Source organism: Vicugna pacos, chromosome 11 (assembly GCF_048564905.1).
Source record: "Vicugna pacos chromosome 11, VicPac4, whole genome shotgun sequence".
Classification (NCBI taxonomy): Eukaryota; Metazoa; Chordata; class Mammalia; order Artiodactyla; family Camelidae; genus Vicugna; species Vicugna pacos.
In genome coordinates, this window is record NC_132997.1 from 6,769,816 (window position 1) to 6,841,904 (window position 72,089).

General features: G+C 44.7%; 1 pseudogene; it reads right to left on the bottom strand.

Moving 5' to 3' along the window:
• Window positions 1–16,615: 16,615 nt before the first annotated feature.
• On the bottom strand, window positions 16,616–53,690 carry LOC102529477 (zinc finger protein 532-like; annotated as a pseudogene).
• Window positions 53,691–72,089: the final 18,399 nt, after the last annotated feature.

Here is a 72,089-nt window from a genome sequence, read left to right on the forward strand (position 1 = left end):
TTCTCCTTTGTTTTTCTGTAGATGATTTCTAGTTTCATGGCACTGTGGTCAAAAAAGATGCTTGAGATAATTCCTATCTTCTTAAAATTGATGAGGCTTCTTTTGTGCCCAAGTACATGATGAATCCTAGAAAATGTTCCATGTGCACTTGAAAAGAATGTATGTTCTATTCTGGGGGTGTGTAATTTTGTGAAAATATCCACCAAGTCTTAGTTTTCTGTTGTATCATTTAATTTCTCTGTTGCCTTATTTATTTTCTGTCTGGAAGATCTGTCCAGTGATATTAATGTGGTGTTAAAGTCTCCAGCAATGATTGTATTCCCATCACTTTCCCCCTTTATCTCTGTTAGCAATTGCTTTATGTACTTAGGTGCTCCTATGTTGGGTGCATAGATATTAATATGTATAATATCCTCATCTTGTATTACTCCTTTAATCATTATTAAAGTCCTTTTTTATCATTCTTTATGGACTTTGTTTTAAATTCTATTTTGTCTGAAATCAGTATTGCTACTCCTGCTTTCTTGTCATTTACATTTGCATGAAATATCCTTTTCCATCATCTCACTAATCTATATGGGTCCTTCTCCCTAAAATGGGTATCTTGTATGCAGAATATTGACGATTCTTGCTTTATTATGCAGTCTGCCACCCTATGACTTTTGATTGAAGCATTTAGTCCATTAACACTTACAGTAATTAATGATAGATGTGTGTCTATTACCATTTTGCACTTAGATTTGCAGTTGATTTTGTGTTTCCTCTTTGTTCCTTTCTTCTTCCTTTTGTGGTTTGATAATTTTCCTTTGTATTGGATTTTATTTATTTTTTGTGACTCAATTGTAAGTTTTTGGCTTATGGTTACCTTTTTTGTAAGTCTATTAACCCAATACTATAACTGTTGGTATTAAATAGATAGTAATATAAGCTCAAATGCATCCTACTGAGAACAAAAATTTTTTAAAGAGAAAAAAAAACTCTATATTTTCTTGCTTCCCTCTCCCACTCTTAATGATTTAGATGTCTTCTTTTACAATTTCACGTTTATTCTATTTGTAATTCATGGTAGTTATCACCTTTCCAGTTATGGTTTTCTTGTTTCTGTAGCATCCTGCTTCTGTTCTATTTAGAGTAGTCCTTTCATAATTTCTGTCAGCATGGGTTTAGCGTTGCTAAACTCTTCTAGTTTTTGCTTGTCAGTGAAGATCTTTGTCTCTCCTTCTATTCTAAAGGATAACTTTGCTGGATAGAGTATCCTAGGCTGCATCTTTTTTTCATTCAGGACTTTGAATATATCTTGCCACTCCCTTCTGGCCTGTAGTGTTTATGTAGAGAAATCAGCTGAGACCCTTATGGGGGTTCCCTTGTAACTCACTCTTTGCTTTTCTCTTGCTGCCTTTAGGATCATTTCTTTATCCTTGACACTGGCCATCTTGATTATGATATATCTTGTTGTGGGTCTGTTTAGGTTCTTCCTGGTTGGGACACTCTGAGCTTCCTCTACTTGGATATCTGATTCCTTCTTTAGGTTTGGGAAGTTTTCAGTCATGATTTCTTCAAATACCTTTTCAATACCCTATGTTTTTTCTTCCTCCTCTGAAACCCCTATTATGCATAGATTGGCATGCTTTATAGAATCCCATGGGTCCTTTATGTTTTTTCATTGTTTTTTATTTGTTTTTCTCTCAGCTATTCTGATTGGGTGCTTTCTGTTGTACTGTCTTCTAGGTCACTTATTCGTTCCTCTGCATTATGTAGCTTGCTTTATACAGCCTTTAGATCAGTTCTCATCTCGGCCAATGAGTTTACCAGTTTTACTTGGCACTTCTTTATAGTTTCAATTTCATTTTTGACATATTTCATATCTGTAGACACTATTTCTTTTAGTTCCTTCAGTACTTTGATCACTCCTTTTTTGAAATCTTGATCTAGTCGGCTATCATTGTCTATTTCATTGATAGTTCTTTCAGGGGATTTCTCTTGTTCTTTTAGTTGGGAGCAGTTCCTCTGCTGCTTCTTCTTGCTCATATCTCTCTGGCACTGCAGCTTATGGTGTGTCAGTTATCTACTGTGGTCGTTAAGGAGTTAATTTATTTATCTAAAGTGTATGTGGAAATAAAGCTTTAAAAAAGAGAGAGAAAATTTTAAAAGAAGAGGAAAAAGAGGTTTGAAACAGTATAATCAATAACAGAAGAACAAATTGAAGCAAAGTAAAAATCAAATTGAGACATGTTTTAAAAACCTTAAAAGATGGGAAAAGAACAAAAAAATTGAAAACTGAGTATAATCAATAACAGGAGAACAAAGTCAAGAGAAATGAAAATGAAACTGAGGCAAATTTTTAAAAATAATAATAATAAAAATATTTTAAAAGAAAAATTTAAAGGGTTAAAAATAAAGACATATACAATTGTTTAAAAAGTAAAAATTGAAAAAGTAAAAGAAAATTGAACAAAGGAAAAAAGAAAAATAAAGTGGATATGTTCCTGTGGAGACTGTGCACTCTGAAAGATTTTACTGAGAGGTCTTTCTTAAGTATGATTAGTTGTCAAGCCTTTTTTTTTAAACATTTTTTATTGATTTATAATCATTTTACAATGTTGTGTCAAATTACAGTGTTCAGCACAATTTTTCAGTCATTCATGGACATATATACACTCATTGTCACATTTTTTTCTCTGTGATTTGTCATAACATTTTGTCTATATTTCCCTGTGCTATACAGTGTAATCTTGTTTATCTATTCTACAATTTTGAAATCCCAGTCTATCCCTTCCCACCCTCTATCCCCCTGGTAACCACAAGTCTGTATTCTCTGTCCATGAGTCTTTAGATTCCACATATGAGCGATCTCATATGGTATTTTTCTTTCTCTTTCTGGCTTACTTCACTTAGAATGACATTCTCTAGGAGCATCCATGTTGCTGCAAATGGCGTTATATTGTCGGTTTTTATGGCTGAGTAGTATTCCATTGTATAAATATACCACCTATTCTTTATCCAGTCACCTGTTGATGGACATTTAGGCTGTTTCCATGTTTTGGCTATTGTAAATAGTGCTGCTATGAACATTGGAGTGCAGGTGTCATCCTGAAGTAGATTTCAAGTCTTACTTCACTTTTGTTAGCAGTGTGGCCATTGACCTGATAGTCAGAGCCTGCACTTGTTATCAAATTGTGCTTCCTTTTTTGTCTTTGGGTTGGCACTGCTTCTGTCCTCACCCTGCTGTGCAAACTCAGCTCACTACTTTCAGAGGCCCTCCACTGGCACCCCTGTTCTGTGGTACTCCCGGTGCCAGTCAGCAAGCAGATCATGCCCCCTCCCAACCCTGTTGGTCAGGTTCTTCACTCTGACACAGTGCATGGGTGGGTCACACACACTTCTGATGCCACAGTCATGTGCTGTGCTTGGGCATGGTTGGCAGGCAGGCCACACCCCCTCCCAGCACCACAGTCATGTGCTGCACTCCTGCAGGGAATGTGGGCGGCTACCTACCACCTCCCAACACTAGTCACTCCCAGCTTTGTGCAGCTGCCCACTCTGCCTTGTGTCCACACTGTGTAGGTGGGCTCGGGGAAAATGGAAGAATGGCACTTGCCCCTGAACATGTTAGAACTCAGCCCCTTGTTAATTTGTATTGGAGGCATGAGTTCTCAGAGGCACCAGGGCAGAATGATCGTATCTGCCTCAAGCTGTAAACAAGTCTTTATCTTGCCTTTGAGGCTGCTAAGCCCTAAGGTACAAATTCAGGTTTTGACCCCGCCCCTGCCTGGGTGCTAAGCACCAGAGGATATGGTGGCTGTGTCTAAACCCAGCCTCTCTTCTCCCAAAAACTTGCTCAGTGGGTTTTCAGAGACAGGGCTATGGCACACTTCCCCCCTTGACACACCAGCCATATTGCTTTTTTTTCTTTCATATTATATGGAAGGCCCAGGTTGTTCTGCTCTGTATACCCTCCCAGCCATGGTGCACAGCAGCCTACAGTCCCCTGGGGTTGCCTCTGTGCAGCCTGCCCCAGTCCTCTGCATGGCTGGGGCAGCCTTTCCCATTCCCCACCTGCTTCTTTGCCTCTAGGGCTAGGGGTTGCAGAGACCCTCTGTGCCCATTTAACTTAGTTCTGTCAGTCAAGGGCTGCTCTGTACAGATCCAAGGCTCAGAGATTCCCCTCCATCCTGCTGACCTCTCTGTTGGAGGTAGGGAGATCCAGCAAACAAGTGCTATTTCTCCTTTGCTGCTGCCTCCGCATGGGACCAGTCCCATAGTGTTTTGCTTTTTCTTCTTTTCTTTTTTCCTTTTCTCCTAGATTTGTGGCGTCTTTGTCTTTTAAAGAAAGCGACGTTCTGTGAGAGTCCAGCTGGTGCTCTGGTTGGCCAGGTGGGTTTGTGGATAAGAGTTTTGGTGTATTTGTGGGAGAGGGTGAGCTACGAGCCTCCTTCTACTCCACCATCTTGGCTGAACCCTCCATTATCTTGATGATGGATAAATAAATGAAAAGAAAGAAGCATCTAACCTGCTTTTCCTCCATGAACTGTTTCAATGGGTGACCAAATAGTAAATGAAGGGAAGTGTCTCTTCAAAATTAAACTGGCTGATAAATGAAAAAGAAATGAAGTAACTAGAATGTCATCATTGATCACCCCAAATGGATTAACCAATGTAAGCATTGAACATCATTGCTGCTAACATCTCAAAAATAGACAGACAACATGACATTATGTGTCCCTTAATGAAATGGCACATCAGTATCTAGGGTCTCTTCAAAAATCTTGATCCTGAGTCTGATCAAGCCTCTGAATACAGCTGAAAATCTGCAGGAAATGGAAAGAAGGGAGGGATGTGCTGAACTGCATCTGAGAACACAATCTGCAAGGTACATTCTGGAAATTTCTATAGGTGGAAGGTCTCAGGGTCTTCCATGGATACAGTATAAGAAAGAGAAAGGGATGGAGAAGGAACTTAGACTACAAGGATATCAACACAATGAGCAAGCATCACCTACAGGGCCTAGAGAGGCACACTTGGGTGAAAAGAACAATAAAGAAACTCAGAGTGATGAGTATAAATGTCAGGACAGTGAGTACTTTTGGTAGGAAGGAGCTGGTTGAGATTGGGATGGGGCACAGGGAGGGTGTGCTAGGTTGGCAGGAAAAGTACAGTTGACTGGCCTGGATGGTGGTTACAAGTGTTCTTTTTTTAACTGAGGTATAGTTGAGGTACAATATTTTAGTAGTTTCAAGTGTCCGTCATAGGGATTCAGAATTTTATAGATTATACTTCATTTAAAGTTATTTGAAATAGTCTATATTCCCTGTGTTGTGCAGTGTATCTTTGTAGCTTATTTATTTATTTTTAAATCTCAAAATATGTATGCTCAGTGAAAGCAACCAGATGCTTTCTGCAGTACAGAAAGATGTCATTCATATTAAATGCCATGTTATCTATAGTGGAAGAAAGCAGATTAGTGTTTGCCTGAAGACGGGGGGAGGGAGGGATGTGTGGATTACAAAGAGGAATGAAGAATCCTCTTGTGTATATTTTAAATCTTAATTAGGTTGATGGTTTTCTGAGTATATACATGAGTGAAATGTACACTTTAAAACTGTGCAGTGTTTTGTACCTCATTTATACATCCATGAAGCTGTGAAAAAGGAAGAACAGTATGAATGGTTTGTTTCCCCCATCTTTGCTGCTGTTAAGAAGCCCTTGGTGCTGTGGAAACTCCATACTCCTAGTCCTGCTGCTGAGTCCCCTAGGTAGCACCAGGTGAATTCTGCTTTCAATAAAAGTCCCAGGAATTCTTGTGCTCAGAGAGGTCAGGATACACTGGTATAAAGTGAGTGGTGGCTGAGAAGGAGCCTTCCCTCATCCTCCACCAGGCCATCATCAGGTGAAGCCAAATGAAGCTACTACCAACAACAGACAGGGGGAAACATATCTTTGATTTCCTAGTGTTTCCTACAAGTGCAGGATCATTAACTACCATGGAATGAAGGTTTGTCACCAGTCTCTCATTGAAGGAGTTTTCAAAGCCCTCCAGCATCTCATTGAAGTAACTGGGAGAAAGCTAAGCCAATGGGGGAAGTGGCTCCCGCTTAGAGCCAGGTTATTGCAATTAACCAATCGGGATCCTGTCTTCTATAAAAGAAACACAAAGAGCTGGGCTTAGCAGTTCACTTTGAATGGCATTTATTGGTTTCTGTTATGGGGGGAAAAGGTGCCTTTATTGCTACATAAAGTATGCTATAATTTTTGAATATTTATACAAAAGTAGTGGTGTGATTGGAAGTCATTAAAAAGGTTCTTTTTCTTAGAACTAGGTAAAGCCAGGGTTGCCTTTTGAGATTCACTGAACATTGCAGTTCCTAAGAAGTGAGTTTTTTATTATGTCCTTTGTCAGTTTTTCTATATATTTTTAATTAATTTGTGGTATTCTCTGTATTGAACTGATTTTAACTCTTTGTCTTATCGATGCTAAAAATGTATTCTTCCCTTTGTTACTCACTATAACTTCTTTTTGGTGTCTGTTTCCCTTTATGGCAGCTTTGCTTCCATTTTTTCAGTAAAAAAATTTGAACTTTTTAATTTACTTAGCAAGTTTGAAATTATACAAAGCATGCATTCAACCTAGGAATTGAAAACAAAATTTTAAATATTGGAAATGGAGGAGGAATTCAATATAAAAAACCTAAAATAATAAGTTGGAAAGCAAACACTCTGCTTGATGGACACAAATAAATGCTGGTTTTTGGAAAAGGAAAATACTGTTTTTCTAATTGAAAATAGATGAACCCTGTCAAGGCAATTTTAAAAAGTCAGTTTATTATGAATAAGAGAAGAAATATTGTAGCAAAAAGTATTCTAAAAAAGATAATGAAAACTTCATAGCTATATACAGGCCACGTTAGGCTACATGAATAATTTTCTGGAAAATAAAAGTCACCAAAATTAAATCTAGAAAATATAAAACTCCATGAAAATATATCTTTCTTGAAAGAACTGAAGAATTTGGTCACACATTCACCTCAGGGTGGCCCGAGGAGCTGATGTTTTTGAATTTCTGGAAAGCTTGGCAACTATTTTAGAAAGGTAGCTTCACCTCACCCCAGCATCCACCAACACCACAGGATGAAACTGGGGCTTGTTTAAGTTTAAAACACACAAGGAAACACTCCTATAGACACAGAGCTTATTTATTTTATTTTATTTTATATGTAGTAGTTTGTGTCTCTTAATCCTTTACCCCTTCTTGGCCCTCCCCTCTTCCCTCTCACCACAAGAAACAAGTTTGTTCTCTATTATCTGTGAGACTATCTTGGTTTTATTATATATATGTTCACTTGTTTTGTATTTCAGATTCCACATATAAGTGATAACATCCAGTATTTGTCTTCTCTGCCTGACCTATTCCTGTAAGCATAATATCCTCCAGGTCATTCTATGTTGTTTCAAATGGGAAAATGTCAATGTTTTTTATGGCTGAGTAGTATTCCATCGTGTGTGTGTGTGTGTGTGCACACAAATAAAATACATTATATGTATCTTTTTATTTATTCATCTACTACTGGACACTTAGATTGCTTCCATTTTGGGGCTGTTCTAAATAATACTGTTATAAACATTGGGGTACAGCTATCTTTTTCAATTGGTGTTTATCTTTTCTTCAAATATATATCCAGATGTGGAATTTCTGGATCATAGAATAGGTTTATTTTTAGTTTTTGAGGAATCTTCATATTGTTTTCCACACTGGCTGCAACAATTTACATTCCCATCAATGGTGTAAAAGGGTTCCCTTTTTTCCACTTCCTCACAATCATTTGTTATTTGTGATCTTTTTGATGATGACCACTCTGGCAAAAGTGATTGATACCTCATTGGGGTTTTGATGTGCATTTCTCAGATGATTAATGATGTTGAGCACCTGTTCATGTGCCTATTGGCCATCTGGAGGTCATTTTTAGAAAAATGACTATTCAGACACTGTGCCAATTTTTTAATGAGGATGTGTTTGTTTGTTATTGAGTTGTGTGAGCTCTATATATTTTGGAAATTACCCCTAATCAGATCTGAATTGCAGATATTTTCTCCCATTTCATTCCTCACCTTTTCAGTTTGTGCATCTTTTCCTTTACTGTGTAGAAGATTTTCAGTTTGATGTAGTCTCAGTTGTTAATTTTTGCTTTCATCTCTTGTGCTTTTTGGAGTCAGCGCCAACAATTTAAAACTAAATCTGTCATTAAGGAGCTCACTGCCTAGTCTTTCTTGGGGTTATATGGTTTCAGGTCTCCTGTTCAAGGCTTTAACCCATTTTGACTTCCTTTCTGTATATGATATAAGATAGCAGTCCAGTGGGATCCTTTTGCATGCAGCTGTCCAGTTTCCTCACACAGTTTATTGTAGAGACTGTCCTTTCCCCTACTGTGCATTTTAGGCTTCTCTCTTGCAAATTTCTTGACCATACATGTGAGGATTTATTTCTGGGCTCTGTATTCTGTTTCACTGATCTGTGTATCTGTTTATACGGCAATATCTTTGGGTCACTATATTTTTGGCTCACTTCCTTCTTCTCTAAATTCCACCTGGAAAACCAGCAGTGGGGCAGAGTTCCCAAGGGTTGGGGGCTCTTTTCCTGGAGTCACCAAAGGGCTATAGAGCCAGCTGGGCTCACCTACAAGCCAGTTGCAGGATGAGTCATGGGAATGGGGACCTGAGGTTTCCTAGGGTCCCAGCTTCCTACCACTTCCCAGGCAAGTACTGGGGCCCACAAGGCCAGACTGCATCTCCTGAGGCTATGGAAAGGGCCCTGGGGGAGGAACTGAGTGCCCAGGGCAGAGCAACCTCCAGTATTTGATGTATACCTCAAGGAGACATCCGGGTAAAGAGTTCAATGGGCTCCCAGCCTGGGGCTTTTGAAGGTCGGGAAGGAGGTGGTCCTGGGCAGAACAGACAGAGCCTAGCCTGACTGGACCAAGGGGAGAAAGTCCAGGTGGGCTGCTGGCAGGAGGAGGGCCTTCAGGTCTGGCTGAGGATTGGGGCTTGTCCCCAAATGCCCCTGAGAGATTTCTTGTGTGTTAGCACAGAGACCCAAACAGATGTATCTTTTCAAGATCCCTGTATTGGATCAGAGGCAGCGAGAAATGGAAGATAAAATCATGAATCTGGGACAATGTCAGTGGTGGCCTGGAAAGGATGGGGGAGGGATATTCAGAGAGGTGATGAAAGCATTTGAAGTTGGGACCCAGGGACAGGGGAGGATCCAACTGCATGTGGAGTGAGGAAGAAAGAGGGAGCAGACAGAGTCCCAGGTTCTGGTTTGAGCCCATTGGGGGATGGAGTTGCTGCAAGGATAGGGGGAGGAGTGAGAAGAGAGTTCCAGAAGGCAGCCTGGAGCCACTTAAACCTTGGACACTTATGAGATTAGATCAGTTCTAATACACTTTATTATTTCATGGAAGAATATTTGATTTACAGTGTTGTATATGTTCCTGGTGTACAAAATAATGCTTCATTTATACTTGTATATATGTTCATTCTCATGTTCTATTCCATTATAGGTTATAACAAGTTACTGGATATATTTCCCTGTGTTATACACAGGTCTTTGTTGTTTATCAATTTTGTACATACTATTGAGTATCTGTAATCCCACACTCCTAATTTATCCCTCCCCAAAAACCACTTTCCCCCCTGGTAACCATAGATGGTTTTCTATGTCTCTGAGTCTGTTTCTGTTTTCTAAATAAGGTCATTTGAATCACTTTTTTGTTTGTTTGTTTCCACATATAAGTTATAAATTTATCTTTGTCTGAATTACTTCACTAAGTATGATAATCTCTGCATCCATTCCATTTACCTGTAAATAATATTATCTCATTAACTTTCTATAGTAATCCATGGTGTATACAGGCGACATCTTCCTTATCCATTCATCTGTTGATGGACATGTACTTTGCTTCCACATCTTGGCTGTTGTAAATAGAGCTACTGTAAACATTGAGGAATATGTCTGGGAAAACTAGAAATTATCATACTATGTGAAGTAAGTCAAAGACAAATAATAAGTGATATAATTAATATGAGGAATCTAAACAAATGGCAAAACTAATAAGACCTTATAATGAAACCACGGGGAAAAACTGCTTCCCAGGGGGTTTCAACCAAGTGGCAGTACAAAGCTGATGAAAAATACTCTGTTCATGATGACCCAGAAGCTGTTTTTTACTGCAGTTGGAACTGGATAAAACCTGACACCAAGCCTGAGTTTTGGGGAGAGTCATTTAAGAGCAGGAATATGAAGGAAGGAGCAAATAACATTGACAAGCCCAATGGTGATGGCAGCCATCATCTTCCTGTCAATCCCTGGGCCACTGTGGGTACAGCCAGAGAAATCCAGCTGGCCAGGATGTGTGACTGCTGAAGGGGACAGTCTCCTGTCTCCAGCACAATGGTATTGAGAGTGGACAGTGGAACTAGACTGTGTTTGATCTCAGCTCCAGCCCTGCTACCTGCATGGCCTTGAGTCATGTGCTCTGAGGTTCTAGCGAGGGCCTCATCCCCTCTTGAGTTTTCTATGGAAATTAGAAACCCTCAGCTCAGGATGCTCTTGCCTATCCCTTTTGTGTGGGGGCAGTTTTCTGTTGGCCACACACTGTGAGCACCAGCTTAGACACACACACACACACACACACACACACACAAACACACACAAACACACAGACATCTGTGCACCACTGTACATTGAATAAGGATTATGGGGTGGGATTAGAAGAGGAACAGACATGGAGGAGGAAGTTAGAGAAAGAAAAACATGGGTTGAAGTCACCACCTACAGGTGATATCACTCCCCCATTGTTTAGGCCTTATTCCACTTACACCTGAGGACATTCCTAGAAGTATCTGCTAGAATCATTTCCATTGTGCAGGTGGGGAGACACAGACCTAGACAGACACCAGGACTTATCCAGGATGGAAAACAGGTACGAATGAGGAGCTGAGTCTGGAAACCAGTACGTCTTCTTACAGCTGCACACAGACCCTCCCCAGGAGCCGTGGAGAGGGCAGGGCAGCTGTAACTGTGGAAGAGGTGGGTTTGTTTGGAGAAGGGGGTGAGCAGGCAACAGCCCAGAGGGCTGTGTGTGGAGGTGTTGTCTGAGGAGGGGGTTCCAGGAAGTGGACCCCAGGAAGTGACATCACATCCTTAACAGACCCCAACAGAAATGGAACCTGGTTACCAGGCACCCACATTCTAGTGATGGCCCCAGAGCCAGCTCACTTGGCTGGAGAGAGTTACAGAAGAAACATGCTCTCTTCTTGTTTCCCAGTCTCTCGGGGCTTCTCCACCAGGAAACTCTGGACTGAGAGGTTGCTCAATGGCTGTAGGCATCTGTGGAACCCTCAACACAGATGACTCTGGCCTATTTTGAGGAGGCTGCCTGAGGTAAAACAGGGTGGCCTGGAGAAGGCCAGTCTGGGACCAGTCTCCATTGGGGGCCCTCCCTGGGCAGGCCCACTTCCCCTCATCTCCATGTCGGGGAAGGTGGACTTGAGGGGAGGTGTCCCTTCTGGGCAGGAATAGGTTGTTGAGCACTTGGTAACACGGCCACACCCAAGGACAGGGCTGATAAGGGGGAAAGAGGACTCCTGAGGGGCATTGTATCTGTGTCAATGGGAACACAAGGCCCCCACTTTGTCAGCTTTTTTGTCCCTGAAGGAAGTTTGTGCAGACAGTGGTGTATGTGTGTCAGGACTGGAGATGTCTTATGGGTCGGAGAACCACCAAGAGAACCAGAAAGGGCTCTGAGGTCTCTGCCTGACCACTGGGCACTGTGTTTGCAGGACTCCATACAGGAGATGGGACAGGACCTGGTCCATGGAGATCCCCGCTCCACCTCCCTGCAGGGGAGGCAGGTGCCCCACGACAGCAGCAGAGCCCAGGACGTGCTCAGGGTGAGTGCCAGCAAGAAGATTCCACATCCAGGAAGCCCCGGGCCCAACAGCTGCCCTGCTCCTCCCCTAGGCTGCCTCTTAGAGACCTGCTGGCAAAGGAATCTGATGCCCCATCTCCCCACCTGCCCTCACAGCCCAGGCCCAGCCCTGGTCACATGCAAGTCAGTGCCCACATATGAGTCCGAATCTCAGAAAGAGACTTTGACAGAACTTCAGTTCATGTAAAGTCAAGGGTGTTTCTGCATTTTTCTACACATTGTCCTTTGTCTCCTCCATCCCCACGTGTCCACATTGACCTGAAGATCCTGAGCCCTCCTACCCCAGGCTCAGCCACTGTGTTCTCATCTCTAGAATGGAATGTTGTGACAGCAATCACAGAGATGATGTACTGCATGCAGGGAGGTGCTGGCACTGTGGTGCTGACACAGGGATCTGAGACACTAATGCATTTCATCATTGTCCTTTGCCCCTTGTAGTGGTGATGCTGAGAACCTTGAATCTGCTCAAGGCTCCCCTGGTTCCATCTCATGCACAGGACCCTGAGGCTTGAGGAGTCAGTCTGGTCTCCAGCCCCAAGCTCCTGAGGGTCCCCAGTGCTGCCTCTGACTCATGTCTCTCCTTTCCACCCCAGGGGGGAGCTGGACCATCAGGCAGCAGGGACGAGGACTACAGGCTGTGGAGCCTCCAGCGACACAGGCTGGAGAAGCTGGTGGCAAAGCTGGTGCCTGCCGTTCTGGGTGGCCACCCCTCCTATCTGAACACATTTCTGGGCAATTATCGAAATTTTGCCACCACCCAGCAGGTGCTGGACCATCTGTTCCAAACGTGAGCACTCTGTCTTCATGGGACACTGATGACTCAGCCACCTACCAGCAGTGCCATGAGGCATTGTTCCTCTACCTCTCAAAGCCTCAGTTTGCCCCCCCTGCACACTGGGGTCAAGAGAGGATCAGGCCTAGGAGGGTAGGAACAGAGGGAGGCCTTCATGGATATTGCTTTCTGGGGACCTGGCTCACGGAAAGATCAGCTGGCAGGGCTGTGGTTGTGTGAATTTGTCATTGTCCTCCTACCCATGAAGAAGCCCCTGTCTCCTGTGTCACTGGGACTTTGACCGTGGGTGGAAGTGTTTTCCCATTTCAAAGGGGACCTGTGATGCCATTAGCTGTCCCTGTCCTGGGAGAGTGAGAGCAGGAATCCCTGGGAGGGACAAGTGGGGTCCCAAGCCCACTCAGATGTGTGCTACGGGGCTAGGTGGGCTCACTCATTCCTCAAATGTATAGGAAGGGCCCCCAGGGACAGGGGCTTTTCTAGGAACAACCATCATTTAATGCATCGAGCAGACAACAGCTTTGCCCTCCAGGGCTTGCATTCTCCTGGGAGTCACACTGTCACACTAGACAGCACATCCAGCTAGTGTGCTCAGGACAGTCCATGTGATGCCTTCCTGCTCTCCTCTAGATTAGGATGCATCCTCCCTTTTACTGAAGAGGATGGGGGACTCCTGCACCATCTGAAAGAGTGAGTCTCTTGGATTGAAGGGGGAGGGACTCCTTCCCCAAATAGTGTGTGAAGCTGTGGGCTCTCTGGTTGGGCAGAGGTGGGCAGCATCCTGGATCCCACATACCCTGTGATTCTGGCTTCACAGCAGAAGTCTTAGGGCTCCCCGTGGCAAAGAGGAGAAGAGACCCAGAAAGCTGTGGATGGGACTGTGGCGCTGTGAAGGGCATCTGGGAGGTCAGAGGAGAGAGTCAACCCCTAAGAAATCCCACACCAAACCCCTATCTCATCACTGCCCACACGCCCTTTGGGAGACACAGAACACAAGGAGAGGAGAGCATCCTGCCCACAATCTAGTGTAGCCTCAATGGTGGAGATTCAGGTGGTGCTCAGGGAACCCAGGGAGCCTCAGGGGATAGAAGAGCCCATCCTGATGATGGTGAGTGACAGGGGCAGAAGGAGACCCAGGAAGGGTCCCTGGGGGTTTATGCAGCCAGCAGGTGCAGGAGCTTAAGGCTGAGGTGAGAGGAGGCCCACGGGCAGGCTGGGCGACTGACACAGCCTGGGTGGCTGACACAGCCTGTCTGTTCCCTCCTGAGTCAGACACTCATAGAGAAGCTCCTGTGTGTCTTAGTGGGCAGTGAACAGAGCTCACAGCCTGCCTGTCCTTAGTGAGGTGCCATCCAGTAGGGAGGGGCAGGGAGATGGATATACCAGTGTGACAAGTGTCCCTGAAAAGGTGGAGATGTGGTCATAACATTGAGCAAAGCCTGTCCCTTCAGAAGGCTTGTAGCAGCTTCTCCTCTGTGTCCAAGCCCGCCTCTGCCCACACTGCCAGCTGAGATGGGACATGGAGCAGAGCCGGCCTCTGGATGGGCAGGAGCCAAAGGCAAAAAGGCCCAGGGCGCTGCAGGGCCACCCTGGGAGCCCAACATGGTAGGAAAGGCCAAGCCTCTGACTCTGGTGTCTCCCTGACTACCTCCAGGACCTAGTTGTCCATCCTGGGCACCTGGCGGCTCCAGTACCCAGATGATTTCCATCAGCCTCCAGAATTTCCAGGCCTTAAGACCGTGCTGGCTTACATAGAGCTGAGCATGCCTGGCTCAGACCTGGATCAGCAGGCCAACCTCCTACTGGCACAGCTGGAGCAACTGGAATTCCCAGAGGCAGACAGTGATGGTGAGGAGGATGCAGGGTGGTGACAGGCTGAGCGGGGAGGGGAAGGCACTGGACCATACAAAGTAGAGCCTGGGAAGACTCCCTGAGGGTGGAATAGGGACTGAGAGTTTACTGAGTAGTAGTGAGGGCTCCCCTGGCTTTGGGGGAAACGTGGGAAAGCAGTACTATTGATGAGAGTTTCCCTTCTTGGAGCCACAGCACCAGCTCCAGAACCCGCTGGAGAAACCCCTCTGGATGGAGAGCCAGCTCCAGCTCTACTGCCTGCGACAGCGCCAGAGCCAGAGCAGAGGGACGCGCTCTAAGTATCAGTCAGGCTCTGCTGCCTGCCCTCCCCTTCAGGGCTGGGATGCCCACCGTTCCTGAGGTGTCTGAATTAACAACTCCTGATAATTTTCAGAGGTGATAACATATTACTTGGGACCTACTGTGTCTGGCTGAGTAATGGATGAAGACAATGATCATCATTGTTTTTTGGTTTAAATTTTACACATTTAAAAATTAAAAATAAGCCAGGACATTGTCTTTATGCTGGGTCCTGTATATGTTCCCTGCAGGGGAATTTTGATTTGCAACAGGGGCACCCACTTGAGCTCAGATGCGCAGAAAGTGTCTTCCCAAACATATCAGGTACCAGAGAAGCTGCAGGAAGGTCCGAGCCTCAGGCCAGGCACCCTGGGAGGTGCTCACAGGCCCTCCCACCCCTCAGGCTCCCCATCAGAGACCCACTGCCCTGCCCATGTCCTGTCCTCAGGACTGGCAACCTTGCATTCAGCTTCTGCAGGGGAAGTACCTCTGCCTTTCCCCCAAAACCAGAAATAGGGGATGAGGGGGGCCGATGGTGTCCATCAGAGTAAAGTCCAGCAATCCCGTGATTGGAGGTGTCTGAGTGAGGCCATGGTCAGCGACCTCTCTCTTCTCTGCCTGAAGATGGATGCCCCCATGCACACAACATAGGTCCTCACAGGGAGGAGATTCTGAGCTCTTCCTGGAGCGGGTAAGACAGAAGCCCCTGTTTCAACTGGGAGCACACAAAAGAGAGATCAGAGGACCCAGGGGAAGGGCCGCCTGGGCTGAGGCTCGGCCTTGATGCTTAGGAGCACAGGCTCAGTGTCGCTTTGTAGGACGTGTCCAGAAATGATCACACCGAAGTCTGAAGGCAAAACCAAATTCACCTCAACAGAACACCTTCAGTACAGAAGCCCAGATATCCCTTGTCCACTTGGAGGTTTTGGAAGCTAGAGATCCTGTGTAGCTCATGATGGACCTGGGGTTAACTCACATGCTTCCAAGTTCTCAGAAAATCACATACAACACCTGTCAGACTTCTGATTCTCGTCAAACCTCTAAGGAGATGCTCCAATGTCAGCCAGTCATGGGAAACTTGCGATTCAGCTGTGAGGATCTGTAATCAGGCTGCAAGGGCCATCGAAGACCCTTGCAAGTCACCCACCTCTATGTTTTGTAGTTTTGCTTTGAGAAATTCTTCAACCCATCACGCCCCAGGGTTCATACTGTCCATTTCAGGTAAAAACTGTGTGTTCCTGCTTTGCAGACCTTGCAAACAACAAACTAGCCCTTTTGCTTCAAGACATCCTGATTCTTTTCTGGTATTTCATTATAACTTTAGGATGACATCAGAAACAGTGCATAGCTTGTTCAGATGAATGATGTCCAAATCTTGATTGAATATTTAACTTAGGTCAAGCACTGAGCAGAGAGTAGACTGAGAACTGACTGAGGAGCTTCCCAGTCTGGGAGAAGCTCAGAATCCACAGGAGAGACGACATGCTGGGAAGTGACTGCCATCCTAGGAAAATGGACAGGACTCGTGCTCGGGAAGTTCAGGGAAGGATCCTAGATTTAGAAGCTTCCTGGGGAGGATAGCATTGGGCTCCACTTTCAGAGATGAAGAAGACATCGTTGTGGAGGAAGCTGGCAGCAGGAGCAATAGAAGCAGGTCCTTTAAGGGCAAGGGATCAGAAGGAACATGACGCAGCTTTGAAAGTCATGTTTTCTAACATTGTCAGTGGCTATGATCATTACATCTGGTAAGTGACAAAGTGACAGGTAATAGAGGGTCATCTCATTTTTTCAAGTTCAACATCATTTTAGATGCAATGGGACAAAGACGCTGTGTGATACATTTCAAAACTGCATTGACATTTTATTGCTAATGTGGACAGCAAAGGGCCATGCATGTCTTTGGACAGACTTACTTCTCTGAACCAGGAACACAGGGTTGGGATGTGGACACGTGACCCAAGCATGTTCCCACTCTCTCCCTGCAGGTCCTGTGAGGCATCGGCCTACTTTCTGTTCTCTGCTGTGGGTGGGGCCCAGCTCAGTGGCTCCATCAACACTCCCTGCGACCCCACCCTTGGGAAGTGCCCGGTCATGTCATGATCAAGATGAGGACTTGCACTAGAAGGCACAGCCAAGACTTTGATCTTATGGAATTGGCTTTCTCCTAACAGCAAGACGGATGTTGTGTGTGTGTGAATGTTGCCTGTTTGCCATCCATGGAGACAGCGGCTCCCATGCCATTCCTCATATGGCCACCAGAGGGACATTTGTCACTGCTTCTGAGAAACACACTGCACCATTCCAAAGTGGTCCCTTCCACTTTAGCCTTCCTCAGAAGATGTTTTAGAAACTGAGGCTTTCTTTAAGCTATAGGGATTTGCTTTTCTTCTTCCACCTTGTTTGGAAGCTAACATAAATTTACTCCAATTCACAAAAAGAAGGTGAGCCACTGAGTGGAAACTGTCCCCTGGGATACATAGACGTGTCTCCTTCTGTTTCCAGCTCCCATGTGTGTCCATCTCTGTCCCTTCCTCTCTCCCTCCAGCCATCTGTACATATTGATTTCAATAAAACACTTTGACAATCAGTGTAATGCTGTAAAGATATTTAAATTGTGTTGTCTTTTGTATGTGTGTGATGTGGATCATTGAGTGCAAGAGCTCTGCTCACAGGACAGTGTTGTTGTCCCTGGATCCCTAGGAGACAATTGAAGGGGGGCAGTAGGCGTCAGTGGGAGTCACTCACCAGGAAAGATCTCCTGCTTAGCACAGCCAAGGTGGGTCCACACTGCCTCCTATGCTCACAGCACTTGAGTCTGCTTTCCCCTGGGGAGCTCTGCAAAATACCCTGTGTATCCTGAAGGAGCATCACGGTCAGAATCATGAACAGTGATGATAGTAAACTTGGGAGAGGGACAGGTTATGATTTTAATTACCTGATCCTCTGCCTACAGCAGCTTTCCCTGTATTGTGTTCTAACCAATGCTCAGCCACCTGGGAGCAGAGTCTAGGCCTTGTTTTCCAGTATATTACAGGTCTCTAGTCCAGCGCTTGGCCAAGAAGACAAGCTCGCACTCCTGAATGAATACACTTAGGAGGGAAGATAGGACAGATTTGCAAATGTATTTGAAATAGAGACAGTCCTGGAGCTGTCCAGACAAGAGGTCATCATACATAGGCACCTTCCTCAACTTGTCAGGCCCTTTACCCCTGAAGACCTTCTTAGAGCACTTCTCAGCCAGGACCCACCTGATCCCAGGGGTCTCCCAGGTCACATCTCACCATATGCTCTTGCTTCTGTTCTCACTTTGCCCCCACCTTGATTGTCCCTTAGGTCTCAGAGGACACCTTTAATTCCCTCAGGGATCCAATATCATAAAAATAGATCATATGGTCCTAAAGTTCCTTGCTGGGACTAAATTAACAAATCAATAACCACATGGAGAAATGCAGCTGTGTATGACTACTGCAATGGATGTTTGTCTTCAGCTTCCTCAGGGGTCGGGTGATGGATCCTCTAGGCAGTCTGAACTCTAGAACAGGTTCTTCTATCTTCCACTTGGGGCTGGGGACCTTGGCATCTTCTTTTATTTCCATTTCCTACACATTGGTGGCTTCTGTCTTTCCTTTCAAGTCAGGATCCTTAATATCATGTGTGAGCTGGATATGTTTCTCCAGCACCAGTCATTTCATGAAGGTCCATCTGGAGTCTGGGCAGTGTGAGCAGGTGTAAACTTTTGATGCCTTTGTGTTTGACCTGGTTGTGATGGCAGAGGCTGAGGGATGAGCTGAAAGATTTTTTCACACTGGTGACAGGGGTGATTCTTCATTTGCTTCCCATGCTCCTTCCTCATGTGGGAAATGTTAACATCTCTCTGCGTGAATAGGTGGTCACACCCTCAACATGTTCACCCAGGACTGGCCACTTTTTTTGTGGCCACTGATTTCTTCACAGGTGATGGGGATTTCTTTTCCAATTTCTCTTTCCCATTCATGGATCTGGTGTGTTCTGTGTTTTGATTTGCTTCATTTTGAGTTCCAGGCTTAATGCTCAAAGGCAAGTCTATACCCAAGTTTGGAGGCCCTTCCATGCTTTTCAGTGTTGCACGCATAGACGTGATATGGTCCATCATGAGTTGCTTCTGTGCATGTAAAAGAGAACAGTCTGGACACTTGAGAACAGACACCTGGTTTTCAACGTGCTGGTCAAAGTGGCGATATGGCAGGATTTGCAGGGTGAATACAGTGTTGCACATGGAACACTTATATATTATTCTTGGCTCTCTGATCCTGATGCCAGGGTGCTGTGTATAGGCATGTGAATGTGCGCTTGGGGCAGACTTAAATGCCACTGGAGAGACAGGACACTTGTAGAAGACTTCACAGTGAGAACCTTGAATGTGAGACTTCAGCGTGGCCATGTCAGAGGAGACAACATTGCAATATGAACATCAAAAACCAACTCTCATGTGTAGTGTAGACAGTTCTTGGTGACGTGGGTCTGGAAGTGCACTGACCTGCAGATGGCCCTGCACTCGGGGCAGGCGCAGGGAGATTTGTGCTGATGGATTCTCTGGTGGGAGGCAGAGCTGCACGGGTTAGGAAACAGCATCTGGCAGACAGTGCAAGTCTTTTGTCCACTCATGTCTGCAGCCTGCTGGACGTGGGTAGCCAGCCATGTCTCATCCTGGAAAACTTCATTACACTGAAAATATTTCAGACTATGCCTACAGAGCTTGGATAGGTCTTCATCCCGAGGCATAGCTGGAAGGATGGCTGTGCCTTAAGGGGCTGATGTGACTGTCCCACTTTGCCAGGCTGAATTTATGTTACAGTGTGTGTGCTGGCCCCACAGAGCTCAGGAGAGTGGAAGATGAAGCAGGAGTAATGCTTGATGAAGAAACAATCATTTGATGTGCTGGGACCGGCTTCACAATCAAGTGGGAGCCCTGCATCACCTCTCCCTTCTCCTTGTGCCCACGGGCATGGGACAGGAGGCTTCACTTGTTGTCAATAATCAGGTTCTTACTACAGTGGTTGCATGTTACTTCAGTGCACACACTGCATCTGTCTTAGTGTTGGGTCAGGCTCTTTCCAGGGCAAAAGAGTCCCCATACTCCAAGCACTTGTACCCACGGGTTTATAATGTGATGCTCGTGTTGGCAGGAGGACTGAGGTTGGGGATGTAAGCTGGGACTGGGCTGATGCTGCGCAGCACCTTGGTGAAAGCTTCCACCACAGAACTCTGCAGGGAGGACACCGCCTGGACCCATGACATCTTTTTGGGTGGCTGCGAGGCCACGACATTGATTATTGCCTGCTTTATTTGCTGCTGAGGTGTGGTGAGCACTTGGCAGAGCTCAGACGTGGCCTGAGTGCCTTGAGGCAGAAGCTTTAAGTTGGCAAGGTGCAGAGTCTTTGGCACAGGTTTGGCATTGGCCAGGCTGGAGCCCGGCACCATGACGGTTTGCTGCTGGGTGGCATTGGCGGCTTTAATGATGGCGCTGCTGGTGCTCTGAATGGAGGCTGTAGATATGACTGTGTCTTTGACCATTGTGTTGTTGGTGAGCTTCACATCAATGACTTATGAGCAGCCATCTTCACAGCTGACACCAGGAGGAATGTGGTCACCACAGGCTTGATCATGACCTGTTTGGGCATCAGCTCGGCAGGGGCAACAGCATTGGTGATGACCACTGACTGCACAGGTGCCCTGAGGCTGGAAGGAAAGGACAGTGGCTGAGGCTGGAGACAACAGAAGCGACATCACAGACACCACCATGTACCCCATCTGCTCTTCAGCTTTTTTCCAGCATCAAGATCATCTTCTGGCAACACCCCTATCACCATCCCCTTGATCTCCCCAGAAGATGTCTTGTTGGTTTTGATGCGGACTTTGGGGATTGCTGGTGTCAACCCTGCAGGAGAGGAGGGTGATCCCTCCCTACTGTTCTCACTGGAGATGCTCCAGGGACTATCTGGCTGCTTGAAGGATGGTTTTTTCATCCCTTTGATGAGACTCTGGGATTCAGGAGAATTTTCAATGTCTCTAGGGCTGTCATTTACTTCTTTGAGTAACAGAGAGGACTCCCTGGAATTGGTCACTGGTTCTTTAGAGGATTGAAAGGGGCCTTTTTAGCACTGAGGGCTGCAATCACAGCTATACAGGAGGAAAGCCTAGAAGATGGCTTGGTCCCTGATGGTGCCACACCACCAAGGGAGCTGTCATTCTTCTCAGAGCTCAGCTTCCCCTCGTGGACTCTGTTTTCAAGCACCCTTTCAGAGCTTTCCTTCAATTTATCACCCATTTTTCTGACTTTAAAAGGTTCATAAACAGTTAGATTTATACAATTTGTCTCCATTTCTCTCTTAACAACTTTGTTTTTATCTAGATTGCCTGATATAGAGATTCCAGTTTTGCTTAAACTTAAGATGTTTCCCTTCATTAATTAGCAAGAAGCAGCCAGACTATATATAAACTTATCTGTTAGAAGAAAAGTGCATGGCCTGTCTAAAATCTGTTCTATTTCAACATATTTTAAAAATGACCTAGAAGTTCATAAAGAATAAAAGAAAAATCTCTTCTAAGTGTTCTCACCTATAATAAAAAACACAAAAGAAAATACATTGCCACGAGAGGAGGAGGAACAGGGAAGTTTCTGACTTGATTTTTCTTCACGGGGCAGGAGAGGAAAGAGTACACATTGCCCCTCTTAGGAAATATGCATCCAGCCCCCTCTCTCCCTCTTCTTTATTCCTGTCAAGGTATTTTTGGAATTATAAATAAGAAAATAATGATATGAATAGAATTTCAGAAAAGATCTAACAAATGCATTGCCAACATAACTGTGTGCTAAGGAACACATTGTCAATCACCCACAGTCTAAGTGACCCTTCCCAACAAAAGCCACCACAGGCCCCCAGCTGGGAGGCGGAGCACAAGTTACTCCTACTGAGTTAACAAGTCTTGCAGCTAAAATACTGAGAGATTTGTCAATCTTTAAATGTCTGTATTTCAAAAATATACTGGAAAGTGGAGAATATGCTGTAAGGGCAATAGCTACGGTCACTGCAGAGGGAAAGGAAAGCCGGATCTAAGAATGTCTTTGACCAATTTCTAGGGAAGGGGCTGAGACCACAGCGGTGGGGAGAGAGGGGTCCGAGGGGTCCGTGCGGGCTGCACAGTGGAGAAGCGCACGCCCATCACACAGGGTAAGGGACCAGATCCGGGGTTCTGAGTGAAAGCCTCTCAATAGGGCCAGCCCATACTCCTCTGTCCCCACACCGCAGACCCAACATCGTGAGTGGCTGCGGGGTGGGAGAGGGAGTCACAGCATTTATCTCTAAGCAGCCTGCAGCAGGTACAAACAGAAAAAGTGGGAAACAGCGTGGCCTATTTGGGAAATTTAGGAAGTGCCCAAGGGGTCTGGCAGGATTAAAATTTGGAGAATGTAATTTTAAGTTTGGGGTCTTGCAGCAGTAAAGTCATCATTCCCTAAATGGTGGTAAGTCAAGAAAGATTGGTGAGAGAGGAGTTATGGGGTCAGACGTGCTCTTAAGGAAGCTAGCTGTGGTGGCGGTGGCGTGCAGGACTTCAGGAATGGGGAGTCACGAGAGCAGCAAGGACAGGAAGGGCAGAGAGGAGACTGAGCCCTGCAGGACATCAGGTCTCTGGGGGGTGATGGGAAATGACACCAGTGTCTGCCGGGCTCCCAGGCAGGCTGCCCTCACCACAGAGCAGCACTTACTGCACAGAATCACCTGATGTTCTGTTTCTTTTCCACTTAAGCATCGGGCAAACCAATCTCCTTTACATTTTGTTCTATCAGCTAGCTTTTTGAGGTTAGTCATAATCATCCCCAAGGCAACAAAGACATCTTAGATTCTATGAATTCACAACACTTTCCACAACCTAAGGACCTTATGATCTCTTTAGAGGCAAGAGAGACATAAATGGATAGCAATTTATTAACATAGGAAAGACAGCCCAAAATAAGTCACATTTGATAATAACTCAATTAATTTTAAGAACCATTATTTAAGAAAGACCATGACCGAAATCTGGGTGTGTGCATAACACAATATCTAAAAATCTTTAATTTAAATAGCATGCCCATCAGGTTCTTTTGGGGGTGGGGGGTGCTACTGAAGGAGCATCTTCTTTCCATTTGCTTGGCATGTGTTTCTCATTTGCCCTTAAAAATCTCTGGATTTTAAGGAAATAAGAAAAAGAGCTGAGCTGAAAAGATCACATACTGGAAGGGGAATAAAGAACTTGCAGTGTCGCCAAAGCCATACTAAAAACACTGGCCTTGATCCTGAAAGTGCTGGTGCCACCAAGGGCCAAGATGAAGTGGGCAAGTGTGCATTTAGATCAGTGCTTGACTACAACACAAATATGAAGAGATGGACAAGAAGGATTCAGAAAAATACACAGGATTCAAGAGAAATGGATACAGGGGGAAAGCAAGGCAATGTAGAAAAGTCGATGGCAAAAGTGAAGAAATGTGAGAGGGTTGATAGAGGCCCTTCAGATTATGGTCTTTACTTCTAGTCCTCCAGCCTCAGAGAAGAAAAACTAACCACCCCACTATACAATAGACCTCCCTCCACTCTTTCTTGCAACCTGAATGCCCCTGGCAGCTAAGGGGAAAACCCCTCCCTTTTATTTTAAAATCTGGCTCTTCTACTGAGCCTTTCTGTTAAAAAATATCCATATGTTTCCCCTTTAAAAGGAGACCATCCCAATAGCCAGAACCTGCCCACTTCTGTGCTGATTCAGCCCAAATGTCTAGACACTCACATACTTCTCATAGTTAAATCATGATGATCTAAATCTCACGTAGTAATCCCATTTCCCTGGCCAGTGGGTAGATCAAACTAAAGCAAGTGAGCCAATCTTGGCCAAGGTGAGGGGAAGCCTACTTTTTGCAGTGGGTGTGCAGGGGTCCTAGGGGAAAGAAACCATTGCTCTTACAAATAAACATATGGGAAGAGGCCACCTTCTTCCACTGGACATTAGTTAAGTAGACAAGTCATGTAGCTAGAGTCTGCACAGGGCCGTGAAGACAGCTAGCAAAAGACACGATGACATGCAGGGGACAGCAGAGTGTAAAGACAGAAATTGAGTCTTTGATGCTCTCACTGAGGCTGGACTTTTGCACCTGAAGCCAGTTGAGCACAGGTTGTAGCTGATGCTATCTTTGGCTTCAACCAAGGGCACAGTGAATCCATTCCTCCATTAGCCTGGGAGTTTCCTCATTAAGCCCAATATATTCTTACTTTGAAATGTATCTTCTAAACTTCACCAAATGTGAGGGGTTAAGCAAAAGTCGTAAGTTAATTACATAATGATAAGAAGTTGTCACAATGGAATCTTATTAAGACACATAAAACAACACTGAACTATTACTTACTGGACTCTCTTGGCAAAGACACCCAAGAAATAGTGCTGTGTATGAGGCCATGATGCAATCCTCCATGTGTTTGCCAGCATGCTGAACAGCTGAAAATATTTAAACCAAAAACTGTAACAGTACATTAAAACACACATGCACACACAGACACACCAAATCATCCAAGAAACCAACAACTCTGTTAGTCATCTTTCCTTCAGAATGGCTAAACATCAATAAATGATGCTAGGAAAATGGAATACCCACACATTATCAACAAAAAACAACACAAATTGAAGAGGACCTTAATATAAGAGCCAAATCATAAATCCCTTAGGAGAAAACACAGGACTAAATCTTTGTGACCTTGGGTTAGGAAATGGTTTCTTAAGCACAACAACAAAACCACAAATGACAAAATAAAAAATAGGTAAGTTGGACTTCATCAAACTTAAAGCTTTTGTGTTTCAAAAGATACCATCAAAAAAGTGAAGACAACTCACAGGATTTATCTGCAAATCACATACTCGATAAGAATCAAGTCACTAAAATATATAGAATTCTACAACTCAACCAAAAAATGACAACTTAGTTAAAAATATGGGCAAAAGTCTTTGAGAACTATTACTGTAATTTATGACAATAGCTCTCAGTTTACAAAGTGAGGCCAATAAAAGAATCCCCAAGTTTCAGAGCTATAAAAACCTTTAGGGGTCATATTATTCAGCTGCTTCTCCTTACAGATAAGTAAAGAAAGAGCCAGGAAAGGAAAGCAGACCTTGCCTGCATTGGACACATACCTTCCTCACTGCTAGGAAGCCTGTGAAGAACTCCTACAAGCACTAAAATATCAAAGCTTGTCTGCACTGCACTAGAGAGGCCATAAACATAGCAACATTATAACAATACATGAATTAAACATGTTTTGGAGGAAAAAGAACACATATTTAATTTGAATACATCAAAATAAACACACCTGTATTGAGGTCAAGTTCTTCATCATCTTTCCCCTCCTACTGTTTCTTTTCTGTACCATCCATCTTCTCAGTTGACACCCACCATATTTTTCCACTTGTTTCTTGCCTCTCTCCACTCTTATCATGCTGAGTGGTGGGAGCATCTCTGATCAACTCATCTGTTTTACTTTCTGCCAACTGGGCTGCTCTCTCTCGCTCAAGGAATAGCTGATAAAGATGATTTTTGAAGATCATTAAGAGAGATCACCAACCAGCATGTATATATGCAAATTTGTCTCAATTTGCTTTTAAATATTACTAATCCTAAGAAGCATGTTGTCTGGTAAACAAGAGTAAATATCAATAAAAGCCCTTGGTCTTTATCCAACTGAAGGCCAAAACAAAAGTATAAAAGCTGCTGAAATTCAATCAAGCAAATTAAGTGTATCTACTAATGATGTAGGCATTCTGTTTATAAGACTGGGAATCTCAACACTTTTTCTTAATTTGGATAATACTGAGAGGAAATTCAAGCAAACAGACAAATCAAAAGTTAAAAGAATTAAACAATTTTTAAATCCTAGCAGCCTGGATAAATTAACTGCAAAGAAGAAGGTACACTGAATAAAACATAATCTTGGGGGTAAGCAACATGGCTTCTTTAAAAGGAATTTAAAGGGATAAGGAGATAAGCAAGAACAAGTAAAAATAAAAAGCTAGTTCTCTGAGAAACACCTAGAAATGGATCTCAACTAGAATATTTGACAATGGAAGTACAATTGTCAATGGAAGGACACACCAAAAACTCTAAAAGGGAACCCACTAAACCTCTTGTCTTCACTCCTTTATTTTCATGTGCTGGTGCAGAGCTGAATGTACAGAAAGCATTTCATATACTCACTGATATGACTGGGGAAACCCAAAGTTACTAATGACAGCTACCTGAAAACCACAGGCCAAGGAGATCTCAAAAATTTGCTAAATATATACAAGCATGGTATATAAAATTTAACACCCTCAAGAAAATAAAATTTCAGCTTTATATGAAGTAGTGTTTCTTAAAATTGGTTCCAGGTTCCCTAGGGGTCCCCCCAAATCCTTTCAGGGAATGTGTGAGCTCAAAACTGCATTCATATGTATACCAAAAGGTCAACTGACTCCTTTCATTCTCTCACAACTATATGGTGGGAGTTTTCCAGAATCTACATGTCATGTGATTATGTTTATATATCAATGGCTAATAGAATGAGTACTTGAATTTTACAACTTTTTGTTTTGACTCCTAACTTTTCAATAGATAAACCACACATAAACAAAAGTTACTTAGTATGCCTAATAATTATTATAATGTATACTTTATATCACATAAAATTATACAGAATAAAGAAGTCCTGAAATCCAAATGTTTGAAAAGGAATGATTAGGCTCCTAGTTATGACTGAAGAAAATGACAAGTTGTTGCAGGTTATTACCTGAAGACACAGATCAAGCACATCTAGTTTCAGAAAGGCCAAAAGGATTAACAGGATAGCAAAGGCTGTGGAAAAATGGAAAAAAAAAGAAAAGGTTCATGATCACTTCTGAACATGTGCAAACTGTCACTTAAGGAAATGACAAAGGTAGCTAGGAACTGGCAGAAAGTATTATATGGGGAAAAGTAAAAAATACTAACACCCAGTACTGTCAAGAAGCAAAAACTCACATACAGTTTTACAGGGGAGTAAAAATCAACTGATGAGAGAGTATGTGATTGGGGTGGGGCAAGTTGGGGACATCAATTTTAAATATACATACTGTGACACAATTTCTAAGCCAGGAAATTACTCCAAAGACATATATACTTTCAAAGCCATGCCCCAATATTTAGGTACACACAGTCTTGGGCACAGATCAGACCAGTAAGTAATGCTGGAGGACTTGAATCAGAAGGGATAAAGCTAAAACTTGATTTGTAATTTGTTGTTAATAATCTACTTTTGATTCATATATGAAGAGGCCTTGTTTCTGCTTTTTGCGAAGAATGCCTAAGGAGTGATTACAGTAGTTGAAAACAGTCAGCAGAATAAGTAATGGCACACATTCTACCCCAGCGTACCTCTCACTGACCAGGTGAGAGAGGAAGAGGAAGAAGAGGAGGGGAGGGAAGGTAGGAAGGAGAGAAGGTAACACCTGATAAAGAAACTGGACAGATGTAAAACCTGAAGGTGTTAGTTTGTTTTTAACTTGTGGCTTACCTGCACTAAAGCCTGAATTGCATGGACCTGTTCAGCCATCCTTAAACTACCACCTCCCTCTCCACTACAGAAGGAAGAATCAAAAGAACATGATGCTTCCATGTTGACAAGACATTGCCAATTCTGAGCATTATACTCAACTAGATTTACCAGTAATCCTAAAGCCTAAAAAAGGTAAAATATGCCTGTTACCACAGGTGAGAATTAAAACAAGTGAATACAATATACAAATTTTATTGACAGCTAGAAAACCAATCAGTGTGCTATGAGCTTCAAAATGGTTAACCACTTTATAACTATAAATAATGGTCATTCCAAAGAATGATTTCACCACTTTTAGTTCTCACATTCTTTATTTTTACACATGGCCCTTCATGGTTCCCTTCTGTACTGTAAGAGTTACGTTCATAGGGAGTGAACTGAAACCCAAAGTATATTGAACAACTGGTTCTTAAATTCAAAACTAAGATGAAGTTTTTATCATCTTAATAGATCAAGTACTCATTTCTGAAATAGTCATTTGAACTCACCAGCTCTTGAATATCAAATCTCTGCTTCTCAGGTAGGTACTTTGGAACCTGAAGCACACAGTTCATCACTGTGCCCATCACGCCATCCTGCTCTCCTGTTGTGGTGCTGTCCCATTCTGAAACAGGGGATGGGAAGAGGATAAAGGTTGTTATTATTTTTATGACACTGACAACTAATATGTATTAACACAAATATTAAAAATTAAAAAAGTTTAGCTATTCCTTTATTGAAATACACTGTTGACAATATTTCTGAGCTGAGCTACTAGGCTGGTTTTTAAAATATCAACTGCTAAAAGCAGTTAAATCTATACATGAGTATGTGAATTACATGATGGCAATGTTAAAATGACTACATTAAGAAAAGAAGAAACAAGGTGATTAACTTATTTTTACATGTAATACAATCTTTCAGTGAGAACATATGTAGAAAATATGACTGATGTTTATCATTAGTTAAATTGAGCATCACCCCAATGATGTCCCTCATGCCATCTTCCACTGCTTTGCCCACATGATCAGTGATATTCTGGAGAGGCAGAGGCTGACTGTCGGGTAAACATGTACTGTTCTCAGCACGGTTATACTGCTTAATGAGTTCTTCACAATGTTGTAATGCTCTTTGGACAAATCAAAATAAAGAGTATTATGCTAAACAAACATAGTTACACTAAGAATTTCTACCTACTTGGACCTTACTGTTTTAAACTTGTCATAAATGCTGCTAAATTAATTTCTTTTCTATTAAAGAACTTATAATGTATTATCTACTCAACTCTGTACCAAACATGTCTGGCAATCACACTAGGTGCACAGATTTTATGAAAACTTGATACTATTAATTTTTCCAAGCAAAGTTGAAATTATAAACTCAATGCAGAGGTTTATAACTTTACTACCCACAGCTGCCCCCATTTCACCAAAGTCTCCAGCATAACAACCTCCCACAACCCATCCCCAAACAAGTTACACCTTTAAAAGCTAACACTGGGCACTTCTGAATTTCATTTAGATGTTTTTCTCATTTCAAATATAAGCTCCTAGCTTAGGTAAAGAATATTATTTATATTAATATTGCATAATAACCTTGTATAGATAAATATTAAATACTTCCTAAACATCAGAACAAATCATAATTTTTATGGAGGTACTGGGGATTGAACCCAGGACCTTGTGCATGCTAAGTGTGTGCACTACACTGAGCTATACTCAACCCCACATCATATTTTTTAACATGAGGTCATTGAACTGACATGTCTCCTGGCATCATCTATACCCAAGGATTCTCAAGATGCTACCCAAAATAACAAGGTAATGTCATCTTTAAGTGGGTCTAGTATTTCTGAAAATGCTCTTTAAATTGCCATGTCCATTGATTTTAAAACGTCTATGAGAGACAAACTAAGCTGACTCTGTCGGCCAAACCTTCATGTATCATACACCACACAAAACCCTTAAAGAAAACTGTACTATATCTCATTGCTCTCCAGCTGCTCCTTAAAACATACTCTCTGGTTAAGAAGTGGTTTCTTGTGTCTAACATGAAGTAATTTGTTCTTTAGAAGTTTGGGGATGTTCACCAGAATGACCACGCTGTTACTGTTAACTCACAGGCTTTAAGGAGCACTGAGCTAATAAATAAAATAAGGCTATTTGCAGCCACATGGATGGACCTGGACATTATCATATTAAGGGAAGTAAGCCAGAAGGAGAAAGATAAATACAATGATACCACTTATATGGGGAACCTAGAAAGATGACATGAGCCTATTTACAAAACAATAATTACTCAGAGAAACTAACAGACATAGAAACTTATGGCTTTGGTAACATGTAGTTACCAAAGGGGGAAGGTGAAGTGGGAGTCATAAATTAGGAGTTTGGGATTAGCAGATACAAACTATTGTAAACAAAATCAATAAACAACAAGGTCCTACTGTATAGCACAGGGAACTATATTCACTAGCTTGTAATAACCTGTGATGAAAAAGAATCTATGAATTGATATCTATCTATCTATAACTGAATCACAATGCTGGACACTAAAAACACAACACTGTACATCAATTTGAAAGGAAAGGAAAAGAAAGCATGACATTTCAGAAAAACTTACTCAGCTGATGAAACAATGAGTTGTGAATCTTTGTATGCTCTCAAGTAGCTTTGATTCTCTGGATTACGCACCATTACCTAAAAGGAAAAATTCTGAAATTTTGTGGCAATCCATAACATTCATTCATTCATTCATTCATTCATTCATTCACACATAACACATAGTGCTCCAGAAGACATAAAGATCAGGAAGGATGATCAGCCCTTGTCTTCTAAGGGAATAACAACCTATGTGTCCTAAATTGAAAATAGTACATCTATTGCTTTACTACCAAATTAAAACATCACTGTTATAACTGTGTGTTCATAATTAACATATTCTGTGCTATAAATTCCTGGTAATCAGTTACCAAGCACTTTACAGGTCAGAAAAGAACAGTCACTAATTTAATAAACAAACTATTGAAGTTCTTAAAGTAGATTCATCTAGAATTCTTAAAAATTATATATTTACCAAATGTACTTGAAGCACTCTAGAAGAGCCAAGGAATAATTTCCATTTCATCTATGCCAGAAACTTTTCATTTACACTAGATCATTTTCCCATAGATGTTTAAAAAAAAAAAAAACTCCCTTGCTAATCCAGTCTGGCCAACACACAGCCTATGTGTCTTGAAATTCACTGCCAGCATAAATTCTGATCTACTCTGAACTTGCTTCAGTCATTCAGAAAAGTCAAAAAACAAATATACTTATGGCATACAGTTCAGTAGTACTCTTCAAAACCAAATATTATAAATGGTGATCATAAACAATGTGACTGAAACAGTAGTTACCTCAAGAAAGTTCTTATTAATTAAAAAATTAAACAAAACCCTGACTGCATTTAACTATTATCTTCTACAAACAAGTTATTACGCAGAAGTCCACATTAAGGAAAGAACTATAACATTTGGCAATAGGAACAAACTTGACATGCATGATTTCATAAGGTGCAACAAACTTAAAAAAACTACACTGCTCATTTAAAATGTTAACTTTGGTTGCTCAAAGAATGCATTTTAATTTCAACTTGGATTAGCAAAATAAAACTCAAGGGATGTTTAATATAAAACTATGACAGTCTCACACACAGAGTCATATTTAAGATTAAGTAATTTCCCCCAATATTTGTTCATACTTATACTTTCTTAAACTCATAAACATCTCTCTGCTCCCCATAATGAGGCCATTAGTTTTTGTTCATCTTCATCTCTACTTAAATGGTCCACACATCTTTCACTAGGAGAAAAGAAATGAATATACATAAGCATGTCTCATCACTTCAATACTTATCCCCTTAACTAACATATAAAAGCCATTTGTACACATGCTATGAATATGCTAGAACTTCTTTGAATACTATTTATTCTAAGTTTTATTCTGTGAGATGTTAAAATATGAGACTGTAATTTATTTTTTTATTTCCATAACTCTCCCATATCAAACTGTTAATGGCTTTATTTTTAAAAGATTTTCAAGATGCTACTAAAAAGAACAGATCTTTTCAAACTGATGTCATTATTCTTTGAAGTACATGAATTTTCTTCAGGCTTTAAATAATATATTAAAATGTTTTATATATATATATACATTACACATACACATATTACCTTTATAAAATGATCTAGACCACTCCAAGAGCCAGAGTTCCTCTTTAAACAAGTCTCCTGCTCATTTAGAACTAAGGGACAGTAACGTGTCCAGAGCTAAATGTCCAGCCTGAAAATCAGAAACACCATTAATGATTATTGATGCACAACAAGAATTCTGAAGCAACAACTCTAGAGATTTTTATTTAAAAAAATACTGCATGCTACCAGCCCATAGTATTTTGGGTGGTTGTGTAATTAGGTTTGTTTGTTGTTTACTTTTAATTTCTTTTTCAATGGAGGTACTGGGGATTGAACCCAGGACCTCATGCAAGCTAAGCATGTTTTCTACCACTAAGCTAAAACACCATAGCATTTTTATAACACAGTAAATGCCTTTTTCTGTTAACCTAAACTTATTTAAATTGGTATCAGAAAAGTCTTGAACTGTAGAAATTTTTTTTAACGTTGTCTTATTTCACAGAAAATCCATTATTTCCAGTAGTTGATCATTTGCTAGTTCAATAAAATACATATTGCTACTGTTATTTCTACCATATAGAGGCTCAAGGGTGAGACTGACAAGCCAAAGGCTACATGTATTTCAACTACAGATCAATATATTGAATTAATTTACCACAAAAGTTGTAACAAGCAACACTGCATGAACAGGGTGTGGGTGTATCTAAACTTTTGCCTGATGGTAAAAACGTCTCTTACTGCTATGCTTTATATTTTTCTATTTTTAAAATAAGCCTGTTTTCATGTATTTATCACTTAACTGTATTTCTTCTACTGTAAGCCCCCGTCAAATATTCCTTCCTTATTTTCCAGCTAAGTTTCTTGTCTTCTTCCACATTGTTCTATATACGTTCTTATCTATTCTGAATAAAAATCCTGTTATCTTTAGGGCTTCAGATTCACCAGTTTTAAACTTTACACCGCAGCGGCAGCAGCTTGAATACCCATCATGTGACCACCATGACAGTATTATACACAAATGATGACTGAGGGCCACCAGTAGAGGGAGCACAGAGCACTCAGAACCTTATTTATAAACCAGTCTACTTTTCCTTTAATTTTTTTCCTTTTTTTTTATTGTATTTTTTAAAAACACACATAGTCACACTCCAATAAAGGGCAACCTGGTTCCTGTTGAAATAAAGAAGCTTTAGTTTATCAAAAGAAATGCTTTAATTAGCAAAGCTGAAAAGACCTGATTTTCTTCCCAAAGTGTCTTTCCTTTGAAAGAAGCAACTTTAAGTTTTCCTGACCTATTTGAAACTGAATATAACTTAGATATTTAGAAATGTAAAAAAATCTAATCAACAAAAATCTTAGTATTATTAGATTTAGAAGAGATCTAAAGACTTCATTTTATTCTTTATAAAAAAAGCAAGGTTGATGTGCAAGGTGATAAACATAAAACTAGAATTCAATACTATAAAAACAGATTAAATTTTACCCAATTCTCATTCTAAGGCCCTGAAAGAGTAATGTAATGAGATCAGTTCAGGTAAGTCAGCTCATGAGTCACAGTAGTGAAGCTGAAGTCTAATGGGGCTTTCTTCATTTAGAAAAGAGAGTACATAGTAATTTGGTGTTAATATAGCAAAGATTCACAAGATTTTATGCAAAAAAGGAAATTTATTGTTTGTTTCTACAGGCATAAAAAGGACTGTATGCTATATTCAGTATAAGCTAGTATTTAAAAGTAGCCTACAGTTCAAACATTTCATTTGAAACTGGAATAGTCCTCAAAAAGTTAAAAGCACAACCAAATCATTAATAAGAATACTACTCAGCATCTGTGAGCTCTTGGATATTTGAATTATATTTATTATTTTAATAATATTAATATTTTAAGTTATCTTTCCACAGCACATCAGGAGTAGTCATGTATTTCAAGGAAGAGGTCAAACAACTAACAAAACAAACAACACTTATGTGTAGGGGATAGTCACTCTATAAAGCAATGTCTATTGTAAGATTTAAAACGCACACCAAATTCAGGAATAGTTGAAGTGGGGGTGGTGTAAAAAGAAGCATCCTAACATTAGCAACTGTGTTTGGTTTTAATCATGTGGTTAACTCTTTAACACAATATAACAAAGTTATAATGGTATTTACCATCCTAATAAATTCAACGAATGATGGAGAAAATTCAAGGAACATGTTAATCATCATGTTATTCAAGAGAAAACGCCTGGAAAGCATTGAAAAGTACAACAGTATGGGAGACAAAATAGTAATAAAGGTATATTTATTCAATCATGCTGCAAATAAAAATTACAGGCTCAAATTTCTACCATTAAAATTAGTATATGTAAAAATATTAAAAGCACTTTTAAAAGTAAAATACATTTCAAAAATAGCATACAGATGGTTTGGTAGAAGGTAGAAGGATTGCTTATCTACAATCTTACCGCTTTTCTAATTTTCATAATTGAAAGGCCTGAGTACACGTCAATTTTGTATTCTGCCTTTTAATGGTAACTCATTTTCCCTCTCAAACCCCACTCAATATGAATCTATTCCCTGCTCTATCTTAACTAAACACAACAATAACCCTAAGTCATATGTGGCTAACACAAAGCCTTCTGCATTTTTGAGGCAAATGCTGCAGTCTTCAGTTTTTTGGGCAGTAGAAAAACCAATGCTTCCATAGTTCAGATGTTGGAAATATATGAAAGTTGGGAATATTTAATATATTTTTTTTTTTTAGTGACAAGTCCAATTATCTTCTACTGGCCTACCAATCTTTAAGAAAAGCTTAAAGCTTCTTTAAAAGAAGCCAGAAGAAAGTAGAAATAATATCAACCAAAAGCAACATAGTCATCTTAACCTAGGGAGTTGCATTGAGCATAAAGGTAGCCACAGCCATGACCCCCAGTATAAGAGACTTTGCTCCAGAGAAGGGCTGATGCCCAGGAATCTTCCTTCCGAGTCTTGATCTCTTATAGCAGTTAATCAGACATCCTGAGATACTCTGGAATAAGTGAATACTCACTGAAAATGGCTTTTGAAAATCCTTTGAATCTTTATCCCTGAAACCTACAAAGAGAAAGAATTCAGATCCCTAGTAGCCTCAATGTAGTTACATTAAAAACAAACAAACAAACAAACAACAACAACAACAAAAAGGAAAAGGATTAGGCAAAATACAATAAAAATTGTTACCAGGAAATACACAACAAAACTAAACTAAATACTGATGGGCCAGTTTAGGAACATCAGGCAGGGAACAGAATTACGTTGAGCAAAATCTCACAAGAATGTACCAAACTATAAGCAAGGGTTTAAATGATTCGTTGAAAGTCACATAACAACTATGACTAAAAACTTCCTGAAAATAATTTTTATTTTATAATGGAAAGAAGGAAACCACCATTGTACTTTCCAGGTCAAGGTGCTTGTTGTGCACAGTTTCACAGACTGTCTGAAATTTTTCTTTAATTTTATTCATGTCTTTTTCATTCAACAGCTTAGCTCAAGAAGCATCTTGTTCCAGTTCTAAAAGTCAAATCATTTGATCTAGGCTAGCTCTATCAGGACCCATGTTCAAAAGATCTCTACTCAGTATGTACATGAGAGCAGCTGTACAAAGGAACAGATTCTTCAACAGACAAAAAGAAAAAAAAGTCAGCAATTAGGGGTACTTTCAGGGGATAAGATCATTTTGACATTTGTTCATATTTTAGAAAGCTTGAAAATGTTTTATTCAGTGAAAACTCCCCTCTTTAAATATTCTAGGGAAATGTGAATTAAATAAATATATAAATAAAGCACTGCTGCTTAAAATTTTCCTTTCTTCAGAACTTTCCTACATAAATGCTTCTAGCTCTGGGACATTCAAGTGCGAAATGAAGGGTTTACAAAATAGTTTTTCAGCTAAATATAATCCTATTTTAAAATACCCTTCACTCTGTGTTCTTTATGATACAGTAAAGTTTTAGTTTACAATCAATAACCAAATGCAATGGTATAAGTGTAAAATCTGTATCAGAAACAGCTATTCTTCATGTAAAATAAACACAGCTGAGTTTGTGTCAATATATAAAGCTAGGATGCTCAAAGAAGCATATTCACACTCGTTTCTTTACAATAAACCTATCAGGTCCAGCTGAAGCAAGTAATTTTTAGAGAACCATTAATATATTCTCAAAATCATTCATATCAGGTAGAGTTAGCACACTCTGCTTATAATAAAATCTACAAGTATTGAAGGTGATGTAGGTAAGCATTAATATAACAAAAAGGTGTATGCTGGGATATTCTAACATGTGGAATATTCTGGTACTTAACACTTATTTCAGTGCACAGAAACACAATCAATTATCTAAACATTTAAGCTTTGAATCCTCAAAATTCTGACTAGGTAACTAAATGTTTACAGAGCAAACAATTTCTGGAAATTAAAATGGCATAGGTGTTGGGATATTTCCTTGAACAAAAATAAATCCATCTCAAAATACCGCTACTGATCATGATTAGTTATGACTTTTTTCCTAACTTTGAAATTGTTAACCCCAGCTTTTATATATATGCTTTACTTTTAAGAGAAAGTGTCAAAATCATAATGAAAATGAGGAATAGATTCTTTTTCATAATGGGCTATGTCCTATATTCAACATCCAGACAAAATGTCAAAAACATTTTTTAGTATCTTTTTACATTTTTCCACACTATTAACATCAAAAATAAATAATTTTTTAGTACTTTTTGACTAGAGAAAATCAATACTTACAGAATTGAATCTCCAGTATGATAACTAAGTAGTGTTTTAATAGTATAAACTGACAAGTTAAGGGGGAAAAAGGTCATTAGAAAATAACCTTACTTAATTTATTAAGAGAAAATTTGGGGCATTAAGCTCTAAATATTTAGCAAATAAGACTAACTCAACCCATAATTAGGAAATATTTATAGGTGAATGAAGGTATTTTTTTAATAGCCAAATAAAGTAGAATTTTTAAATAACGCTTCTCAATCCCAGAAACTTAAATCCCTGATGATGCTGGGAATCATCCAAGGTGTTAAAGACCATTGCTAGCATCCCATGTGCTCTCAGGTACATTATAAAACAGGGCATGGCACATTTAGTAGTCAAGCTCATAACACTAGAAGAGAGGAGACTAGGTTAGGGGACTGAAAATTCCTAGTACCTTAGTATTTTGTTTATGTAATACCAAAACAAGCAAAAGGACATGCGTTGGGGTGAGGAGATGTCAAAGCATTGCTCATACAGATCACAATATAAAAAACATGGGTAAGCCAAATTATTAAAAACTTACTGATGTATAGTATGTGATTATGCGTGCTATATTAAAAAAATATAAATAACACATAATCGCCTGTAGTGTATTCCTTACATTATTACTACCATTAAATTAAAGGCAAAAAAAAATCTCAGCTATCTTTCATAATGCTTCTGATTCATAAAGATTATAAATATCTACTGGGACACACTCCAAATGTCTGGATAATTCAATTAAATCAAGACATTCCATCCATTATAGTATATAAGAGATGATCCAAAGCAAAATGTACTTCAATCAAATTTACCATTTGCATGTGTAAAATTTGGGGCTAAGGAAGAACTGAAAAGATTCTTTAACATAACACTTCTCTTAAGCATCTGGAAGCTGAATCCTATTCTATACTTTTAAAAGGTCTTATCATTCAACTTTCCTTAATCCATGTAGAATTAAGTCTCTTAAACCAATCCCATTTTAACATCACTATAACCTACACCTATGATAACAAAACCACAAATGTTTAGCTCTACCCACTGAGGAAATTTTAATGAGAAAGAGGAGGCATACAATTATCAAATATAAAAATAAGATCTTACCTAAGGCCTCATGTGTTTAGAGGCTGAGTGCACTTTAAGCCACTTAACAAGTACGCAATATCATCAGTGAACTATTGATTTTCACCAAATTCCACTACATCACTGAAGTGCTTCACATGCTGAACAACAGTATCTAACTGCCAAGAAAACAGAAGTCCACTTCTTTGGTAACCCTGAAGTAGCATATTTAAATCTATGGGTTTGCTGGGCTCTATTTAAAAGTGTACAGTTTGTCAGATGGCAACCAAATTAAATGCTGTAAAAACACTGGTAGTAGTAGGATAAGTTCATGGTTCAACGCTGAGCACCAGGGTACTAATTTGTGTTCAGGACATTAAAAGGCTATAACACACAAAATTCTACCCATGTGCAGTAAAAGTGTATATGACTGCTTACTTCTTTGTCTTCTTCTCTGCATTTCAGTGCAGTAACAATATCTTGGTAGGGCTGAGCAGGTATTGTCACAGTATTTATCACAGTGTTTATCACGTTGGGTGGTGGTGCAGGAGATTTAAAAACTCCATCATCTTTTTGATTTGATTCCTTTGAAGCCTCACATATTAATAAAGGTATTAAATTAGCTGTTCTAAATAAATATATAAAAATAGCAACATCTCATCTAAATGGCAAATTTAGCTTAAGAATAATAATCCCCTCTCCCCCTGGCAAAGAAAGGAGGAGGCCTCTGAAAGATCACTAGGGATACTTTAAAAATTTTATGCCCTACAAAAGGTAAGACTCAAAATGCTTTATTCACAAAAGAACCACTCAGGAATTCCTTCTGGTCTTTTTAATCCTACATTTCATTCAAGTTATTATTTGTCCCCAAGACCATTAGAAGGAACAAAATTACATACATAAATAGCACTTATAAGCAGCTCAGGATGGACAGGAAAACTAAAACAGATGGATGAAAGGATTTTTAAAGTAGAGGCATCTGTATTTTAGGGTAGGAAAAATAGCCATCAAATGCACAATAATGTTTCTATACTAGTAAAAGGAGTATAATATATCAACTTAAGAAGACAAGGAACTGTACATTGTATTTTAGAATGATTTCTATCCTTACTTTTGTTATTCTAAAGTACTCATTCTTTGATTGCTCCAGATGGCTCAGGTTGTCACCATTAATCGGAAGTATTAATGTATGGTCCTATCGGTTATTCTGAAGAAAATAATTTGATAAGAATCTTTTTCAAATGTGTTTTGAATTGAAAGGTATTAGTGGAATGCAGGAAAAGTTCCGCTCTGAAAGCAAATTAATCACTCAAAGCCACTTTAAGATTAATGTAGTTTATAATATAGCTCTTAATACAAATATGAAATACATAATAGTGCATCATTTCCATAAAGTGTGGGTCAGGAGTAGTCTAATATTTTTTTGAGGCTTTCATTTATAACCGAGTAACACCAGAATTTCTGTTATTCTGTCCACAATCTTTACTTTTCCAATGAATAAAATTAAAGCCCCTAAATTTTAGTGAGGGAGTCACAAATAAACTATTAGGAAAGCCAGAGACTTTCAAATTATGAATGAAGATAGCAACTGATTAATTAATTTATAATTCATTACACAAACATGAAATGGCAAAGCACAGCTCACTTACCATGACACTCTGAGGTTTACTACTGGTGGCCCAGGTAGTTCTGAGTCTGGATGGCTCCAACGTCTGGCATTATATAGAGATTTTGTAGGAGACTAGAGAAATGAGAAAAAGGTCAACTGTTTCCACCTTACTTTGGTGCCTTATAAAATTATCTCATTAAAAAAATAAAATCATAAAGAATAATCAAAATACAGAATACATATCCTAGACAGAGGACAGACACACGTGGCCTTGAAGCAAACATGGGGTCACTGCGCTCTTCCACTACAAAATCAACACAAGCACTCGGGGAAAGGATCTCAGGTTCCAGCCTGTCTCCTAATGGCTTTATGTTCTGAGAATGTAGAAATGGTACAGACAAAACAGGAAAGGGGAAGGAGAGAACTGACATGTAATGAAACTAGTTCTAACTTTTCAGAAGCCACAGCTAGTTCTATTTTATCTTTATCTCAGGATACTGTAGCTTTTTTCTTTTTTGAGGTATAGTTGGCACACAACATTAGGTCAGTTTCAAGTGCACAACATGATGACTCCATACTTGTACATACTGTGAAATAATCATAACAAATCAGTTGACGAGGCCGAGCTGGTACTGTTTGCCACATAACAGGCCAGTGAATCGAGAGAGGAGTTTTGGGAACAAGGAATAGCATCTTTACTCAGAAAACCAGCAAATGGAGATAATAGCAGACTAATGTTCCAAAAAACCTTCTTACCCAAGTTCAAATTCAGGTTTCTTTTATACTAAAAGGGGAGGATTTGTCGTTGGTTGGGGCAAACCACCTAGAACCTGAATCCTTTCTTTGCTGCTGTTGATCTGGTCACAATGTTCCTATAAATCTCCATAAGACCAAGGCTTTTCTCTGTTTTGCAATTTTTCATTTCTACATGAATGGAAAGGTGTTTTTCTTTAAGGGTCAGAGTCTTGAGAATAGGCTCTCCTGTATATTTCAGGCTAGAGACAACATTCTTTAAGTGATTACTTTGTAGCAAAACCAATAGAATACAAAGGTTAAAATAATAGAAACCAATCAATATGGAGTCAGGTTGTTTTTCCCTATTTGAAGTCTAGATGAACATCCAGCACCATACATGCATAAACAATTTTTTTTTCTGATCAGAATTTTGAATGTCAACTCTCTTAGGAAGTTTCAAATATGCAATATAATATTAATTATGGTCACCATGCTGCTTCTTACATCTCCATGCCTCATTTGTATTAAAACTGAAAGTTCCTCTTCACCTTCACCCATTTCACTGCACCCACCTCCTGCCTCTGGCAATCACCAATATGCTCTCTGGATCTATGAGCTTGGATCTCTTTTTAAATTCCACATGTAAGTGAAATCCTCCAGTATTTGCCTTTCTCTGAGTTATTTCATTGAGCATAATGCTCTCGAGGTCCTTCTACATTGCCACATGGCAAGATTTCATTCTTTTATTTGGCCGAATATTCCATTCTACACCTATATCATCATTTCTTTATCCACTCATCTGTCATCGAACGCCTGGGTAGTTTCTGTATCTTGGATGTTATAAATAATGCTGCAGTGAGCATAAAGGTGCATATATCTTTTCAAGTAAGTATTTTCCTTATAAGCATGACTGTGACATTGAACAGTACACCAACAACTGACACATTGTAACTGACTGTACTTCAATTTTTCTTTTTTTAAAGTTAGTGTTTTCCTTTTCTTTGGATAACAACCAGAAGTGGATAGTAGTGTTGTATGGTAGTACTGTTTTTAATTTTTTGAGAAAACTCCATTCTGTACTCCATACTGACTACACCAATTTACATTCCCATCAACAGTTCACAAGGGTTCCCTATTCTCAACATCCTCTCCAATATTTGTAATGTCTTGGGATTTTTGTCTGTGTGTGTGTGTGAGATATTAACCATTGTATTCAGTGTGAGGTGATGTCTCATTGTGGTTTTCATTAGCATTTCCTTAATGATTAGTGATGTTGAGCTTCTTTTCTTGTACTTATAGGCCATCTGTACATCTTCCTTAAAATATTTATTTAGATCTTCTACCCATTTTATAAACATACTGCTTATTTTTTGTTTCCTATTGATTTGTATGATTTCTCATATGGTTTGGCTATTACCCGCATGTCAGCTATGATTTTCAGATAATTTCTCCCATTCAGAGGGAGCTTCTTAAATTTGTTGATGGTTTCCTTTGCTGTGCAGAAGCTTTTTAGTCATGTAGTCCCACTTGTTTATTTCTGCTTTTGTTTCCTTTGCTCCGTAGGCAGATCCAAAAAAAATTATCACCAAGGCTGACATGAAGAAGCTGACTCCTCCCCCCCCCTTTTTCCCTAGAAGCTTTACAGTTTCAGATCTTACATTCAAGGCTTTAATCCATTTTAAGTTAATTTTTGTGGATGGTGTGAGGTGGTGGTTCAGTTTCCTTATTTTGCTTGTGGCTGTCCAGCATTCCCATCAGCATTTACTGAAGAGATTGTCCTTTAACCATTATGTATTCTTACCCATTTGTTGTAAATTGACTGAAGTAACTGACAATATATGCATAGGTTTATTCCTGAGCTCTGTATTCAGTTCCATTCATTTGTGGGTTTGTGTCTATGCCAATATCATACTGTTTTTGATCACTGCCACTTTGTAATATAATTTGACATGAGGGAATGTGATGTCTCCAGCTTTGTTCTTCTTTCTCAAGATTGCTTTTGCTATTGGGTGTCTTTTGTGCTTCTATACAATTTTGGGGATTGTTTGTACTATTTCTGTGAAGAATGCCATTGGATTATATTAAAGATTGCACTAAGTCTGTAGATTGCTTTGGGTATATGGACATTTTAACAATATTAACTCCTTCAATCCATGTGGATGGAATATCTTCCCAATTATTCCTGTTGACTTCAATTTCTCTCATTGAGCTCTTATATGGTATTGTGGAAATTGTTCATCTGAACTTGGGTGTGCATCTATTGAGGTGAGACAAATGACTTGTTAGATACTCTAATTCAATTATTCCCTGTGCCTTTGAGAATCAGATTTACCAGTGAGGAAGAAAGGAGATACAGATGTCACAGAAGAGGTTAAGTAAAAATCTCACAGTTCTCAATTTGAATTGGGTGTATCTGTATAAACGACAGAGAATTTTCTCATGTATGTAATACCTAGCACTTCCCACTGAAATGACCTTGACACAGTGATCAAGCCGGAAGCAGGGGGATACCAATGTCGAATATTCAGTATTCAATATTATCTCCCACTAAAAGAAACTAAGGTTTCTTGGAGAAATGACTGATTGTAGTCCTGGGCAGGAAACATACAAGATGAGCTTGAAACATCTTGCCAAACCAGATGTCAAGGAAGCTTTCAGGCTACTAGGGTCACATCAAAAGGACTTAAGAGCTAACCTGAAGGGGCTCCAACTGGTGACAAGATGAGACAGCTTGAACATCAGCAAATACAATAACTGCAGTGCATTGTAATCCATCAAATATGTTTTAATCCTTGATTTCATTTTGGTTTTTAAAATTAATTTATCATCTTTGCAGGATGACAGGGCAGCAATTCATTGTCTTGATAATGGATAAGTGAATGAAAAGAAAGAAGCATCTAACGTGACTTTCCTCTATGAACTGTTTAAATGGGTGGTCCAGCAGTAGATGAAGGGAAGTGTCTCTTTACAAAATTAAACCAGCTGATAAGTTAAAAAGAAATGATGTAATTAAAATATCATACTTCTTCACCCCCAAATGGATTAACCAATGTAATCATTGAACATCATTGCTGCTAACACGTCAAAAATAGACAGACAACTTGACTTTGTGTCATTGGATGAAACAGCACATCAATACCTAGGGTCTCATCAAACATCTTGAATGTTAGTCTGATCAAGCCTCTGAATAACCACCTCAAGATTCAGCTCAGGAGTCACTTCTTCCAGAATGCCTCCCATGGTTGCTCTCAAACTACATTAGGCACCCCATCTGTGCTCCTAGGGCCCCTGGGCTGGCTACGTTCTCCTGTAGCACAGATCATACTCTTAGCCCACTGGTCTGTCCCTGCCACACCCGGCAGGCTGGATGGGCAGCCTGCCAGAACTCTTCCAGAGAGTGGTCTTGGCCCAGCTGGAAACCATCCCATCAACTCTCCCCAGCCTCACAGCCCTAAGGAGGGTCCCATTTCCTCCTCGTCTGCTGCCTGCTTTCTCCAGCTGAAATTAACAATTTTAAAGTAATTAAGCCCAGCAAACCATAATTGATTAAAAACAATTGGTGCCTGGCAGAGCTGTGAAGCATCATTTCTGCCTCAGCCTGTGTTTGGAGGGCAGTAGGGCAGGGGCCTGATCCAACATCCACACTCTTGGGGCCTAACCACCCTGTGGCAGAGATAAACATCTCCGAGCATCTAGCCACCTAAAGAGACTGTCAGGGGACTTCTTAATGAGATTAGGCAGGGCCTGAGAGCTCTGCCTCATGGTGTGGAGGATTTCTATTCAATTATTCAGAGCAAGACAGACCTGCCCAGGAGGATGTGGCAGCCCTTGTCAGTAAGGCAGCTCCCTCCTGCACTCCTACTTCTGCCATAGTCAGTCCAGCCTCCCAGGGTCCACGGTAGCCTGGGGCAGAGTCCCCACCAGACAGAAGGATGAGCAGAGCTGGCCTGGGGTATGGGGCAAAGCCTGGTCTCCTGCTGCCAACCTGGGATTTCTTCCCCTCCTTTGGAACCTAGGTGAGCTCTCAGGGGTGACCACAAGTGAACCATCCCCAAGGCAGCAGACAGCCCTGCCCACAACAGGGTATGGGGATAGGAAACACCCTCCCAGGTGGAAGAGGCTGAGTCAGGGGCCAAGGTTATGAGTTGTAACTACATCTAAAGTGGGGGCACGGTGTGTAATGCCAAGACCCGCTGCCCTACCCCTCCCTGGAAACAGGACGTTGACATCACACACGGTGAGGGGAAGGACCGCAGACACCCCAGGACCTGCAGGAGGCCACAGAGCAGTACGCCCCACCTTCTGGCCATCAGGTCTTCCTCCCTTCAGGACCTAAGGGTGTGAAGGGAGGTCCCAGTCACACCACATCCACAGGGACCCTCAGGACACCTGGTGGGGAGGGGTTCAGACCCAGGGTCCTCTCCCTTCTCACCCCCTGAGCCTATGCCCCGCCAGGCTGGTCCCAATTCTTCCCTCACTGGCCAAAACACCACCAACACCTCAGCCCACTCTATCCTACATGCCTGAAACACTCACTTCCTTTACTCAATGCCTCCTGACTTTTGGGCCAGCACAAGTGTTCCTCCCCCAGAAAGCCTTCCCACACTGCCCAGCCTCATCTGGTTTCCTTCCTGACCCCATGGGCACAGCACAGAGCTCAAAGCCTGGCTCCTTCTCTCCTAACACAGCCCGCCCAAGAGAGCTTTCAAATCCTCAAAGTCTGAGGTCTCCTGGAATCCACCTGTGCAGAAAGGCCTGATCACCAGGTGTGGCTCCACGGCTTCCAGCCCAACCCCGATCCCCAGAGCACCTTGGGGATGGGCAGAGAAGCCCCATGCTGCATGGCCACTCTCACTTCCTGGGGGCAGCAAACAGAAGGCGGAGGGCACGCTGGTGTTGTGTGGATCCAGCCTTCTTTCTCTTCTTCAGGTGACACCACCCATGTCCACTCTGCCTCTTTCACTCATCCCAGGGGCTGGGGTGGAACCAGGGCATCCCACTTCTCTGGCACCAGGACTGATCCAGAGGAGACTGTCTCCATGCCGGGCCCATAAGCAGCGATCCTGGGGCCCTTGGGAGGCCCTTGTTAAACAGTCTCCCTCTTTCCTGTGGGGAAGCACAAGGGGACTGGGCTGATTAGACATGAGCCTGCAACAGCCTGGGGGCTCTGAATGGATAAGGCTGCCTGGGAGGGAAGGCCCAATCCCAGGAAGGGAGTGACAGGGTGTGGAAAAGGAGGCGATGTTCCAAGGATACCATTTGGGCACCTGGATCCAGCCATGCCTGAAGTTACACAACCTGAGGCCTTTTCCACTATATGGCCTGATAAACATCCCTATTTGCTTAGGCTGGCACAGGTGTTCCTGACACCCATATGACTAATATAACTAACACAGAGAGTGACTTCAGACCCTCGGCAGGATTCCCTGGTGTGAGGCTAGGGGGTGGTATTCTCAGATGGTCCAACTTAGCAGTTCCACAAGCACACAGGTGGGCAACAGCTACCTCTCAGACATCTGAGGCAGAAACTCTCCACATCACTGAGGGCACATAGCTCAGCCTCCTTTTCATGGAAGTGAGGTCCTGACAGGAATGAGCTCTCTAAGCAGATAATCCTTGGACCCTCCCACCACCAGGGTCTCAGCCCATCTGCAGGTGTTATACCTGGGAGTTCACTAGGACACACAGGCAAGCACTCCTTTGTGTTTGCAGGCCCACACCTGTACACGCCATAGGTACCGTCACACAGCCACTCAACAAACACTTGCTCTGGCCCTGCATTGCTGGGTGTCCTGATACACAGAAAAAATGGTGCCTGTGCTCCCAGACCACACAGGTGGCCCCTAAGACATGTGGGGAGATGGGCGAGATGGCATGGCTGCGATGAGAAAGCCCCAGCCCTCTCAGGTAACAGAGCAGCCAGGGAGGGCTTCCTGAAAAATGTCCCAGAGGCAAGGCTGGAGCAGAGCTGACACATAGTCCCTGTCCAGCTGCACCCCGCCATCTAGGAGCTCCCCTGGAGCACTCACCAGCACTGATCAGTGGGTGCTGATACTCATCACAGACCTGCTGTCCTCCCTTGAATGAAGTTCCAGGAGCTAAGCAGCCTGACACAGCCGGACCCCTGAGCTGTGCTCCCCGGGGTGCTCCTGATGAGGATTCCATCATTAACTACAGAGCTTCTAAGCCCCTTCAGCCCTGGCTCACCTGGAGGGTTCTAATTCCTGCTTCCTCAGAGGCTGACGTGGCAGAGTTAGCAGATATATTCTTGCAAATGGGCACTGCTTACCCACTGTGCAGGGGTGTGGGGCGAGGGGTCTGGCAGCTCAAGCAGCCACGCTCACCAGCCCCACACCTCCAGTTGCTCTTCTCTCTGCTTCCCCAAGTCATCATCCCCATTTCACACATGTGGAGACTGAGGCCAGAGTCAGCAGGCTCCTGAGCCCACCAGAGCATTCCCAGGTGGGAGACAACAGTGGAAACCCAGACACAAATGAACATGTTTACAAAACAGAAAGAGACTCACAAACACAGAATATAGAACTTAGGGTTACCAGGGGGAAAGCAGAGGGAAGGGATAACTTTGGAGTGTGGGATGAGCAGATAAAAACTACTACATACAGAACAGACAAACAACAAGGCCCTGCTGTAGAGCACAGGGAGCCATACTCACAAACTTGTAAAAGCCTACAATGAAAAAAAATCTGTACGTGCATAACTCCATCACTGTACAAAATAAACCAACAGAACTTTATAACATTATAAATCAACTATACCTCAATTTAAAAAAAATGGATCTGGAAGAACCCAGATTCCAGCTTATACCTGATACCCACACAGCCACACAGACCCCAAGTCCAGCACCTGGAGCCCAGGGTGAGCATCTACTTCCCCCGGTGAACCCCCCTTCCCTCACCACCCACTCCCATCACCACAGGCACATCTCAGAGGGGATGGACAAGCCAGTGGCCCTGAGCCCCTGACAGAACAGCTCAGGTGGGGAAACACCTTCAAGAAATGAGTCCCCCAAAACTATTCCCCACTCCAGACGGTGAGCATGGGAAACCACCTCAATGTGACTGTAGCCTTTGTGCTGGGCCTTAGCATCCCCCATGGAAGTGGGTGCTGCCAGGAAGAGGCTGTGCTACCACCTCCTATTATTTCTTGCCAGTAGAAACCTTCAAATCCAGAAGCTGACCATGATGGAAAGGCCAGCATGAGGTGGCAGGATGGGGCTGCTATAAATGCAACAAGTCCCACATGCCGTGGGACCACGAGTGGTCCTGAGCATGACCCCAAGCTTGAGGGGGTCTCAGAGAACAGAGGTCCCATGTGTCCATCTGTCCTATTATCCATCCAGGGGCTTTTACTGACCACCCATGACCAACAGCACACCAGGCTTGGCTCTAGGAACTGAGCAGTGAATGAGACAGACGAGTCCCTGCCCTCACAGACCTTATGCTCCTCACAAATAAACTAATAACATAATTGCCGATGAGAAAGCTGGCAAAGAAGGAAAAGAAGGCTTTGTCAGGGAATGAGAGGGGCCCTTCTTGGAGCGAAGAGGAGCCTCTCTGAGGAGGTGAGATCTGAGGAAGAGCTGAGCCTGAGGAGGAGCCTGTCATGTGAAGAGCCTTCCAGGTAGGTGTGGATAGTGTGTCCAAAGGCGCCACAGTGGGAGCCTGCTTCACTTATTGGTGATATAGGAATAAAGTCAAGATTGCTGAAGCCAAGATGTCAAGAGGAGTGGCGGCAGTGAAGCAGGGGAGCTCAGCCCTTTTGGGGGTACATGGGGGCTTTCAGGCCCTGACAAGGGGTCTAGATTTTATTCTCAGTACTGCAAAGAGCCACTGAAGGGTTTCAATAGGAGAGGGAGGTGCCTGAATTAACTTTTCAGGTAACTCTTGCTGCTGCATGGACAGAGGCCTGGGAGGGAGAGCAGAGGCGGGGAACAATAAGTGACCACAGGGATCCAGGCTGAGGCTGGGGACATGGCGGTGGAGGTGGTGAGAACTGGACAAAGGCCTGAGATAAGGTGAGGGTCATGTGCATAGTGGCAGGGCAGGCAAGGAACAGGGAGAATGCTGGCTCGGCTACCAATCCTACACGTTTACCCCATCCAAGTACTAAGCAGGCCAGACCCTGCTTAGCTTCCCAGGTTCCTTCACATTTCTGAAGCAACCACTGCTTCCCTCTGCTCTCTGTATAATCCTCCATGCTCCCCAGGGCTGTCTGATATGATGTTCACACAGACCTGGGCACAGGGGCCCACAGGTTCTGGGTATTGAGAGATGCCTCCGCTTTTTAACAGGCCATCACCAGGAGCCTGTACTAGACCACAGCTGCTAAGTACACCGCATTTCTCCCCTCAGTGAGGTTCCTGGGCTGGCTCCCAGGGCCACCCAGTGACTGTCCATAAGGCTTCTACAGTGAAGGAAGGAGAAATGGAAAGTCTGGGGTCCAGGCCCTAGAAGACCCCTTGTGCTGTGATTCTGTAAAGTTCATATATAAAGAGTGTACATGGGTAGAAGCAGAACACAGGATGGAGTCTGGGGCAAAAATGCAGCCGTTAGTGGTACATCAGTGATTCCCCCCAAATAAGATCCCGTGTCGCCTGTGTACTGGCCAGTGACCCCATGTGGAGACACGGAGTAAGCTGGGGACATGAGCAGTGGGATCAGGCTGGGCCTGGCCTACTGAGCATTTTGGAGGTGGGTAAGAGAGATGCAGACACCCTGCGGGCTGGCTCAGGGCTGGGAAGGAGAGGCAACCCTCTGGAAGGCATGACTGAGACTCACAAGCTCTGAGCAGGCTGGACTATAAATGAGCAGGTGTGAAGTCACACACTGGAATCAGTCACCTGCACAGGATCCAATAGGGGTTCTCTGATGCATCACCCTTGGGCAAAAGCCCTGGGCTTGAGGACCTGAGCCTCACCCAAACCCATAGCAGGAGTACTAACTAGGGCTTCATTAGTGTCAGCAGAGCATCCAGGGCAAGCAGAGATCATGCCTCCCCCTCTTTACTGGTCAGACATCCTGATGACAGTAACTGTGGCTCCTGTTTCCTGAGCAACTCTTTAGTGCCAGGCACCAGCTTAGTTCTCCACTGACATTACCTCACTTGGTCCTGGAGATAACCTGCTAAGGGAGGTACTACTGTTCCCATTTTGTAGGCAGGAAAGCTGAAGTCAACAAATTAAGTCCCTTGTCAAGAGACATCAGGGATGCTGTGTGTTAAGTGGGTCAAGGACAGAATGAATAGGTCCAACAGAACCAAGTGAGAACTATTCAGGCTGCAGGATGTGAAGCCTGAAAAAGTCTGTGGGGCACAGTGGCTGTCTAAACATTTAAACAGGTGTGGGGTGGAGAGAGACTCAGGTCAGTGTATCCTAGTGTAATGGCCCTCGGAGCAGCAGGGATCTCATCCCATATGTGTGGGCCCTGAGGCCCTGGGGGGCCAACCTCTCAGTAAGAGCCAAGGATGGAGGGAGAGGTGAGTGAGGGCAGGGGCCCTGGAACCACCCAGGACTGACGGGGAGCAGCACCTGATGTCTGCAGCCATGACAGGGAAGGCAGCCAGGACCCCAGGGCTGAGCCAAGTAAAGGCCCCTCAGCACCTGGCACCAGTCTTGCAAGAAGGGCACCTCTGTGACAAGCCCCAGGAGCCCAGCCCAGTGCCAAGTTCAGGTCTCAGAGCTTTGGGCCTGGAGCTCAGACTAGGTTCCAGAGTGTGGCCCCTCCCTTTCTCCCAGGCCTCTGGATACTGAGACAAAAAGATGGAAAGAAGGCCCCAGCCCCAGTCCAGGAGCAGAGCTAAGGCAAGACCTAATGCCTCTGCCTTTGCACCAAGAAGAAAGGCTGTGTGGGGAGGAGAGAGCACAGAGACAGCCTGCCAGGCCAGGCCAGGTCTCAGCCTGCAGGGGCTCATGCCATGTCAGGGCCGGCACATGGACAGACTGAGCCAAGAGCTCTAGCCAAGGGCCTGGGGAGGATGGTGTCCAGCCAGCGGAGTCCATGTCTCTGCCCTGACCTGGGGGTTGGTAGACCCAGGTAGGGCCCAGAGACCAAGGGTTGTCATGCACACTTGTCCAGGGAATAGGAGAACAGAGCAAATGGTAGCCAGGACACAGAGAACCAAGGCCCACTTAAGGTACAATGTGCCACCACCCAAACCCTTAACCCCACCATGGGGCTCAGCACGCCGCTACTGGGCGCCCCAGTGGACAGCTGCTTGCCAACAGCCTCCTGCCTGCTGTGTGTACATCACCTCTCTAGATCCACCACCACAACACTGAGGTAGCCCCACTTCACAGACACTGAAACTGAGGCTTAGACAGGGCAGGTGACCTTTAAAGATCACACAGCAGATCAGTCACAGAGCTGGGATTTGAAACCAGCTCTGCCGGACCCCTTCCCATCAAATAGAGCAAGTTATAGGCTCTACAGCCAGCGGCGTGGGGGCTGGGCCAGGCTGGCTGGATTCTGGCCCCGATGCGCACTCACAGCTGTGAGGCTGCAGCAGGCTGCAGTTCCATGCAGCAAAGGGCTACAGGTTCCCAGAGCCCCGGACCACACAGGTGACTCAAGGCAGCCTCCCTGTGAGTCATGTGATCAATATCAACCTGCTTCCCTGCTCTTACCCCCAGCCTGCCCTGGCCCAACTCCATTCCTTTCCTGGTCAAACAGCGCCCACCTCTGGCCCAGGCAGGGATGGCAAGAGAGCACAAATCCTCCAAACCTGGAGGAGAAGGGCATACAAGGCAGGCCAAGGCACAGAGGGGCCATGAAATGCTGTCTCCAGGGTTGTGCTCCTGAGAGGGGAGATCACAGGACTGGGTGCCAGAGGCTCCTTCATAGGCAGTGAAGAAGACACCAGCCCATCCAGGTCAGGGGAGGGGCACCACCCCAGATACATGGCGCACAGTTACACCCACCCAGAAACACTCAAAACAACAAAGAAGTCCCTGAGCCACTCACACCTGTGCCACCAGCGTTGGGAGCACACACTGGCCCTCAGAGCTGGAAATGAGCCTCATAAGCCTTCAAGGTAGTCTGCAAGGAGCCCAGCCCACCTGCTCACAAGCTCTCCACTCCAGCCCCACAGTGCAGAGCACTCCCTGTGCCATGGCTTTGCGGGGCCAGGGAGGGAGCGTGTACCTTGCATAGCACCGGGACTGCCCAGGGGCACAGCGGGCCCTGCGCAGCCCAGCTGGTAACAACCACACTGGTCCCCAGTGCTGTGCCACCTGGCAGGCCCCATCCCTGTTAGCCCTGGGCACAGCGGCCATTCACTCACCTTCCTGCAGGGCCTGACAAGGATTGTTGACCTCGATGAGCTTGATGGAGTAGGTGATCTAGCTCTGCAGGATGTCATCGCTCAGGCTCAGGTCTGGTGCGGCCAGCTGGAAATGCCCTGTCATCCTTGGCCACATTCTCCTGGAAGATGGCACCTGGAGGACAGGAGGGTCAAGACCAGGCCTAGAGAAGGCCTCACCTTCCCCACCCCACCCCAACTCTTGGCCTTCAGGTCATGGTGCAGGCAGGACTGCAGGTTGCCAGGTGGTGGGAGTTCTGGGCTGGAGTTTCAGGTGGATAGGATAGTTTAAGGTTCTCCTTGGTCCACCAGCACAGAAATACACCTGCCTCCATAGGCCAACACACTTGACATGAGTCACACATGCACATGGCACATGCTGCCACCAGGTCACACAAGTCTCTCAAAACCAAGCCACTTCATGTATGAGCCATGCCACACCGAATGGAGTCAAGCTGGCATGACCTCAGGCAGCACCTAAAGGCCCTGATATGGTCACAGGACTGCCATCCCAGGAGCCAGAAAATTTCCCCACAGGACAATGGCCCTGGGCCAAATCCCAAAAATCGATTAATGACTTCCTTCTGTCCTGCTGGCCTAGAGCAGAGCAAGCAGGTCTGCAGTGGCTTTCCCGTGCCAGGGGGCTTTGTTATGCAGGGGCTTTTGATGACTGATGACAGGCAGCTCAGTGCCAGTCTGGCTGCCTGGGCTCTGCCTCCTGTTCTCCAACCCTCCCCACTTTTTCTGCTTCCAAGTACATTGGGGGGGTCTTCAGAAGGGGGACTTGAAGAATGTTCCCAGACTCCTTGCCTTCTGACACAACAAAGCTGAGGAGTCCAGATGGGGCCATTCTTAAACCATGAACAGCTCCTCCAGGGTGGTCTCCAGCTGGGCCTTTGCATTCTTGCATTGGTCAACTGTGCACATGCACCTGAGAGCAGTCAGACTCACCAAAACCTGGCTCTGCAGTCTGGACAACTCTGGAGTCCTCCCTCCTCTCCAGGCCCTGAGGGTCATCACTGTCCCAGGGCTGGGCCCAATGATTCCCCGAGCTGGGAGCTGGGCAGGAGGAGGGAGGTCCCCTTCCATGCTATACCCAGAGCTGCAACGCTGACCTCAGGACACAAGCCCCACTGACACCACCACCCACCACTGGGAAGCAGGCCTGGCCAGGTCTCTGCCTGGGGATTGCAGCGCACCAAGCCCAGGCCTAGTCCCTCACCCCCCTCACACCCCTGCCTGGCCGTCCCATCATTCCTGTCTTCTCACGCCTCCCAAAGCCCAGTTTGTCTGGGCTCCCTGGTCTTTCCCAACTTTCATAAAGGCTACTGCCAAGGAGCTCCCCCAAAGCAACCCCTGTCAGTCCCCCAAAACCTGCCCAACTATCTGGGATTTCCCCATGCTGCTACCAGCTCCCACACACTCCCCATCCACAGGCCCCTTCCTCCTCTTTTCTATCTCCCCTTCTTTCCTCTCCTGGTTCTCCCTCCATTGGGCTCATACTGCTCATCTTGAACACACACCCTCCCCCAACACACCACTGCCCAGGCTTCTCCCCTGGCTCTCACCCCCCAGACCATCTGCCAGCTCGCAACACTTGGGCCACGGGAAATTCTGGGACTGTCCAGGGTTGGGCTTGCATCGCCACAATCAGATACACACAAAGCCCCACACATATACTGAGAGATACACAGATATCCAGGGAAACAGGCAGACACTCTGTCTACTCTAACAGGCTGAGAGACACTCATGCACGCACCAACACAAGCTAGGATGGCCCCACACACCCCAATGCTCTCTTACAGTGACATCAACATGGTGACAGGCACGTACACAGCGACACACACTGACAACACCCACCCATCCACATTCCCCCATAGTTCAGGTTGGGACTCTCTGATCCTGCCCTGACAACTTGGTGAGACTAGGACCCTGTCTGCCCCCTGGCTCCCGCTGCTCTGAGCTGAGAGTAAAGGCTAGTGCTACCCTGTCTGAGGCCCAGCCAGGTTCTAGATGTGCCTCTAGCCCTGGGTTCCCCACAGCTGGGGCCCTAAATGTCCAGAGGCCACAAGGCCCCACAGGGGTATTGGAAACTCGGGGAGCAGCGGGAGCCTCGGGAGCAAGTTGCTGCCCATGCACATCTCCCCCATGGGGCAGCACAGCCTGGCCCTTCTTGGGAGCACCACCCACCAAGCCCCTAAGCCCAAGGTTGGTTGCCTCTTGCCCATCGCGCCACTGGGGCCCCCCGCTCATCCTCAGTCCTGCCTCCCACTGCACTCACCGAGGTGGATGATAGCGTTGACCTGCACCGACAAGCATTGGCATGTCCAGCAAAGACATCAGAGTCAGTATTTCCATGATTCCTGGGCTTGTGGCTTAGCCCAGGCCAGGGAGAGGCCTAGGGCAGCACTGAGCAGAGAGGCACCTGTCCGGGTGCAGTCCCAGACTGCTCCCAGGGAGAGGAGATCCTACCCGTGCATCTTCCCCAGCTTGCCAGCACCTGCGCCACTCCAGCCCCTGCCCACCCCAGCACAGTGCGATCAGGCTCCGGCTCCTACTGCAGAAGTGGCTGCGGTGGCGTGACAGCCTGAGCCCAGGCTGGCGCAGCTGGGGAGTCCGGCAGTGGCGGCGGTGGCACTTTCTGTGGCTCCTGAGGATTCAGAGGCGGTGGAGGCAGTGGCAGCAGCAGCCGGACCCCTGCAGCAGTTTGCAGCTGGCAGTATCTGGGTCCCCATGAGGAGCGAACTGTGGAGGATGCCCCCGTCCCTCCCCCTCGGCTCCACTCCACCTCCCTGCCCGCCTCCCTCCCCTCCGCCCTCCTCTTGACCAGGTGACTGGAGTCTCAGGCTTGCCCTGCAATGCTCTCCCGCTGGCAGCTTGGAGAGTGTGCCTCCTCGCTCCCAAATGGGGGACGATCTGAGGCCAGCAGGGCAGTGGGGAACCGCAGGGGCTGCGGCATGCAGACTTGGCAGCCATGGGCCTCATGCTCCCCGTTCACTAGAGACATGAATCTGAAGAAGGGTAGGACTCAGACGGCTCTTGGGGGTTCCAGGAGCCCCCTGGCGATTGTCAACATCAGCTGCTGAGTGCCTTACCCCATGACCCCCACCCTGGGCAGAGAATCCCTTGCGGAGCCGGGCCAAGGACAGCCAGGAGAAAGACGAAGAGGGACACTGAGCCAGGCACCAGGATGCAAAGGGAGCCACTATGGCGAAACATCTGGAGTAAAGCTGTGGCGGTGGGCTGGACCCTAGATGGCCGCAGGGACCTCGGTGTGCACCCATCCCCTACCCAACAACTCAGGGCTCAGCAGCGAGTCAGGCAGGACGCTTGGACTCTGAAGACCAATTCACGGCCAGAAACCGGTACATCCCTCACCTCAGTGCCTGGAGGTGAGGAGCTTTCCAAGAGGCTGGCCTGTTCACACTCTGACCCTGCGCAGAGCCTTTTACATGTGAGCCAGAGTTGAGAGTTCCTTTTTAGTAGCCAGGGGAAAGCGGGGCGCTCTCCACCACTAGGTGAATGTTTCTGGCAAGCCATCACCACCAGATGTAGGGTTAAGATATTTGGGCTCCAGCCTGGGAGGAGGTGGCAAGACTGAAGGGTAGCCACCATTCCCCATTGCCCCATCCCCCACCAAGTTTCAGACAGACTGGGCTCCACAAGGCACACCCAAGATTTTGGGGAGACAGCTGAGACCTTCCCAGACCAGGATTCCATGGAAGTTTGATCTAGAAGCAACTGACAGAGCCTCCAATCAGGGTCTAATCCTGGGAGCCCAGGAGTACCCATTATCCCTGTCATTGGCCTGGCCCCAAGGCCTCTACTTTGATCAGGATCAGGTGCTGGGCATGACAGATTCAGAGATGCTTTCCTGGAACTCCTCACCCAGAGGAGAGGCAGATAGTTACACAGATTATTAAAAGATACGGCAAGGACCCCAAATGCCATGTATGCACAGGCACATCCTGAGCTGTGACCCAGCCTGGGAGCAAGAGCCAGGGTATGACTCCCTGGAAGAGGTGAAAGTTCTAAAGGCTGAGTGAGGGTTACCAAGGGAGGAGGAAGGGAGGCTTTCAGGCATTGAATGCTGGTTAGCCAGCCAAAGCAAGAAGAAAAAGAATTTAGTGTGCGTGAGCATGTGCGTGTGTGTGTCCCAAGCTGCCTGCCACAGAAGACACTGGCACATTTTACTTTGGAAAGATAGGGGAGGAGGCTGTGCAGAGGGGGCCAGTGCGGGCTTGGAGAGCAGTGAGGCAGCTCTTGCAGTGGCTGATGGCACTGACTCAGTTGGGCAGGGGCAGCCTAGGGGAGAGGAGAAGCTGGCTTGGAGAAACAGCAGGGAGCCACATGGGCTGGCAAGGTGACTTCCAGAATGAGGGGCCAATGAGCAGAAAGTGAAAACTGACCATGCATGCAGGAGGCCGAGCTGTCCAGCTGGGTGTGGTGCTCACACAAAGGCACTTCCTCAAGAAACCTATCTTGACCATGAATTGTAAAACATGCCCCACTCAGGCTCTACAAACTCTCCATGTCTCAATTCTCATTCCCTGAAAGTTCAACCGTGCACTAGCTGAACAGTTATAGACAGAGGAGAAATAAATAAAGGATGGGTTTTATTATATAACAGTTTGGTTCCTATGGGGACTGTCTCCACCTCAGAAGCATGGTAGTATATTCACCCTCTAGGGGCTCAAACTTGAGATCAAGAGCCACAGGGTCAGGGATTCCACAAACATACTTGTTTGGACACCTGCAGTATGTTAGTAAAGTAGGCATGTGAAAATTCTAACCCAATTAGAAGTTTTTCTTGACATTATGCTAGGTAGAGGTAGCATGTTTGCAATGAGACCAATCTCAAGACCCCCTTCCAAATATTAAGAAGTCAACTTACAAACACACAGTTTTCAGGAGGCTCCTGTCAGTTTCTAGTTTGGATGATGAGATCCCTCTAGTTTGTGACCTGAGGGCTATGACTCACGTTGGCTTTCCCCTGGAAGCTCTTGGCCTGAGTATCACCTTCTTCTCCATCTCCCACAGTGTGCGGTCCTTCCCCATCCCAAGATGTTCATCTCCGAATGCTCCTCCTCCTACACTCCCAAGCCAAGCCAGTTTTCCCTGCTAGACTGGAATGGCCTGGGTAGCCCTTGACTAGCCAGAAGGGGCACTCTGCACAGGTCCCATTTCTCCTACAGCTGGGAGGCGGGCCCAGAGATCACTGGAACACTATGCCCCACTACCTCCAGGCAAGACTCTTTGAATCCTGTCTGCTACTGAAGTTGGGATTACCAGTTTCCAAGGACATTGGCTATTATTGGGGCTTTATCAGGCTCATCAAATCCTTAATCACTTATTGATCTTGGCCAGCCCAGTCCCTTAAGCCCTGATAAACTCTAGGCCTGCAAAAGCTGTCTCCCCCAAACCAGACTCCTGGGGAAGCAACTCTACCAGATGAAGTTCACCCCAACTCTAATAGCCTGGCTGGAGGAGAGAGATTAGCAATCTGTGGGTCATATGTTGTAAATCCATTTCACAGAGGGGAAAACTGAGGCTCAGAGGGAGTAACTTGCCCAAGGCACCTGGTGAGTTGCTGGCAGACCCAGGACTCAATCTTCTTGGTATGCTCCTCACGACACAATGATGTAGTCACAGAAATTAAAAGTGGGTCAGTAAATCCTTCTTTTGAACAGTTTAGCCAAACAGGTCCTTGTTTTTTTCTAAAAAGACCTTCAGTTATACCAATTCTGGCTATATTTATGCAATATTTACCATATGTAGGACGGGGCTCAGAACCTACATCTTACTAGGAGATGGTATTCCCATTTTCCACTTGGGAAAGAAAGTGCAAAGAGATAACATGAGCCCATCAGGAATCTTAACTGGAACACTACTGCAAGCCTGTAGCTTGCCACCAAACCTGCAGATGAAATGGCAAGGCAAAGAAAACTTGGTGGTCCGCCTGGAAACCACGATCGTCACTTAAAATTTTGTCATCCTGTAAAGCAGACCTCTCCCTTCTCTGTCATCTCATTTCTCATCCCAGCCAATAACTGGACAGAGGGAGCACCAGTTGGAATCCTGAAATTCCCAGGAGCCTCTTGCCCTGGCACATTCCCTTGGGCACTGTCTGCTGCACATAGAACCACCACTGCCCAAGCACTAAAGAGGTACCCCCTCTCCAATCACGCACCTTTAAGCAAACCCCCAGATCAGCAAGATAGCGTACCATTAAAGACTGCCTTTCTCCCTTCCTCCCCAGCATAGAGCCCTGAACCCAGGATTTCTAAGCTAATTCAGCCCAGACCTGCATAAATGTTACCACATGCAAGACAGGGCAAGACCTAGCCTTGGGGATTCTCTGCAGGGTTTCACACAGAAGACCAGTGCTCCTGAGAACACAAGGTGAAAGCCAACCTCAGTACTGGGATCAACCTCCTCCAAGGAGGGGTCAGCATCTTAGAAAGAGCCAAGCTCTATGCCCTGTATCTTCAGTTCCAAGCTGGGCTCTACCCAGTGGCTCGAAAGAACCCGCATCTGCCAGAATCTGAGCTGAGAGAATCCCACTGCTATTTTCCTCTCTTAACCAACTGGTTTTTTCTTTAAAAGAATATATATATATATATATATATATATATATATATATATATATATATATATATATATATATATATATATATATATGAATTTAGTCCTTATTTTTTATTATTTTATTTTTTATTATTTTTATTATTTTCCTCAGTCACTGCCTTTGGTCTTATGTTGTACATTAATTGCCCATCTCTACTTTGATTTCCTTACTCCTTCTCAGCCTATTCCATCTCATTTATACTGTTCCTCAGCATATGTTTTTTGATTTCATCTTCTTTTATATGACTGTACCTTTTATTTAATTTTCACTCTGGTTAGACTCATGGGTTTTTACTTTTCAATTTCCCAGGCCAGCAATCTTTTGCAGCCCTCATTCCATTATTTGAGGCTCCTATTCATTTAGCCTTTGGTTTTCTCCACCTTGGGGGTTGGGCAAGTGAAACTGAAGGTACCCTCCAGGCACCCCACCTTGCGGCAGCCTCCAAGGCAGGACCCACTTGTAGGCTCTGACACCCTGGCCACCCCCGCCTCCCCAGGTACTCTTTCCACTGCATTGCCAATGCAACAGAGGGGAACAAATTTGACTCTGTATTGGATCTGTTCCTTTAGTTTCAACCAGTGTGCGCTACTTTCTAGGCTCAGTCTTGCCAGCTCTGCACCTTTTGTGAAACAATGTTGCCTTTAGTGTGCAATATACAGGAGAACCTGTTTTGGGGCTCTGACCTTGAAGGATGTTAGCACTTCTGCAGTTAAGTGGAGATGGCAAGTTGCAAAATAGAGAATGACTTTTGATTTATTGCAAGTTTACAGGGACATCAGGACCTGGCCCACATGGACAGTTGCAAGAACAAAGAGTGCCTGCAGCAAGAAGCTTGCAAAAATCAACCACACCCCTTCCCCCCACACTTTTTATCTCATACAAAAGGAGCCTGTATTCTGACTAGAGCAGGATGGTTCTCCAAATACATTAGTCGGCCATTCCTCTCTGTCTATCGGCTTTCTGAATAAAGTTGCTACTCCTTGCCACAACGCCTTGTCTCCGAATTTTTTGGCCTGTCACATGGTTAGTAGAATGAGTTTGGACTCACCAACACCAGTGGCACAGTACAGGGGTGCATGCCTGGCAGCCAGGTGAGGAGGCTTCCACTTGTTGGAGCCACGCCCCACAGCCCAATGAGGAGGAAGGAAATCACACACAGCGCATCCGCCCTAGACAGGAGCACCTCCCTTTTGCAGGGCAGGGGCCTTTTTATCCTCATTCTATGGTCAGGAAACTGGGGCCCAATTCAGTCTGTTTGGTTTTCTTAGAACCAGGATAATCTGAAATGCTACCCATATGAGAAGTTACTTCCTCCACAAAAAACAATCTAGAAACTCAGAAACCTGGTCCCTTGACCCAGGCCTCCCTGACAGTGCAGTTGGCAGGACAAAAGGCCAGCTCAAGCCCACCTGTGGCTCTCATGTTGACATCCAGGGCTTCCCTTGGCCCCATGGAGCCCAGCAAGGTCCATCCTTTCCATAGGCTCCTCTGAAGGACAAAAAAAGCAGGCCAGAGTTTGCAGAGGGCCATTACCAAATACCAAAGGTGAGCAAAAAGAAGGAGGTTTCCATTACAAGGAAAAACCCTGAGTTGTCATCTCAGTCCCAGGCCTCCAGGGGCAGCCTGTGTCCCAACTTCCTCCTAGAGCAGTGGTCCTCTGGGTGTGTGTGTCCGCCAGTCTGGATCCAGGGTGTCCTTAAGAGGAGGTCCTGGCTTCCAGGGCTCTAGCCCAACCCCACTTCCCTCAGGCTTGAACTTGGGTGCTCTAAGTCCCTTGTGTTCAAGGAAAGGGTTCTGCTGCTGAGAGTCTAAAGTTTGAAAACCTCTGCCCTGATGAATCTCTCCAGAGCCGAAATGCTGGCCCAGGCCCTTCCCAGGTTGCATGCTGGGATCCCTGCTTCCCCAATACAAGGCCTGAGGAGGCTTCTCCTTTCTCTCCCTGGCCCCCGGGCCCTGAGACTCTGGCCTTTTTGCACTGAGGGAGCTCCCAATTCCCCCAGGAAGGACAAGTAGCAGGGAGCCAAACCCCAGGGTATCTTTTTCCAGAGCAAAATTCAGGCCTTCACACCCTGATCAGTCACTGCAAAGACTCTACAACCAGGATGTGGAGCACCACAGTGGCTCCTTCTCCTTCCCACCACTGCTCAGAGGCCTTCCCTCCCCTGCCGTCTGCTGCAGTAGGTCCCTGCAGTTGGTGCCACACGGGCTGAGATGAGCCCATGACCTGACTAAAGGAAGAAAGTGCACATCCCAAACTGAGAAAACAGCAAAAGGTAAAGTGTGGAGGTAGAAGCACATACAGAAACACTGAGGGGAGGAGAGCAAGATGTGCGAGGAGTTGGTGGAGGGGCCAGGATGGAATTTGCCAGGAGGGTCCTGGTGGGAAAATGCTGAGGCCAGTTCACTACTGTTCAGACATGTCTCTACAGCACAGGGGCCTAAGGTGGCCCTGGGCAGCCAGAGACATGTAAACCATTATGTCTTTAGTGGGCATCATAAGTTAGCCAGAGGGCCACTGATTAGCAATAGAGTCAAGACTGAGGGGTGAAGCCCCTGTCCCTTTGGCCACCAGGGAGATCACAGGAGGCTTACCCACCCTGACTCTGCACACCACACTCTGTGCCAGTGGCATATCTTCTGCCCTCATGAGGGATGGGGATTCAGGTGTCCACAAGTGAGGTGCGGTCCCAGGTCTCACCGGAACCCAGACTCACATCTGCTCCACTTCGGTGATGGGATACCCAAGTGTCACCATTCCTACTGAGGTAAGAGCTACAAAGTGGAGACCCCAGACACTCTGTGAAATGAATGTGAGAGGCTCAGCCCTTCCCATCTCATCCCATCCTACATTGGGTACAGCCTGGCCTGCAGCCTGTCAGAGCTGAACACCCACATTCCCAGATTCAGGGATTAGGGGACGTGCATCTGCCTGGAGCCTTTGCTCACCTGGCAGATAACTCCTTCTCCAGAATCATATGTCCAGCTAGACACAACCCCTAATGAATCAGATCACCCTGTTCATGGACACACCATTTCCATGAGCAGTTTTTCTTGCCTGTAAACTTCTCTTATGTGGCAAAGAAATGAAATTTTCATTGGTTTACACTGTCTGGAAATTACTGCATTTTAGCACTGTGTAAACCCAAAGGATGAAGGTGCTACCTCCTGGGGATGCTTCTGAGGACTTGGCTAGGATTGGGGCTTTTCCACTAAGTGTCTCTGAGAGATTTCTTTGTGTTAGCATAGTGACAGGAACAGATTTGTATTTTAAACATCAATCCTTTGGGTCAGAGGGAGTGTGAAAGGGAAGCAAAGAGAATGAATCCAGGACAGTGTCAGTGGTGGCCTGGACAGGAGGGGGAGGGTGATACAGAGAGGTGATGAATGCATTTGTAGTTGGGACCCAGGGACAGGGGAGGAGCTGACTGCATGTGGGGTGAGGAAGAAACAGGGAGCAGACAGAGCTCCAGGTTCTGGTTTGAGCAGGTGGGGAGATGGAGCTGCTGTAAGGATTAGGGAGGGGTGGGAAGAGAGTTGCAGATGGCAGTTTGGGGCCACACTTACGAGACTAGATCAAATCTGATATACATTCCTCATGAAATCATTGGGAAAAACTGATCCCCAGGGAATTCCCACTGAGGCTGAGGGTCTTCTCACTCCAGTGGATAAAAATCCTCTTGTTTCTGGGGAAGGTGACTGTTTACACTGGGGCTGGAACTTGGGAGAGGCATGTGAGGATGGGAACATAGAGGGAACACCAAATGAGACTGTCAAATCTCTCTAGGGACAACAACCCTTCAACTGCCCATCTGTCCCTGCACCACTGTGTGTCCAGCCAAAGAAGATTACTCTGCCAGGCTGTGTGCCCATGAAGGGGACAGTCTCCCTGCCCTCAACACTGTGGTTCTGAGTGTGGACAGTGGAACCTGACTGTGTGAGTCTGTGATCCCAGCTCTAGCCCCTGCTGCCTCTATGGCCTGGAGTCATGGTGCTCTGACCTGCTGGCCAAGGACTGAACCACTTTCCTCAGGTTTGTGTTGGAAATTAGAAACCATCAGACCACAGGAAGCTCTTGCCCAGCCCTCCCATGTGAGGGCAGTTTTCTGCTGGCCACACAGAGACTGAGCACTGGCTTACACGTGTGCACAAGCACACACAAACACATAGACACACATGGACAGTGATATTAAATAAGGACTATGGGGTGGTATCAGGAGATGAACAGATGTGAGGGTGGTAATAAGACCAAAAAAAAAGAAAAATGGGGTTGAAGGCATCACCTACAAGTGTCACCACTCCCACACTTTTCAGGTCTTATCTCACATGTGCCTGAGGACATACCTAAAGTACGAGCTAGAATCATCCCTACTGTGCAGATGGGGAGACCATCCTGGAGAAACACCAGGATAAATCCAGGATTGAGAACAGGTAAGAACAATGACTTGAGTCTGGAAGCCAGGGCTTCTCCTCACAGCTGCACGCAGAACCTCCCTGGGAGCTGTGGAGAGGGCGGGGCTGCTGTAACTGTGGAAGATGTGGGTTTGCATGGAGAAATAGGTGAGAAGGCAGAAGCCAAGAGAGTTGTATGTAGGGGTGTTGTCTGAGGAGAGGGTTCAAGGACGTGGACCAAAGGAACTGATGTCACTTCCTTGACAACGACCCCAACAGAAATAGAAAGTGGTTACCAGGCACCCACATTCTAGTAACTGCCCCAGAGCCAGCTCACTTGGCTGGAGACATTTCAGAGAGAAACATGTTCTCTTTCTGTTTCATGAACTCCTGGGTCTTCTCTTCCAGGAAACCCTGCAGTGACAGGTTTCTGAGAGTCTGTAGGTGTTGGGTGAACCCTCAGTCCCAATGCCCCTGGTCTGTTACGAGGAGGTCACCTAAGGTAACACAGGGTGCCCTGGAGCAGGCCAGTCCTGGCCCAGTCTCCTCTGGGAGCCCTCCCTGGGCAGGCCCACTTCCCATCATCTCCATCTCGGGGTAGAGGGACTTAAGGGGACATGTCCCCTTTGGGCAGGAATGGGTTATTAAACACGTGGTAACATGGTGTTCCTGTCATGGTCACACCTGAGGACAGGGCTGGCAGTGGGGAAACAGGACTCCTGAGGGGGCTCTTATCTGTGCCAATGGAAATCTAAGGCCCTCAGGTCATCAGCTTTTTTGTCCCTGATGAAGGTTTGTGCAGAGGGTTGAGTGTGTGTGTCTGGACTGGAGATATATTGTGGGTCTGAAAGCCAGCCAAGACAGCCAGACGGGGCTCTGAGGTTTCTGCCCGTTGGCTGGGCAGTGTGTTTGCAGGACTCCACACAGGACATGGGACAAGACCTCGTCCATGGAGTCCCCTGCTCCATTTCCCTGCAGGAGCTGCAGGTGCCCCACGAAAACAACACAGTCCAGGACGTGCTCAGGGTGAGTATGAGTGATGAGACTCCACCCTCAGGAAGCCCTAGGTCCCACAGCTGCTCTGCTCCTCCCCTGGGCTCCCTCTTAGAGACCTGCTGCCAAAGGAATATGATGCCCCATCTCTCCCACCTCCCCTCACAGCCCAGGCCCTGCCTTGGCCAGATGCAAAGTCAATGCCCACATATGAGTCAGAATCTCAGAGACTTTGACAGAATTTTAGTTCATGTTCAGTCAAGTGTGTTTCTGCATTTTTCTACAGATTGTCCTGTTTCTCCTATATCCCCACGTGTCCACGTTGGCCTCACAATTCTGATCCCTCCCACCCCGGGATCAGCCTCTGTGTTCTCATCTCTACAATGGGATGCTGTGATAGCAGTCACAGGGATGAGGTAGTTCATGCAGGGAGGTGCTGGCACTGCAGTGCTGATACAATGATCTGAGACATTAACGCATTTAATCATCACACACGACCCCTTGTACTGGTGATGCTGAGAACCTTGAATCCTGGGCAGCAACCCCTTCTACTTGCACGTTCCTCTGCAACTGTAGGGCTTTCACCACCACCCAGCAGGTCCTGGAACTTCTGTTCCTAAGGTGAGCACTCTGTCCTCATGGACATTAGTGACTCAGCCACTTACTAGCTGTCACGTGTGGCATTGTCACTCTACCTCTCTGAGCCTCAGTTTGCCCCTCTGCACATTGGGGTCAAGAGAGGATCATGCCCTAAGAGGGTGGGAGCAGAGTGGGTCCTTCATGGAAAGTGCTTTCTGGGGACCTGGCCCCTGGAATGGTCAGTTGAAGGGGCTGTTTTGGGCTAATTGGTCATTGTCCTCCTGCCCATGAGGAAGCCTCTACGTCCTGTGTCACTGGGACTTTGGCCTTGGTTGGAAGTGTTTTCTCATTTCAAAGGGGATAGGTGATTCCATTAGCTGTCTCTGTCCTAGGAGAGTGTGAGCAGGGATCCCTGGGAGGGAGAAGTGGAGTCCCAGGCCAATTCAGATCTGTATGATGGGGTGAGTTGGGCTCATTCATTCCTCAAATATATAGGAAGGGCCCCGAGGGGCAGGTGCTTTTCTAGGGTCAACCATCATTTAATGTGGAGAGCAGAAAACAGCCCTGCCTTCCAGGACTTCCATTCTCCCAGGAGTCATACTGTCACACTCGACATCACCTTAATGTAGTGTTCCCAGGATAGTCCACGTGGCGCCTTCCTTGTTTCCTCTAGATATGGATGTGTCCTCCCTTATAGTGATGAGGACAGTGGACTCCTGCACCAACTGAAACAGTGAGTCTCTTTGATTGAAGAGGGAAGGATTCCCCCAAATACTGTGTGAAGCTGTAGGCTCTGTGAATGGGCAGAGGCAGGCATCCTGCTCACCATCTGGTGGATTCTCAATGTTGAGGACCAGCTGGTGCTCAGGGGACCCAGTGAGCCTCAGGGGACTACTGAGCCCACCCTGTGGGAGGTGAGTGGCAGGGGCAGTATGAGACCCAGGCAGAGTCCCTGGAGGATTAGTCAGCAGGCAGATGCAGGAGGTAAAGTCTGAGGTGGGAGGAGGCCCACGGGAAGCCTGAGTGGCAGACACAGCCTGTCTGTTCCCTCCTAGGTCAGACACTTATAGAGAAGCTCCTGTGTTCCCGATAGGGCAGTGCCCAGAGCAGACAGCCTGCCTGTCCTCACAGATGTGCCATCCAGTAGGTAGGGGCAGGGAGAGGGACAGAAAAGTGTGACAGGTGTCCCTGAAGAGGTAGAGAGGTGGTCACACCACTGATCAAGGGCTGTCCCTTCAGAAGGCTTGTAGCAGCCCCCTCGCTGTGTTGAGGCCCGCCATTTGGCCAGACTGCCAGGTGAGATGGGATGTGGAGCAGAACCGCCCTCTAGACAGAGATTAGCTGAAGGCTAACTGGCGCAGGTCCCTGCAGGGCTGCTCTAGGAGCACCTTGTGTTAGGCAAGGCCAGGTCTCTGACTCTGGTGTCCCCCTGACTACCCCCAGGGCCATGACCTCCATCCTGGGCACCTGGTTGCACCAGTACCCAGAGGATTCCCACCAGCTTACATAATTTCCCTGCCTAAAGATTATGCTCACTTACTTAGAGCTGAACATGCCTGGCTCAGATCTGAAGCACTGGGTCCACTTTCTCCTGGCAGAGCTGGAGCATCTGGAGCTTCGGACACAGAGGGTGATGGTGAGCAGGATACAGGGTGTGTGATGGGCTGAGTGGGGAGGGGAAGGCACTGGCCCACACAGAGCAGAGCCTCTTGAGGCTGGAACTGGCCAGGAGCAATAAGGAGGCTCAGAACACTCATCCCTTGGACTGCAGTCTGGGAAGCTTCCTAGGGGTGGAATCTTGGACTGAGAGTTTGTTGATTGGCAGTGAGAGCTTTCCTGTCTTTTGGAGACACATAGGAAAGCAGTCATATTGATGAGAGTTTCCCTACTTGGAGCTACAGCACCAGCTCCAGAACCCACTGGGGAAACACCTCTGGATGGAGAGCCAGCTCCAGCTCTCCTGCCTGTGACAGCGCCAGAGCTAGAGCAAAGGAATGTGCTCTAAGTATCAGTCAGGCTCTGCTGCCTGCCCTCGCCTTCGGTGCCAGGACGCCCGCTGTTCCTGATGTGTCTGTGAATTTACAATTCCTGATTATTCTTAGAGGTGATATCATGTTACTTGTGGCCTGTTGTGTCTGGCTGACTAATGTATGAGGACACTGATTATCATTGTGTTTTGGTTTAAATTTAAAAAATTTTTAAAATAAAAATAAGGCATGTCATCAAGTTACATGCAGATCACTAGAATCCTCCTACACTGCTGGTGGGAATGTAGTTTGGGGCAGCAATTATGGAAAACTATATGGAGATTTCTCAAAAAAAACCCTAAAAATAGACTTACTGTATGATCTAGCAATCCCACAATATATCCAGAGGGAACTCTAATTTGCACTCCAAGCCGTGGAAGCAACCTAAATGTACATGGACACATGAGTGGATAAAGAAGCTGTGGTATATTTATACAATGGAATACTGCTCAAGCGTAAGACAGAATAAAATAATGCCATTTGCAGCAACATGGGTGGACCTAGAGACTGTCATTCTAAGTGAAGTAAGCCAGAAAGAGAAAGAAAAATACCATATGGTATCACTCATATGTGAAATCTAAAAAAAGGAGAGAGAGGAAATGACACTATGAACTCATCTACAAAACAGAAACAGACTTGCAGACATTGTAAACAATCTTATGGTTCCTGGGGAAAGGAGGTGGGAAGGGTTAGATTTGGGAGTTTGAGATTTACAAATGTTAGTCATTAGATAAAAAATAGATCTAAAAACTTTTTTTCTGTATAGCACAGGGAACTATGTTCAATATCTTCTTATAATCATTATGAAAATGAATATATGTACATATACACATGACTGAGACATTGTGCTGTACACCAGAAATTGACACATTGTAACTGACTGTATTTCAATAAAACTGAATACATAAATAAAAAAGGCAGGGCTCTGGATGTGTTCCATCCAGGCGAATTTCAAATTGCAAAAGCGGCACCCACTTGAGCTCATATGAGCAGAAAGAGTCTTAAAACATATCAGGTGCCTGAGAAGCTGCAGGAAGGTCAGAGAGTCAGGCCAGCGTGCCTGGGAGGTGCTCACAGGGCCTAGCAGCCCTCAGGCTCCCTCAGCAGACACCCACTGCTGTGCCCCTTGCACAGACCCTAGGACATGTCATTCAGGTTCTGCAGGGGAAGGAGCTCTGCTTTTTGCTCAAAACCACAAATGAGGAGGAAGGAGGAGCCATGATGTCCATCAAAATAAGGTCAGGGGATGCCATGGTCTGAGGTAACTGAGTGAGGCCATGGTCAGTGACCTCTCTCTTCTCTGCTTAGAGATTGAGCCCCCGATGCACAGAATAGCATAGGTCCTTACAGGGAGGAAATTCTGAGCTCTGCCTGGAGGAAAGACACAAGCACATAAGTAAACTGGGAGCAAGTGAAGCAGAGATCAGAGGATCCAGGGGATGGGCTGCCTGGGCTGAGCCTCTCCCATGATACTCAGGAACACAGGCTCTGTGTGGGTTTGTAGGATGTGGCCAGAAATGAGCACATCAAAGTCTGACTGCAGAACCAAGTTCACCTCCAGAAAACACCTCCAGTACAGAGCCCCAGACGTCTATTGGCCACTTGGAGGTTTTGGAAGCTTGAGATACTATATAGCTCATGACAGAAATGGGCTTCAGTAACATACTCCCGAGGTCTTAGAAAACCACAAACAAAATCTCTAAGGACTTCTGATTCTGCTAAGGGTCCCACCTGGTAATAATGCTAAGGAGCTGCTTCCATGTCAGCCAATCATAGAAAACTTGCGGTCCAACTGTGAGGACCTGCAGTCAGGCTGCAAGGGCTTTCGAATCCTCTTATAAATCTCTCACCTATATATTCTGAGGTTTTGCTTTTAAAAATCCTTCAACCCATCAACCCCCTGGATACATACTTTCAGTTATAAGCCAAGGCTTTTGTTTCTGGTTTGCAAACCTTGCAAACAATAAAACAGTTCTTTTGCTTCAAGATATCTGATTCTTTTCTGGTATTTAATTCTAATTTTAGGATGACATCAGAAGTAGTGTGCCACTCATTTAGATTTATTGTTGCCAAATCTTTACTGAGTATTTACTATATGTCAAGCACTGAGCAGAGAGCAGCCTGAGAACTGATTGAAGAGCTTCCTGGTCTGGGAGATGCTCTGAATCCACAGAAAGAGAGAAGACATGGTGGGAGATGCCTGCCCTCCTAGGAGAAAAGAACAGGGATCGTGCTCAGGAAGTTCAGGGAGTGATCCTAGATTTAGAAACTGCCTGGGGATGACAGGATTGGGCTCCACTATCAGAGACAAACAAGACATGGTTGTGGAAGAAGCTGGCAGCAGGAGCAATAGAAGCAGGTTCCTTAATGACAACGGATCAGAAGGAACATTATGCAGCTTTGAAATTCATGTTTTCTAAAGTTTTCAATGGATACGGTAATGACTCATGTGAAGTGGAAAAGTGCCTGGTAATATATGGTGATCTCATTTTTTTCAAGTTCTACATAAATTTAGATGAATTGAAATAAGTATTCTGTGTGATAGACTTCTAATTTGCTTTTAGGTTTTATTGTTAATATAAACATCAAAGTGCCATACGTGTCTTTGTTTGGATATACTAACTTCTCTGCACCAACCACACAGGGCTGGATGTGGACAGGTGACCACAGCACATTCCCACCCTCTCCCTGCAGTTCACGTGAGGCAGCAACCTCCTCTCTGTTCTCTGCTGTGAACACAGGGCCTGACTCAGGGGCTCCATCAACACTCAGAGACCCTGCCCTTGGGAAATGCCCGGCCATGCCATGATCAAGAGGAGGAATTCGAATAGAAGGCACCCCTAACCCTTTGACCTTATAGAATTTGTTTTCTTCTAGCAGCAAGACTGATGTGTGTGAAAGTTGCCTGTTTGTCTGACAGTTCCATGGGGCCAGCAACACACATGCCATTCCTCATACAGCCACCAGAGGGAGATGTGTAACCGCTTATGACAAACACTCTGCTCCATTCAAATATGGTCCTTTCCAATTTAGCCTTCATCAGAACGTTTTATAAACTGAGGATTTCTTTAAGGTATACAGATTTGCTTTTCTTTTTAAATCTCTCGTGGAAGCTAATGTAAATATTCTATAAGTCACAAATATAAGGTGAGCCACTGAGTGGAAGTTGTCCCTTGTGACATCCAGACATGTATAATTCTGTGTCCAACCCCTATCTGTGTCCAACTCTGTCCCTTCCTCTCTCCCTCCAACTGTCTGTAAATATATATTCAAATAAAACACTTTGACAATCAGTATAATGTAGGAAAGATACTTTAAATCTTCTTGCCTTTTGTGTGTGTGATGTAGATTTGGGTAGCAAGTGGTTTGCTCACAGGACCGCGGGATTGCCCCAGAATCCCTAGGAGAAAATTGAAGAGGGGAAGTAGGTCTCAGTGGGAGTCACTCAAAGGGAAAGATCTCCTGCTCAGCACAGCCAACCTGGGTCCACACTCTCTCCTATCCCCAGAGCACTGGGTCTGCTTTCCCCTGGGGAGCTCTGCTAAAATCCTGTATCCTAATGGGTCAGAATAAAGAACAGTGATTATATGAAATGTGGGAGAGGGACAGGTTTTGATTTTAATTACCCGGTCCTCTACCTACAACAGCTGTCCCTGTGTTGTGTTGTAACGAATGCTCAGCCACCTCGGAGCAGAGTCTATGCCTTGGTTTTGAGTATATTACAGGTCTCTAGCCAAGCACTTGGCCAACAAGACATGCTCTCATTGCTGAATGAAGACTTTTGGGAAGCAAGATGTGACAGGTTTGGGAATGTATTTGAAATGGGGACTCTCCTGGAGCTGTCCCAACAGGAGGTCATCATAAATAGGCACCTTCCTCACCTGCCAGGCCCTTTATACCTGAAGACCTTCCATAGCGCCTCTCAGCCAGGACCCACCTGATCCCAGTGGTCTCCCACATCACATCTCACCATCTGCTCTCATGTCTCTGCTCACTTCAGCCTCCTTGATTATCCTACTATGTGGCTCTCCACACTAGGTCTCAGGAGACACCTCTGACTCCCTCAGGGATCCAATGTCATAATATGAGATCCTATGGACCTAAAGTTTCATGATGGGACTGAGTTTACAATCATTAACCACATGGAGAAACACAGCTCTGCATGACTATCATAATGATTGGTTTTCCTTGGACAATCAATGTTAAACTCAATGGCATAAAGCAAATATGTTTTCCTTTGCAATGATCATCCCTACTGAATTTTGCCCTTTGTCTGATGATGCTCTAAAAGGCCTGACATACAGCAAGAGGAACAGAAGGAATTTGTGTTACAATGCAATATATAATGGTGTGATCCTTCTAAAATTGCTATTATCCAGGTGGGCTAGATATATGTTTAAAAAATTGTGTGAATATTACCCTTTAAATTTCTCATCTGTTTACATGAATTTACACAAATTTCTCTCATGTTTACATGAAATTGAGAAGATGGTGGTGAATCTGTTCAATTTCTTTCTCTGCATTAATTGAGATGATCCTGTTTTTCTCTTCACACTGTTAGTGTAGTATATTGCACTGATGCATTTTCCTAGGTTTCAGTCATCCTGCATTCCAGGAATCATTCCCACTCGTTCATGGTGTGCAATTCTTCTTACACAGATGGATATGAATGACTAGTACATAAGCATTTTTGTGCACTTCCAACTTCAGCTCAGGCTTCCTGAGCCCTGGTAGGGAGGCCAGTGAAGGCCAGGACACAACACTAAACCACAGAGGCTTGTTCCTTCTCATTAGTCATGGTCAGTGTTCTTACTAACCCCTGATTGTTGACTGACACAGTTGTGACTGTCAGACCTGCACTCACCCATTTCCCACTGTTATTTGAATATATAGTGACATAATCACCACAATAAGTCTGCTAAGGAGTCCAGGCTTGTACTGTTCACTGCACATCATACCAATAAATCAAGAGATGAGTTGTTGGGACAAGGAATAGCATCTTTTTCAGAAAGCCAGCAGACCCAAAAGATGCTGGACTAGTGCTGCAAAGAACCATCCTACCTAAGTTTGAATTCAGGCTTGTTTTATTTTTCAGGCTATAGGCCACTTCCCCTTAGTGATTACCTTATAGCAAAAGCAACAGAATACACAGTGAAAGTGAAAGAAACAGATTCAATGTGAAGTCAGATTCATTCTTCCCTATTAAAAGTCTATATGATATCCTTCACTGTACACAGATCCAAAAATCTTTTGTAGAATTTTGAAGGTCTCCTCTCTTAGCAACTTTCAAATATGCGATATAGTATTCATGTTCCTTAAATCTCCATGACTTATTTATATTATAACTGGAAGTTAGGACCTTTTCACTGTCACTCATTTCACCCCAGCCACCTCCTGCCTCTGGCAACCACTCTGTATCTATCAGCTTGGATTTGGTTTCTTTGTTGTTTTTCTTTTTTGCTTGTTTTTTTATGAATCCACGTGCAAGTGAGATCATGCAGTATTTGCTCTCTCTGTCTGGGTTATTTCACTTAACATAATGTCCTAAAGTTCCTTCCATGGTGTCACGTGGTAAGATTTCTTTTTCATTTGACTGAATAAGATTCCATTGTATATCTATACCACAATTTTTTTTCATGTTGCAAAACCAAACTTAAAGGATAAATACATCACTATTTGTGAACAGATCCGTGACACAACTTGACATTGAGATCCAACAGCCTGCTTTCAACATTTAAATCCACAGTGCCTGCTGGGGGCTGAAGGTATTGCACCAGGCCCTTGGATGCATGGACAGCTGGGCTGGCTCTAGAGGGAGAGGGTTTCAGCTGAAGTTTGCCTTAAATACTCACTTTGCTGGAGTACCACATGGTGGCAGCTGTTGCATAGTTTAAAAAAAAGGACGCACTAAGGGGAAGGTTACAGACAGGTTTGGTAAATGACTAAATCTCACTACATAAACATTCAAACTTAAATTACTGTATCAGCCATTCTAATATTTGTATAGAAATTCCCAAGGTGTGTCCCACAAGGGTAAGTGTAAACCAGGACATATGTTTTGGAAGTCAGCCCCTTGCAGTGCTAGTAACAGGAGTGTCACCAAGACTTGAGATGCTGTGGTGGCAGGACAGGTCACTTTCCAGAAGAGTTGCCTGGGGCCTAGCAGCTTCATCCTCCAATCCCCTCTTGGTGCATGTCGGGGTTTGGTGGGCCATCTTGGGGAGGTAAGGAAGAGGCAATCCTCAATAAGGGTGGAATATAGATTTGGGCTTCATGCTC